Source organism: Balaenoptera physalus (assembly GCF_965194825.1).
Source record: "Balaenoptera physalus genome assembly, chromosome: 6".
Lineage (NCBI taxonomy): Eukaryota > Metazoa > Chordata > Mammalia > Artiodactyla > Balaenopteridae > Balaenoptera > Balaenoptera physalus.
In genome coordinates this window covers 118585851-118657939 of record NC_138885.1, presented here as the reverse complement: position 1 = coordinate 118657939, position 72089 = coordinate 118585851, and the positions used below count along the sequence as shown (strand labels likewise).

Sequence of the window (72089 nt, the reverse complement as noted above, 5' to 3'; positions counted from 1 at the left end):
AAATTTCATGTGAAGTTCCGTGCTGATTGTGTAAAGTACTTTGTCACGGAGCAGTTTTCCTTAAACCGGGAAGACGTGCTTGGGGTAGTCGGAAGTCAAGTGCTTAAGAAAGAGGCTGGGAGTTCTGTCACTGCCTGGAGTCTTGCGGCCATGCGCTCGCTGGTTAGGAGCTGCGCATCTGCTTGAGGTGTTCTTGCAGCCGTCCTGTGTGTAACCACCGTAATTATAGTGGAAGAACCAAGTGGATTGATCATACTGCATAATTGACTCCGTGGACGAGTTATTGGCAATAACTTAAGTTTTTAAAAAATATGTCAACTGCAAGTTCTCAAATAAGTACTCTCCAGGGTGCTAAATGTTGACTCCATTAAGATACTAAATTGGGGGCTCAGAAAGGGGCTCCATACCCCATTTGCTGAGGCTGTAACTAGTGCTTATTTGTAATAAGAACCTTGATTATAAGATGCATCCTATGTGCCTCATACTGGGTTTGAAACGACTTTCTTGTATGTCATCATTTTTCTAATTAGAAGCACTAAGTTCTCCTTCTTAACTGAAATGATGAAATAACTCTGTAAACTCAATGATGTTATGGACAGTTACTGATAAGAAAAGCAGCAAACCTGCATGCTTGTCTAGATTCCAAGGATTCAAGTGAAAAATTTATGGCCATCAGAGGTCCACAGTGCAAAGATGTTTAGGGCCATTTTCCAGCCAAGGTTCCAGCCATGATTGTGTTCCAGCCAGGAAGTTCTGTCAGCACCAAAGGACAAGTGTTGGAATAGTAACATGGATCCCGTAATAGCAGGAGTGGTCCCTCCGGTGTCCTAAGTAATCAGGTGTGCTCAGATGCTGCGTGCTCCAGCCTACAGCAGAGCTCAGATTCTTGCTCATTTATAACAAATCTGTTAACTGTTCTGTCTACACATGTGTCTTTTAAAACAGGAACATTCATAGCTCACAATCATGGCTGGAACCTTGGCTGGAAAATGGCCCTAAACATCTTTGCACTGTGGACCTCTGATGGCCATAAATTTTTCACTTGAATCCTTGGAGTCTAGACAAGCATGCAGATTTGCTGCTTTTCTTATCAGTAACTGTCCATAACATCATTGAGTTTACAGAGTTATTTAATCATTTCAGTTAAGAAGGAGAACTTAGTGCTTCTAATTAGAAAAATGATGACATACAAGAAAATCGTTTCAAACCCATTATATTTCTAGTTGTAAACATTTTTTTGAAGTCAGAAAAACAACATGTTCTTTATGACTGCTGGTTTGAATCATGAGAATTTGGCCACATTTGAATGTCTCTTGCTCAGGATTGGAACTTCTTTTTCTCTTTCGTTTTAGGTAGCCGTACCCTGTTACATGTATTCCCTAAGTTGAGCCAGTTCGTATACCTGTGTCCCTGAGTCTCCTGTGTCCCTGTGGTTAAACCCCTGGGTGGAGAACCGCCAGTGCAGTGTGTAAAGGTGTCCTGCTTTCCTGTTCAAACACTGCTGTTGGTTTGTGCTGAACGCAATTTTCTGTTTTTAATTAACATCACTGCTTCAGTCGAGGGGCTGGAAGCCTGGGAGAGCCAGTCATATGTGAGTTCTCACGGTGAGCTTGGCGACTGGAAGGTGAGAGCATGTCAGGTCATTTAAAGTATGCATCTAGTAATGTCACCACTTCGTCATCTAGTTAGAGATGTGAGTTGTCGCGGGAGCTAAAGGAAACAGGTAACCTCTGGGGAAGGATGTCCGTTTGTTCTAGGCTTTTGTCACGTGTTTCTCATCCTTGCTGACTCATCTTTGATTTCAAGTGTAGAATTTCTGATGATCTCTATGATGTCATAAGCAAGATTCACATATTTTAAGATGGGGAATTACCTGACTTTACCAGGAGATAGGTTTCCTATCTTGGATAGGTTTCCAAGATCCAAGTTTAAAAAGTGTGCTTATTTATTGAAAATACCAGATGTAAAAATTGCCGTATTTCACCAAATGTGTAGAACAGCGACCTTTTATATCTACATGTCTGTATAGCTACATAAACATAAATGTGGCTTTTTAAATTTCAACGTTAATTTAGTTCCATGTCCCTAGATGTCCCAGGAGACACACTTACGAAGGGTGACAAGAGGGCAGCACTGATGTGAGTTCGGTCAAGGGAGTGAGTGGCAGACGGAGACGTCGAGCTGCTTTATCGCTGGGTGGAGGGAGGGAGCTCGTGTCAGTGAGTTTATAGCCCGGTTCCCTCTCTGTCACACGGGTACCCCAGCTGCAGAATTATGAGAGCAGCTCGCCTGCCACCACAGGAAGCAGGTGGCGTCAGGCACGTGAGGTCCGTCTCTGTACCCCAGGCCCCCGCGCTGTCCTTCTCAGAGCAGACACTCGCTCTGAGGCACGTGGACACGGGTGATGGGTGGCCGCTCCAGGCGGGACGGGGACGGGGAACCGTGTGTCCCCTGCCTCCCCCTCGCCCAAAGAACCTGTGGTCTGGGTTCTGAGTCACTTCAGACCTGATTCCGACATCCTCAGAAACTCGCTAATTAGAATCTACCTGTATTTTTTGCAATGTAGCAAGGCAGGTTCAAGAAATGCTTTTGGGGGAAAAGTGCATGCGAATTTCGTGGAAAAAAGTATTTGTGTTTCGACTGGCGTGTGCTTTTCCTTAGTATCAGCTGGTTACTGCATGTTGTCATTCAGATTGTACCTTTGGAGAGCTTTGGGCTTGTTTTCAGGGAACACTGGATGTCAGTTTCCCCCAGGCCACCGAGGTCCCCACTCATTCTGCGCTGAGCAGCGGAGGCTCGGCGCCCTGGACGCCCGCCCTCCGGCCTCCCCGCAGCCTCACCTCCTTCCTCTCTTGCGTTTCATCTTCAAGGCTGTTGCAAAAGTGTGGCGAATATTATGCTGTTGTGATTTCTCAATTGAAATTATTGGTGAGACAGTTTCTGTTTTCTACGGAGGCTGTAGTTTTACATCCATAAATATTGTTAACTAGCTATCTTTTAATGAAGCAAGGAAGTAGGACTTTTAAAAAGTGAATGTGACTCTTAGCTTGCTTAGCGGACCACTCAGCAGGCCCTGTTGGAAACAGTTAGAAAAGGCCAGTTACGTGTGGGCGCCGAGCTGCCCTGCCGTGGAGCCCTGGCACCGGCGATGACCTTGTGAGAGTTTCCAGAGCGGCTGAGTCTCGGCGCTTTGCACTCAACACTGTCTGCAGGTTATTTACAGTCACACTTATTATTCTGAGTGACTAAATCTGACTCTAAACTGTTGACATTTGACAGCAATTCTAGTTTTGATAGGCACCAAAATTCATTTGAAATTTGGATGAATACCATTGTATTATGGCGCTGAATTGTACTATTATAAATACGATCATATAAATGGTAAGGTTCAGTATTGTAAATCTCATGGTGTTATTAGCATTCATACTGTTTTATTTCTTGTGCTGATTTTACTTGAAGGCTGACTCCCCTCCCCTTCCAGTGAGTGGTAATTGCATTTAAGCGTTGACTAAAAGAGAAGTAACTGTAATTATTTGTATTTTAATCGAAGTAGTTTGAATGACAAATCATTGTAAGAATCCAATTCCATTTCTAGAATGAATGTGAATGCTCTCAGCAGGTGTATATTTTATTGTCTGTTTTATGAATTCATATCAGTAAGAATATAACCACATGGATGCACCCAGATTCTACATTAGGACATTTTTGTTCATTGAGCTAGTGTTTAGGAGAATAATCTGTATTTATAAAGTGTGACATAACTGCCAATTATTCCTATCAGGAATTACAACACTTTCTATTGACAATAAATGTCACATTTGACAACGTTCGCACACATTTTGCATGACACGACTTTCAGAAACTAAGTGCGGTGGCCGTCGGGTCTTCTTTAAAGGGAGACCAGCTTCCCTTGCTAAGTCAGAATCCAAGAGGTGGCAGGGGAGCTGAACCCACCTCCCTGACTCTTTCCCTCCGAGTGTGTTGCCCTGGGAGCTGTCCCTTCGTGGTCCCTGCCCCCAGCTGACCATCTTCACCTCTGTCCCTGCAACACTTAGGCCACCGTGTCCCCAGACCTGCTGCCCCTCTGGCTTCACCTCCAAGGGGTTTGAGCTGCTGACGGCTCACCTGGCACGCCTCCCTCCCCGACCCTCTGCTTTTCCTCCTTCCGTCTCCGGCTCTTTGGGGACCTGGTCCTCTGCTCTGCCTTTCAGAGTGCGGTGTACAGACCTTCTGCTGTAGGTTCTTTTCTCGCTGTATGTTTCCAGGTGGCCTCACCTGCCTCTGGTTAACCCACTGATGCCCAACACGGTGCCTCGGTGAGCCCCGCTTGGCTGTCCAGTTAACACTTCCAAGATCCTCCGCCTAATCTGAATCCCGAAACCCCGCTCTCTCTCTGTGTTTATATGTCAGACAACGGCAGCACCACCCAGCCAGCTCATGTCTCTGTCTGATGTGCTCGTGCCCTTGAGGCCGCCTCAGGGCCTTTGCTCACGCTCTCGTCTCTCCCTGGACGTTGACCCCGTCCCTGGCCTCTGTCCCAGCCTCCATCAGCCCTGCTCATTCCCAGTCACAGCCGCGCCCCTTCTCTCTTGCTTTCAGAACCCACGTTTGTCTGGGTATCTGGTGCCCGTATGCTTTATGGGCCTCATCCCACCCTCAGGTGTAAATATGGACCAGTCTAAGTCAATGATTGCCTTTGGAAAGGGCATGATTGCAGCTTTGCCAGTGAGGCTGCTTGTGAGTGAGGGGGGAAGTTCCCCTTTCTTTCAGAAAGAGACGCAAGACTGGGTGAATAAATTACATGCCTGGTACGTAACAGCTGATACGCACTGTTGAATCATAAGTATTTATCTGAATTAATGGTATGTCATGCTGTAAGAGGGAGGAAGTTCTGTTTCTGGCTCTTGTACTGAGAATTTATATTTATGATTAGCTATTTTGTAAATTTATTTATTTATTTTAGGCTGCATTGGGTCTTCGTTGCTGCGCGTGGGCTTCTCTTGCTGCAGAGCACAGATTCTAGGCGTGCGGGCTTCAGTAGTTGTGGCACGGGGGCTCAGTAGTTGTGGCTCGTGGGCACTAGAGCGCAGGCTCAGTAGTTGTGGCGCACGGGCTTAGTTGCCCCGCGGCATGTGGCGTCTTCCTGGACCAGGGCTCGAACCCGTGTCCCCTGCATTGGCAGGTGGATTCTTAACCACTGTGCCATCAGGGAATCCCTGATTAGCTATTTCGGGTTTGAATAAAATTGTGCCTTTATATTTTTATAATTGCTGCATTTTGATATCAATTTTACAAATCAGCATAACTGTTAATGGTAAAATATACCGTATTCTCTTCTCATCTCTATCCTGCTGAATATTATCCTTAATGATTTCTCTTCAGATAATTATACTTTACCAAATGGCTCCATTAGTTGACTCTTCACATTATAATTATCTTAAGTTTTTGTTACGTGCTGAGGAGCATGAAATTACTCCTCAACTGTAAACCTGGGGACATTCGGACCCCTTGAGGCGGCAGCAGTGCTTTGGGGAAGGTGTGTGGGCTCGACATAGGCAGTGCTAGTCCTGTCATCTTGGTGATAGATCCAGGCTGTCATGGCTTGTGTGACAAGGTAGACAAATAGCAGCTTCTGCATTTGTGGCATTAGAAACGCCAGAGGTTTCACTGCCTTCCTGCCGGGGAGGGCAGCCAGGAGAAGTGGCGCCAAGCTGGCCTTTTCCACAGCCGTGAGGGTTTTCCTGAAGGGGTCAGGACTTTATGAAGGTAAACTTAAATGTCATTTGGAAAAGTACTTTGTGGTTACAGATGTGTACGTACCTGCACCTGCGTGCACACCATTTATGCGTGTACATCACTAACAGAGCAAAGTGTGAGCACCTGTTAGGAGCTGTGCTGGGAGCTGAGAGGACAAAGCAGGACAGAAGGGGTCCAGACACAAGGTGCATGCCGGTGAGCACCCCCCAGCTCCCCCCACCCATGACCACTAGCGGAGGTAGATTCTGGAAGCGCAGGCTTTGGGGCGGGGCAGGGGGGCGTGAGTGGCGGGCGACAGGTGCTTCCTTCCTGCCCCGAGTGGTGACTGCTGCTTGTTGCTGGGGGTGCGGCTGTGGCTGTGTGCACAGGAAAAGAGTGACACACGGAAAACATGATCGCAGATGTTTATGGCTGTTATGAGGGAGAGAGACACGACCTTCCGAGAATACCGTATGTGTTAATCATAAGTGCTCAGCTTGGCGTCTCGGGAGGCTGCCTGGACCATCAGCTGCCCGGTTGTACCCTGGCTCTGTGACCCCAGAGTCTGGGGCCTGGATGCTCTCAGGTGACTCTGTGCGACGGTGAGCAGGTACCAACTTCTTTGTGTGACTCACCTGTAAGGTCGGGAGAAAAATAGGGAGGATACTCATATCTCTAGAATAATGACTATCATTTAATTCTTTTTTTTTGAGGGGGATTAATAAGAAAAGATCCAGGTGGGATAGAATTGATTACAAACAGGAGACAGTGTGTGCGTGCATGTGTGTGTGTATGTTATAGCACATTTGGAAAAATCATTTGCTCTTATTAGTTATCTATATTATACACATTAGTGTATATAAGTCATTCCCAATCTCCCAATTCATCCCAACACCACCACCACCCTGCCCCCGCTTTCCCTCCTTGGTGTCCGTATGTTTGTTCTCTATATTTGTGTCTCTATTTCTGCCTTGCAAACCGGTTCATCTGTACCATGTTTCTAGAGTCCACAAATATGCGTTAATATACAATATTTGTTTTCCTCTTTCTGACTTACTTCACTCAGTATGACAGTCTCTGGGTCCATCCACATCTCTACAAATAACTCAGTTTCGTTTCTTTTTATGGCTGAGTAATATTCCACTGCGTATATGTACCACATCTTCTGTATCCATTTGTCTGTCGATGGACACTTAGGTTGCTTCCATGACCTGGCTGTTATAAATAGTGCTGCAATGAACATTGGCGTGCATGTGTCTTTTTGAATTATGGTTTTCTCTGGGTATATGCCCAGTAGTGGGATTGCTGGGTCATATGGTAATTCTATTTTTAGTTTTTTAAGGAAACTCCATACTGTTCTCCATAGTGGCTGTATCAATTTACATTCCCACCAACACTGCAAGAGGGTTCCCTTTTCTCCACACCCTCTCCAACATTTACTGTTTGTAGATTTTTTGATGATGGTCATTCTGAACAGTGTGAGGTGATACCTCATTGTAGTTTTGATTTGCATTTCTTTAATAATTAATGATGTTGAGCAGCTTTTCATGTGCCTCTTGGCCATCTGTATGTGTTCTTTGGAGAGATGTCTATTTAGGTCTTCTGCCCATTTTTTGATTGGGTTTTTTTTTTTTTTAATATTGAGCTGCATTAGCTGTTTATATATTTTAGAGATTAATCCTTTGTCCATTGATTCATTTGCAAATATTTTCTCCCATTCTGAGAGTTGTCTTTTCATCTTGTATATAGTTTCCTTTGCTGTGCAAAAGCTTTTAAGTTTCATTAGGTCCCATTTGTTTATTTTTGTTTCTATTTCATTTCTCTAGGAGGTGGGTCAAAAAAGATCTTGCTGTGATTTATGTCAAAGAGTGTTCTTCCTATGTTTTCCTCTAAGAGTTTTATAGTGTCTGGTCTTACTTTTAGGTCTTTAATCCATTTGGAGTTTATTTTTGTGTATGGTGCTAGGGAGTGTTCTAATTTCATTCTTTTACATGTAGCTGTCCAGTTTTTCCAGCACCACTTATTGAAGAGACTGTCTTTTCTCCATTGTATATCCTTGCCTCCTTTGTCATAGATTAGTTGACCATAGGTGTGTGGGTTTACCTCTGGGCTTTCTATCCTGTTCCACTGATCTATATTTCTTTTTTGGGCCAGTACCATATTGTGTTGATTACTGTAGCTTTGTAGTATAGTCTGAAGTCAGGGAGTCTGATTCCTCCAGCTCCGTTTTTTTCCCTCAAGATTGCTTTGGCTATCCGGGGTCTTTTGTGTCTCCATACACATTTTAAGATTTTTTGTTGTAGTTCTGTAAAAAATGCCATTGGTAATTTGATAGGGATTGCATTGAATCTGCAGATTGCTTTGGGTAGTATAGTCATTTTCACAATATTGATTCTTCCAATCCAAGAACATGGTATATCTCTCCATCTGTTTGTGTCATCCTTGATTTCTTTCATCAGTGTCTTAAAGTTTTCTGAGTAGAGGTCTTTTATCTCCTTAGGTAGGTTTATTCTTAGGTATTTTATTCTTTTTGTTGCAATGGTGAATGGGATCATTTCCTTAATTTATCTTTCTGATCTTTCATTGTTACTGCATAGGAATGCAAGAGATTTCTGTGCATTAATTTTGTATCCTGCAACTTTACCAAATTCATTGATTAGCTCTAGTAGTTTTCTGGTGGCATCTTTAGGATTCTCTATGTATAGTATCATGTTATCTGCAAACAGTGACAGTTTTACTTCTTCTTTTCAGTTTCTATTCCTTTTATTTCTTTTTCTTCTTCCAAAGAAGAAGCACTACCTGACAGCACTATTTACATAGTTTTTTGCAAAACTATGTTGAATAGGAGTGGCAAGAGTGGACATCCTTGTCTTGTTCCTGATCTTAGAGGAAATGGTTTCAGTTTTTCACCACTGAGAATGATGTTTGCTGTGGGTTTGTCGTGTATGGCCTTTATTATGTTGAGGTAGGTTCCCTCTATGCCCACTTTCTGGAGGATTTTTATCATAAATGGGTTTTGAATTCTGTCAAAAGCTTTTTCTGCATCTATTGAGACGATCATATGGTTTTTATTCTCCAATTTGTTAGTATGGTTTATCACACTGAATAATATGCATATATTGAAGAATTCTTGCATTCCTGGGATAAATCCCACTTTATCATGGTGTATGATCCTTTTAATGTGTTGTTGGATTCTGTTTGCTAGTATTTTGTTGAGGATTTTTGCATCTATATTCATCAGTGATATTGGTCTGTAATTTTCTTTTTTTGTAGTATCTTTGTCTGGTTTTGGTATCAGGGTGATGGTGGTCTCATGGAATGAGTTTGGGAGTGTTCCTTCCTCTGCAATTTTTTGGAAGAGTTTGAGAAGGATGGGTGTTAGCTGGTCTCTAAATGTTTGTTAGAATTCACCTGTGAAGACATCTGGTCCTGGACTTTTGTTTTTAATCACAGTTTCAGTTTCATTACTTGTGATTGGTCTGTTCATATTTTCTATTTCTTCCTGGTTCAGTCTTGGAAAGTTACACCTTTCTAAGAATTTGTCCATTTCTTCCAGGTTGTCCATTTTACTGGCATAGAGTTGCTTGTAGTAGTCTCTTATGATCCTTTGTATTTCTGCAGTGTCTGTTGTAACTTCTCCTTTTTTATTTCTAATTCTATTAATTTGAGTTCTCTCCGTCTTTTTCTTGGTGAGTCTGGCTAAAGGTTTATCAATTTTGTTTATCTTCTCAAAGAACCAGCTTTTAGTTTCACTGATATTTGCTCTTGTTTTGTTTCTATTTCATTTATTTCTGCTCTGATCTTTATGTTTTCTTTCCTCCTACTAACTTTGGGTTTTGTTTGTTCTTCTTTCTCTAGTTCCTTTAGGTGTAAGGTTAGATTGTTTATTTGAGATTTTTCTTGTTTCTTGAGGTAGGATTGCATTACTATAAACTTCCCTCTTAGAACTGCTTTTGCTGCATCCCATAGGTTTTGGATCATCATGTTTTCATTGTCATTTGTCTCTAGGTATTTTTTGATTTCCTCTTTGATTTCTTCAGTGATCTCTTGGTTATTTAGTAATGTACTGTTTAGCCTCCATGTGATTGTGTTGTTTATGTTTTTTTCCTGTAATTGATTTCTAATCTCATAATGTTGTGTTTGGAAAAGCCACTTGATATGATTTCAGTTTTCTTAAATTTACCAAGGCTAGATTTGTGACCCAAGATATGATCTATCCTGGAGAATGTTCCATGTGCACTTGAGAAGAAAGTGTAATCTGCTCTTTTCAGATGAAATATCCTATAAATATCAATTAAATATATCTGGTCTCTTGTGTCATTTAAAGCTTGTGTTTCCTTATTAATTTTCTGGCTGGATGATCTGTCCATTGGTGTAATTGAGGTGTTAAAGTCCCCCACTCTTATTGTGTTACTGTCGATTTCCTCTTTTAGAGCTGTTAGCATTTACCTTATGTATTGAGGTGCTCCTATGTTGCGTGCATATATATTTATAATTGTTATATCCTCTTCTTGGATTGATCCCTTGATCATTATGTAGTGTCCTTCTTTGTCTCTTGTAACATTCTTTATTTTAAAGTCTATTTTATGTGATATGAGTATTGCTACTCCAGCTTTCTTTTGATTTCCATTTTCATGGAATATCTTTTTCCATCCCCTCACTTTCAGTCTGTATGTGTCCCTAGGTCTGAAGTGGGTCTCTTGTAGACAGCATATACGTGGGTCTTGTTTTTGTATCCATTTAGCGAGACTGTGTCTTTTGGTTGGAGCATTTAATCCGTTCACATTTAAGGTAGTTTTCGATATGTTTGTTCCTATTACCATTTTCTTAATTGTTTGGGGTTTGTTTTTGTAGGTCCTTTTCTTCTCTTGTGTTTCCCACTTAACGAAGTTCCTTTAGCATTTGTTGCAGAGCTGGTTTGGTGGTGCTGAATTCTCTTAGCTTTTGCTTGTCTGTAAAGCTTTTGCTTTCTTCATCAAATCTGAATGAGGTCCTTGCTAGGTAGAGTAATCTTAGTTACAAGTTCTTCTCCTTCATCACTTTAAATATATCGTCCCACTCCTTCTGGCTTGTAGAGTTTCTGCTGAGAAATCAGCTGTTAACCTTATGGGAGTTCCCTTGTATGTTATTTGTCGTTTGTCCCTTGTTGCTTTTAATAATTTTTCTTTGTCTTTAATTTTTGTCAGTTTGATTACTATGTGTCTTGGCGTGTTTCTCCTTGGGTTTATCCTGCCTGAGACTCTCTGTGCTTCCTGGACTTGGGTGGCTGTTTCCTTTCCCATGTTAGGGAAATTTTTGACTATAATCTCTTCCAATATTTTCTCGGGTCCTTTCTTTCTCTCTTCTCCTTCTGGGACCCCTATAATGTGAATGTTGTTGCGTTTCATGTTGTCCCAGAGGTCTCTTAGGCTGTCTTCATTTCTTTTCATTCTTTTTTCTTTAGTCTGTTCCACAGCAGTGAATTCCACCATTCTGTCTTCCAGGTCACTTATCCGTTCTTCTGCCTCAGTTATTCTGCTATTGATTCCTTCTAGTGTAGTTTTCATTTCAGTTATTGTATTGGTCATCTCTGTTTGTTTGTTCTTTAATTCTTGTAGGTCTTTGTGAATCATTTCTTGCATCTTCTCAATCTTTGCCTCCATTCTTATTCCGAGGTCCTGGATCATCTTCACTATCATTATTCTGAATTCTTTCTCTGGAAGGTTGCCTATCTCCATTTCATTTAGTTGTTTTTCTGGGGTTTTTTCTTGTTCCTTCATCTGGTACCTAGCCCTCTGCCTTTTCATCTTGTCTATCTTTCTCTAACTGTGTTTCTTGGTCCACAGGCTGCAGGATTGTAGTTTTTCTTGCTTCTGCTGTCTGCCCTCTGGTGGTTGAGGCTATCTAAGAGGCTTGATGGGAGGCTCTGGTGGTGGGTAGAGCTCTCATTTACCAGTTTTATTTTACATAGGATGCCTCATTTACTAAAACCATAGATTCCAAGTTGCTCCATGAAAAATGTGATATTCTTAGCCGTCAACATTAGGGAATTTCCCCAATCACATTTTTAAATTGATTTAATGTGTTATTTTTTTTTTTTTTTAAATGAAACAAATAACTTTTATTCCACATTGCTCTTTAGAGAAAAACAATACTAATTCCACAATATATATCACTAATATAATAGATCATTTTAACTATTGAATACACTCATTCATAGTCACATTTATATCATTTCCTTTTTTTTTTTTTCACACACACACACACACACACACACTGTATTTTATTTTTACAAGAGATAAATAGACTGACACCAAGCATTGTACATGGATGACCACAACAAAAGCAACAATGATTGCCATTACCAAACATGAAACACACTCATACTATGTCATAATATTGACATTCAGTCCAGTAATCCTCCACTGTAACAGCTCCTTTACTTTGCAGTGAAAATTGATTTGTATATTCTTTGCCTCTGAGTCCTTGTGGGATTTTTTTTTTTTTTTTTAATTCAGACAGAAAGTCACAAAAATTATACTCATCCTCATCAGTTCACTCAGTCCCATGTAATTAATTGTTTTTTTTCATCTTGATCTTTTGTTAGCACTTTTATGAGTTCATAAGTTTTTCATCAGAGTTCTGAAAATGCTTATTCATTCAGTTCAGCAGTACAGTCAGTTACCAGAAACCTGTACATGTCAGAGTCTTTTCCATGAATTTCTTGAAGATGAAACCCTTTTATAGGAACATATTTGCAAAATCATCAGAGTACACCCAGAACTGTCTGTAAATGACAAAAGCCTTAAAAATGACCACGGTAAAAGATTTGATGAAAGTTCATAATAATGCAGTTGACAAGAAAATTAGTTATTTCTGAGATATACATTTTAAAGTAATAACTAGGATTATTACATATAACATTATACCAGAACATATAAGATTTTTAGAAATTTCATGTAATGTCTGAAACATTTATATTAACATATTTCCATACATATTTCCATACAAATATAAGATTTTTAGAAATTTCATGTAATGTCTGAAACATTTATATTAACATATTTCCATACATATTTCCATACAAATACAAATATAAGATTTTTAGAAATTTCATGTAATGTCTGAAACATTTATATTAACATATTTCCATACAAATAACCCAATGAAAGTTTAGTATTAGTTGTTTTGTTTGCTTTTTTATACTGCAGGTTCTTATTAGGCATCAATTTTATACACATCAGTGTATACATGTCAATCCCAATCGCCCAATTCAGCACACCACCATCCCCACCTCACCACAGTTTTCCCCCCTTGGTGTCCATATGTCCATTCTCTACATCTGTGTCTCAACTTCTGCCCTGCAAACTGGCTCATCTGTACCATTTTTCTAGGTTCCACATACATGCATTAATATATGATATTTGTTTTTCTCTTTCTGACTTACTTCACTCTGTATGACAGTCTCTAGCTCCATCCACGTCTCAACAAATGACTCAATTTCGTTCCTTTTTATGGCTGAGTAATATTCCATTGTATATATGTACCACAACTTTATCCATTCGTCTGTTGATGGGCATTTAGGTTGCTTCCATGACCTGGCTATTGTAAATAGTGCTGCAATGAACATTCGGGTGCATGTGTCTTTTTTTTTTTTTTTTTTTTTTTTTTTTTTTTTTTTTTTTAAAAATTCCTTTTCTTCTTTTTTTTTTTAAATTATTTTTATTTATTTATTTATTTATTTATTTATTTATTTTTGCCTGTGTTGGGTCTTCGTTTCTGTGCGAGGGCTTTCTCTAGTTGCGGTGAGCGGGGGCCACTCTTCATCGCGGTGCGCAAGCCTCTCACCGTCGCGGCCTCTCTCGTTGCCGAGCACAGGCTCCAGACGCGCAGGCTCAGTAGTTGTGGCTCACGGGCCCAGCTGCTCCGCGGCATGTGGGATCTTCCCAGATCAGGGCTCGAACCCGTGTCCCCTGCATTAGCAGGCAGATTCTCAACCACTGCGCCACCAGGGAAGCCCTGCATGTGTCTTTTTGAATTATGGTTTTCTCTGGGTATATGCCCAGTAGTGGGATTGCTGGGTCATATGGTAATTCTATTTTTAGTTCTTTAAGGAACCTCCATATTGTTCTCCATAGTGGCTGTATCAATTTACATTCCCACCAACAGTGCAAGAGGGTTCCCTTTTCTCCACACCCTCTCCAGCATTTGTTGTTTGTAGATTTTCTGATGATGCCCATTCTAACAGGAGTGAGGTGATACCTCATTGTAGTTTTGATTTGCATTTCTCTAATAATTAGTGATGTTGAGCATCTTTTCATGTGCTTCGTGGCCGTCTGTATGTCTTCTTTGGAGAAATGTCTATTTAGGTCTTCTGCCCATTTTTGGATTGGGGTGATTGTTTCTTTGATATTGAGCTGAATGAGCTGTTTATATATTTTGGAGATTAATCCTTTGTCCGTTGATTCATTTGCAAATATTTTCTCCCATTCTGAGGGTTGTCTTTTCGTCTTGTTTATGGTTTCCTTTGCTGTGCAAAAGCTTTGAAGTTTCATTAGGTCCCACTTGTTTATTTTTGTTTTTAATTCCATTACTCTAGGAGGTGGATCAAAAAAGATCTTGCTGTGATTTATGTCAAAGAGTGTTCTTCCTATGTTTTCCTCTAAGAGTTTTATAGTGTCCAGTCTTATATTTAGGTCTCTAATCCATTTTGAGTTTATTTTTGTGTATGGTGTTAGGGAGTATTCTAATTTCATTCTTTTACATGTAGCTGTCCAGTTTTCCCAACACCACTTATTGAAGAGACTGTCTTTTCTCCATTGTATATCTTTGCCTCCTTTGTCATAGATTAGTTGACCATAGGTGCGTGGGTTAATCTCTGGGCTTTCTATCTTGTTCCATTGATCTATGTTTCTGTTTTTGTGCCAGTACCATATTGTCTTGATTACTGTAGCTTTGTAGTATAGTCTGAAGTCAGGGAGTCTGATTCCTCCAGCTCCATTTTTTTCCCCTCAAGACTGCTTTGGCTATTCGGGGTCTTTTGTGTCTCCATACAAATTTTAAGATGATTTGTTCTAGCTCCGTAAAAAAGGCCATTGGTAATTTGATAGGGATTGCATTGAATCTGTAGATTGCTTTGGGTAGTATACTCATTTTCACAATGTTGATTCTTCCAATCCAAGAACATGGTATATCTCTCCATCTGTTGGTATCATCTTTAATTTCTTTCATCAGTGTCTTATAGTTTTCTGCATACAGGTCTTTTGTCTCCCTAGGTAGGTTTATTCCTAGGTATTTTATTCTTTTTGTTGCAATGGTAAATGGGAGTGCTTCCATAATTTCTCTTTCAGATTTTTCATCATTAGTGTATAGGAATGCAAGAGATTTCTGTGCATTAATTTTGTATCCTGCAACTTTACCATATTCATTAATTAGTTCTAGCAGTTTTCTGGTGGCAGTTTTAGGATTCTCTATGTATAGTATCATGTCATCCGCAAACAGTGACAGTTTTACTTCCTCTTTTCCAATTTGTATTCCTTTTATTTCTTTTTCTTCTCTGATTGCCGTGGCTAGGACTTCCAGAACTATGTTGAATAATAGTGGTGAGAGTGGACATCCTTGTCTCGTTCCTGATCTTAGAGGAAATGCTTTCAGTTTTTCACCATTGAGAATGATGTTTGCTGTGGGTTTGTCATATATGGCCTTTATTATGTTGAGGTAGGTTCCCTCTATGCCCACTTTCTGGAGAGTTTTTATCAGAAATGGGTGTTGAATTTTGTCAAAAGCTTTTTCTGCATCTATTGAGATGATCATATGGTTTTTATTCTTCAATTTGTTAATATGGTGTATCACATTGATTGATTTGCGTATATTGAAGAATCCTTGCATCCCCGGGATAAATCCCACTTGATCGTGGTGTATGATCCTTTTAATGTGTTGTTGGAATCTGTTTGCTAGTATTTTGTTGAGGATTTTTGCATCTATATTCATCAGTGATATTGGCCTCTAATTTTCTTTTTTTGTAGTGTCTTTGTCTGGTTTTGGTATCAGGGTGATGGTGGCCTCATAGAATGAGTTTGGGAGTGTTCCTTCCTCTGCAATTTTTTGGAAGAGTTTGAGAAGGATGGGTGTTAGCTCTTCTCTAAATGTTTGATAGAATTCACCTGTGAAGCCATCTGGTCCTGGACTTTTGTTTGTTGGAAGATTTTTAATCACAGTTTCAATTTCATTACTTGTGATTGGTCTGTTCATATTTTCTGTTTCTTCCTGATTCAGTCTTGGAAGGTTATACCTTTCTAAGAATTTGTCCATTTCCTCCAGGTTGTCCATTTTATTGGCGTAAAGTTGCTTATAGTAGTCTCTTAGGATGTTTTGTATTTCTGCGGTGTCTGTTGTAACTTCTCCTTTTTCATTTCTGATTTTATTGATTTGAGTCCTCTCCCTCTTTTTCTTGATGAGTCTGGCTAATGGCTTATCAATTTTGTTTATCTTCTCAAAGAACCAGCTTTTAGTTTTATTGATCTTTGCTATTGTTTTCTTTGTTTCTATTTCATTTATTTCTGCTCTGATCTTTATGATTTCTTTCCTTCTGCTAACTTTGGGTTTTGTTTGTTCTTCTTTCTCTAGTTTCTTTAGGTGTAAGGTTAGATTGTTTACTTGAGATTTTTCTTGTTTCTTTAGGTAGGCTTGTATAGCTATAAACTTCCCTCTTAGAACCACTTTTGCTGCATCCCATAGGTTTTGGGTCGTCGTGTTTTCATTGTCATTTGTCTCTAGGTATTTTTTTATTTCCTCTTTGATTTCTTCAGTGATCTCTTGGTTATTTAGTAACGTATTGTTTAGCCTCCATGTGTTTGTCTTTTTTACGTTTTTTTCCCTGTAATTCATTTCTAATCTCATAGCGTTGTGGTCAGAAAAGATGCTTGGTATGATTTCAATTTTCTTAAATTTACTGAGGCTTGATTTGTGACCCAAGATGTGATCTATCCTGGAGAATGTTCCGTGCGCACTTGAGAAGAACGTGTAATCTGCTGTTTTTGGATGGAATGTCCTATATATATCAATTAAATCTATCTGGTCTATTGTGTCATTTAAAGCTTCTGTTTCCTTATTTATTTTCATTTTGGATGATCTGTCCATTGGTGTAAGTGAAGTGTTAAAGTCCCCCACTATTATTGTGTTACTGTCGATTTCCTCTTTTAGAGCTGTTAGTAGTTGCCTTATGTATTGAGGTGCTCCTATGTTGGGTGCATATATATTTATAATTGTTATATCTTCTTCTTGGATTGATCCCTGGATCATTATGTAGTGTCCTTCCTTGTCTCTTGTAACATTCTTTATTTTAAAGTCTATTTTATCTGATATGAGTATAGCTACTCCAGCTTTCTTTTGATTTCCATTTGCATGGAATATCTTTTTCCATCCCCTCACTTTCAGTCTGTATGTGTCCCTAGGTCTAAAGTGGGTCTCTTGTAGACAGCATATATATGGGTCTTGTTTTTGTATCCATTCAGCCAGTCTATGTCTTTTGGTTGGGGCGTTTAATCCATTCACGTTTAAGGTAATTATCGATATGTATGTTCCTATGACCATTTTCTTAATTGTTTTGGGTTTGTTTTTGTAGGTCCTTTTCTTCTCTTGTGTTTCCCACTTAGAGAAGTTCCTTTAGCATTTGTTGTAGAGCTGGTTTGGTGGTGCTGAATTCTCTTAGCTTTTGCTTGTCTGTAAAGCTTTTGATTTCTCCATCAAATCTAAATGTGATCCTTGCCGGGTAGAGTAATCTTGGTTGTAGGTTCTTCCCTTTCATCACATTAAGTATATCATGCCACTCCCTTCTGGCTTGCAGAGTTTCTGCTGAGAAATCAGCTGTTAACCTTATGGGAGTTCCCTTGTATGTTATTTGTCGTTTTTCCCTTGCTGCTTTCAATAATTTTTCTTTGTCTTTAATTTTTGCCACTTTGATTACTATGTGTCTCGGCGTGTTTCTCCTTGGGTTTATTCTGTATGGGACTCTCTGCGCTTCCTGGACTTGGGTGGCTATTTCCTTTCTCATGTTAGGGAAGTTTTCGACTATAATCTCTTCAAATATTTTCTCTGGTCCTTTCTCTCTCTCTTCTCCTTCTGGGACCCTTATAATGCGAATGTTGTTGCGTTTAATGTTGTCCCAGAGGTCTCTTAGGCTGTCTTCATTTCTTTTCATTCTTTTTTCTTTAGTCTGTTCCGCAGCAGTGAATTCCACCATTCTGTCTTCCAGGTCACTTATCCTTTCTTCTGCCTCAGTTATTCTGCTATTGATTCCTTCTAGTGTAGTTTTCATTTCAGTTATTGTATTGGTCATCTCTGTTTGTTTGTTCTTTAATTCTTCTAGGTCTTTGTGAATCATTTCTTGCATCTTCTCAATCTTTGCCTCCATTCTTATTCCGAGGTCCTGGATCATCTTCACTATCATTATTCTGAATTCTTTTTCTGGAAGGTTGCCTATCTCCACTTCATTTAGTTGTTTTTCTGGGTTTTTTTCTTGTTCCTTCATCTGGTACATAGCCCTCTGCCTTTTCATCTTCTCTATCTTTCTGTAACTGTGGTTTTTGGTCCACAGGCTGCAGGATTGTAGTTTTTCTTGCTTCTGTTGTCTGCCCTCTGGTGGTTGAGGCTATCTAAGAGGCTTGATGGGAGGCTCTGGTGGTGGGTAGAGCTGACTGTTGCTGTGGCGGTCAGAGCTCAGTAAAACCTTAATCCACTTGACTGTTGATGGGTGGGGCTGGGTTCCCTCCCTGTTGGTTGTTTTGCCTGAGGCAACCCAACACTGGAGCCTACCCGTGCTGTTTGGTGGGGTTAATGGCAGACTCTGGGAGGGCTCACACCAAGGAGAACTTCCCAGAACCTCGGCTGCCAGTGTCCTTATCCCCACGGTGAAACAGAGCCACCACTCGCCTCTGCAGGAGACCCCCCAACACCAGCAGGTAGGTCTGGTTCAGTCTCCCCCAGGGTCACTGCTCCTTCCCCTGGGTCCCGATGCACACATTACTTTGTATGTGCCCTCCAAGAGTGGGGTCTCTGTTTCCCCCAGTCCTGTCAAAGTCCTGCAATCAATTCCCACTAGGCTTCAAAGTCTGATTCTCTAGGAATTCCTCCTCCCGTAGCCGGACCCCCAGGTTGGGAAGCCTGACGTGGGGCTCAGAACCTTCACTCCAGTGGGTGGACTTCTGTGGTATAAGTGTTCACCAGCCTGTGAGTCACCCACCCAGCAGTTATGGGATTTGATTTTACTCTGATTGCACCCCTCCTACCGTCTCACTGTGGCTTCTCCTCTGTCCTTGGACGTGGGGTATCCTCCTTGGTGAAGTCCAGGGTCTTCCTGTCAATGATTGTCCAGCAGCAAGTTGTGATTCTGGTGCTCTCGCAAGAGGGAGTGAGAGCACGTCCTTCTACTCCGCCATCTTGGTTAATCTAATGTGTTATTTTTGAAAACATAAGTTGGGATATCACAAAATGGACTTAGCCTGCAGAGGCTTACTTTCAACCAGAGAGCTCCATTTCCATGTTCCGCTTAACAGAACCCAAAATGATCTTCCTTCCCAAACCTCTTCCTTTTCCTGCACTATCTAAGAAAAAGTAACCACACTCTACATAGTTCCCTAAGCCAGAACCCTAGCAGCCATTTTTGCTTCTCTTTTCCCCTTCCCGCTCCATATCTAGTCACTGAGCACTTCTATTCTACCTCCCAGATGACCTCAGATCCTTTCCCTCCACTCCAATCTCTGCCACTGCCTTTAGTTTGAGCCCTCACTCCTCTCTTAGATGAATATAAAGTCTCTTAATGGGTTTTGTTGCTTCCATCAGTCCTACTTATTCTCAAGCGTGACCTCACTACAAACCACCTGATAGTGACTCCTTAACTTCACAACATTCAATGGCTCTCATGTTTCTGGGAAGAAAACCAAGCTCTTTACCCCAGCATCTACTTGGGGTTAATAGATCTAGGTTTGAATTTCAGGTTTAAGTACTTTGCAGCAGTGTGACCTCAGACTGTTGGGCTTTCTAAGCCTTTGTTTTCTCACCGTGCCTGAGGTCACTGAGGGCAGGACTATTTTTCACACACGGGTGCCTGGCATGTAGGAGGGACTAATCAATGTTGAATGAAGGGAAAGTATTTTAAAATCCACATCAAAAAATTGTTCCTCCTTAAAAAAAGAAAATCCTGATACACTATGCCACTTCCAACCAAATTTGACTTCGATCTTTATTTTCTGATGATCACAATAAGGTGCCTTTGGGGATCCACACAATCAGGGATCAAATCCTGGCCACACCCCTGAGCAATCATGTGACCTTGGGAACGTGACTTAGCGTCTGTAAAATCTGTAAAATGAAGGTTTCTGAGGATTTTGTTCCCGAGGGTTAAATGAGTACCTCACTTGGAACGGGGGCGGGCGCATAGTGTTTGCCAAATGTTAACTATCGTTATCATCTTCATCAAATCAAGACCGTGGTACTTCACTTTGTGACTCTCAAGTTTGTATGAGAAAATCGTGCTTTATGCGTTGTTGTTGGCTAAAGTAGGGAAACCTGGAAACTCCTGCCGTGGAAGAGAGCAACAGGCGAGAAAAGCGAGTTGCTGAATCCCAGCGCCTCAGAGGTGGGAGGGGGGAGTTTGGTCCCTAATTTGCTGATGAGGAAGTGGAGGGGTGACGTGTCCTCGAGTCTCATTCAAGACACAGCCACAGCTCTTTATTGAGAGTAGGACCAGGGCCCCGGGGGTTGCTATGGTTAAACTGTAGGCGGAAACTAACACTCTTTGGAAGGCAAGACAGGAGGAGCATTCAGTTATAAAAAACGGTCAAAAATTGGGGTGAAACTAAGTTCGTTGAGCAATACATCAAATGAGTCAACTGTGGACCCAGTGAAAGCGAGTTGCTAACTGAACTGGCATTTTACGAACAGGGGCTTTCTACAGAGCCCACTGACTCAGGACGGCTTCGATTAACAAACTCCCGCGGCGCTTCCCGCAGGACCGGAAAGCTCGGAGCGCGAGAGATGAATGGAAACCAGAGTCTGGGGCGCGCCGCTCGGGGGGCGGGGCAGCCGCGGGCGGGGGCGGGGCATTGTGAGTCACATGCCTGCGCTCTGAGGAGGGCGCGTGGAGGGAACTCTGGTCGTGATTGGTCCGTCGTAACCAGGTAACCGAAGGACACATTCCGGTAGGCAAGGGCCGGCCGGGCTAGCTACTTTCAGTCGGGAGGTGGCAGCGGAAGGAGGAGGAGCTCCGGCTGCGCTCTCTCCCTCAGTGGCTGCGCGTCTCAGCGCTTGTCTGGTTCCCAGCCCTTTTAAATAAGCGGGTCTGGTCACCGCCCTCACAGACTAGTTGGTTCCGGGGAGGCAGCGGCGGGGGTGCGGCCGGGGCCGGACCCCTGCCCGGGGCCCAGCGGCTGGGCAGGGGTGCGGCCGGGGCCGTACCCCTGCCCGGGGCCCCGGCGGCTGGGCGGACAGGAGAGCGGCGGGCGAAGTCGCGTCTGCATGTGCGGCACAGCCCCGGCATAGCCCGGGGCTGCCAGTGCCCGCCGCGCCATTGTTGGGGGAGGGGGCGGCTTCTGTGCTCGGCAGAGTCGGGGGACGAGCGGAGGCGGCGGCGGCGAGGAGTGAAGGCGCCCCATGGGGAACTCGCTGTGTTGTTGCCTGTCCCCCAATGCCAGCCCCAAGTCGGGCCGGCGCAGGGGGTCAGCGGAGCCGGACTGCGAGTCTGAGGTCTACAAGGCGGCGGCCGGGAATGCGGTGGCAGTAGCTCCGGCGGCGGCTACCGTGGAACCCGCCGAGTTGGATTTCGCAGGTGGCGAAGGCCACCACCTGCAGCACATCAGCGACCGGGAGATGCCCGAAGGTAAGAAGCGGCGGGCGCGCCTCGCCCCTCGCGGGGTCGGCGCCGTCTGCTCTCGGGCTTACCTCTGGCCTCCGCCGCCCCCAGGGTCCCCCGGGAGGGAGACGCCGCCTAGGGCTCCTTCTTGCCCGGAGTTGGCTCTCCCAGGGCTGGGCACCGGGGACGAAGGCTGGCTCTGCTTGGCGTCCCCACCCCTTATTCTTTACCAGTCGCGTCCGGCCAGTCTCCTTCCCTCTTCCCTACCCGAATGCCCAATTCTTTCCCCCGTTCCCATTTCCCAGCCCGGCCTGAGACCCTCCAATCCGCGGCCCTTCCTGTTCGTGGTTCTATTTAACATCTCGTGGGACTTAGCAGAGACTTTCTGGTGTAGTCTCTCTTTTCTTAATGCAAACTTAAATACTCTAACTTCGGCGTATCCATCCCGTCTCCCTATCCAGATGGTACCTAAGCGAAGGAACTAGGTAAGGGCCTGATGACAGATTTCTATTCCTTAAGGTAGTTGATACTCGAGACAGTTAAGACAAACATTAGAGGATTTGTCATTTAAATTCAAAATAGAGATGGACAGAGTCAGTGTGGTGTTCTTAACTAAAATTCTTTGGATTTTAATGTTTTCAGTCGCCCTGATAGAAGCTACTTTATCCCTTCTAACTATAATTTGAACACGATAGGAAAGAAAATGGTGGGAGAGGGGCTTAAAATAACTGTGAACGGTGTGAAACGTTACTGCCACGGCTGCAGAGAATAGTTGTTGGGTTTTTTTTCTTTACCAAAGGAGACCCCATGGAGTTCTGATTACTTTTAAATTCCCACTTTGACACAAGTATGTCTTCAGTTGCACAGCCTTAACCGACTTCTTTTGCACGTTGCCTGTTCTAAGGGAGGGGTGAGGTGGTTCCTGAGACTGCTGGACAGAAGTTTCAAAGGAGAAAAAACAAATTCAGATTGTAATTTGTAATATAAAGGTTTGGGAGTTAACATACCACATCCATCCTGCAGAAAAATGTCTCCATGGCTCCCTCCTCCTCCGCCCCCCCCCCCCCCAGTAGAATACTATTTAACTTTAGGAATGTTCAGGTAAAAGTTCTGTAGACTAAGTGGCTGGGGGTGGGTGTTGTCGGGGAGGAGAGGAGAGAGAGAAGAGAGGAAATGTTTGATTTTTGCCTCTAGAATTTTGGAAAGGGATGGCTCTAGGTTAAAAAAAAAAAAAATTCTGGGTAGCATAGTGGCACTTTAATAAAGACTGTTCTTTGAAGTATAAAACATTGTATCATAAAGATGTTAAAGCCCCACTGGCCCATTTGTTTCATTTAAATGCCAGAGATTATTTCATTATTTCATAGACGAAATGTCTTACAGCTCTTCTATTTAAATTTTAGTTGGGTTTATTTAATTTCTTTAAAAGTTAGAATAATGAAGCCTGTGGATTCACCCTTATGATGGACGTGGCTTTGTAAGTGGAAAGTACTCCCTTTTCAGAATCGTTAGATATTGTGAAAGAATGAACAAATTATGTGAATTAATTGTAGCTTTAAACACAAAGCATGTAAGTACTTGTGAAAACTGCTCTGCTTGTTGCTATAAGGTAAGCCTCTAAATGATTTTTAAAAACAGTTAGTAGTTGGCTAGTGTAGGATGAGAGACGAAAATTGGACCTTTATAGAATTCTTTTAAGATTTACAATGCATTTTCTTGTGTATTTCACTCGGCCCTTCCATCTACAAATAAGGCCCGTATATATTCTCCCTCTGTTGCCGATGAAGAAGCCAAGACTTAGAGATCTGAAATGACTGTGTAACACAGCTACTGAACAAAAGAGACAGACTTGGGAGGTGGTAGATATGCCAAATTCAGTTCTTGGGATGCTTAAGAAACTGTTTAGAGTGCACCTTATATTTTATTATAATTTATCCATAAGTTAGGCCTATCTCAGCATACTCCAGTTTTGATTATTGCCATTCCAGTTTATTGTACACAACTCAGAAGCAACATTTACCTCTCCATTCTCTGTCTGTACATACATTGCAATGGATATGAATAAAAGTAGAAGTCATGAAATAGCCTAAATTTATCAGTCAGGTAAACACGTTGATATAATTTAAAGAGTTTGTTCTGGTGAAATCCAATTGAAGCCGAGAATGCCCTGGACAGAGGGACATTAGGGGAAGCTGGTAAGCGGGCAGGTAAGGTACTAAGCATTTAGCATACGACTATGTATGATAAGGAAGGAGTGCTAAATCAGGAACTGGAAAAATAGAGTTCATGAGTACAGAATTTACCTTTTTATGTTTAACATGATTGTTAAAATTTCATTTCAATTTGTCTTTTTTGGGGGGGCATTCGATAAAGTGATAAGAGAAACCTCAATTTCAGCATTTGCCTATTAATTAAGTTTCCATAGAAACAAGGTCAGAACACCAAATATAAAGTACAGGCACATTGGAAGTTTGCTCTTCATGTCTTTATTTCAGACAATTTTGTATCAGTTTCCCTGGAAACTGAGAAATACCTACTCAGATATAAAACATTTTGGCTTTTCTACAGTGAAGAATTATTTGGTTACTTAGAGAAAATCGTACATAAATGATGCTCTGTCTTGTTCTTCAGAAACATTGGAGAAGAACATGATTTCTTCAAGCCATCTCAAAAAAGTAACTCCTAAGAACGTAGTATAGATTTCAGATAGACTCAAAAGAATTTTTTACTACTTTGTCTTTAACAGTATATCTAATATAACTGATGGTAGTGTCATAATAGAAAAGAAGATGCTACGGTCCTATTATCTGATTTTATTTTTATTCATCAACTTTTCATACAGCCTTTATGTTCTGACCTTAGGAGCTTTGCTAATTTTCTGGTGAAAGGTGCTCTCTCAAGTGACCCCTACCTCCCATCCCCCTGAAGAGTGGGTAGGGAAGGAATTGGCAATATGATGTGGAAAAACCTCTGAGCAACAGATCTTTCCTTTTTTTGGTGACAGTATTAATGAACATTTGATGTGAAAGATTGAGAAAACACAGAAAAGTCCTTCACTCACACTCAGAATATCCAGAATTTTTATTAATATTTTGGTGTTGATTCTTCCTGAACCTTTTGTATGCATATAAACATAACATTGTGTTTATTTTACAAAGATGGGATTGTTCTTTATGTGCCACTTTGTAACTTTTTGTTATAAAGAAAAGTAACGACATGAAGCTCCTGTAACCATGCTGACACCTAGAGAGTGCTCCAGGGTGATGTCTTTCCATGCAACTGCGCATAGCTCTACAGCCTGCCTTTTACCAACTGTTTACTGGGCCATCGAATAACCTTGGAGCATAATTCATTTACCCAGCCTTTATGGTTGAGCATCTTTTATAATCCCATTATAATGCTTTATTCAGGGGACACAGATAAAAACTGATGCATTGTATTGATACTTCCCTATAGCATTCTGATTGTACACTTTGTCTTACGACTTAATTAAATTCATAGGGTGAGTCATTTTGTAGTAAAGGTATTTTAACATTAAATGTTCTTTTTCCAAATTAAAGTTACCATTGATTTTTCACTGAACATTAGATTTCCTCTTTTAGGTTTTCGTGGTTCTTGGTAACCTGTCTTGTGTCTTTGATTCTGAGTAACTAAACTACTACTCTAAGAGATCTGAAATTAACTCTGGTCCTAGGTGACAGACACATCAAAAGACAGCATTAGAAGAAATCTTAGATGATGTGGGAAAATTGGGAAAACCTTAACTGGTTTTGGGTACACTGAAACATGATTATTAGGCACCATTCCAGAGGCAGGACAAACAGTGGTTAGACAAGACAAAACCCGTATCCTAACTCAGGTCCTGACTTTCTAGAGGTGCCTGGGGGCTGACGACACAAGAATAACATCAGGTAGTGAGAACACTAAGAAAGAAAATGAAGGTAATGGGCTGGGGAGGAGGACAGTTTTACAAGGGGTGGTTAAAGACAGCTTCTCTCCTTAAGCGACCCATGAGCAGTCCTAAGAGAGCCGTGTGAGGCTGTGGGAGAAGAGGCTTCTGTGCAGTTCCTAAGAAGGGAATATGCTTGATGCGTGCCAAGGACAGAAAGATGGGTGGCTGCAGCTGAGTGAATGAATGCCAGGAGGAATATGGGGGATTAAGACCTTGTATGCCTAGTGGGCCTTGACCAAAAAATATGAATTTTAGTCTAATTGTAATGGGAAACCACTGAAGGATTATATGCAGGGGAATGATGTTAATTCTTAGAAAAAGGGAAGGGGGGTAGAGAGGGCGGAGGGAGATCAGACCAGCTACTGTGTGAGAATAGACTGTAAGGGTGGAAGGAAGCAGAGAGGGAGACCAGTTAGGAGGCTGGTGCGGTAGCTCAGGTGAGAGCCAACAGTGGCTTGAACAAAAAAGCGATATTAATAAGGGTCTAAAATAGGCTGTAGTATATAGATTGCTCTTGCATTTCATTTGATTCTCACCATGTTCTGAGTTAGGTAGTGTAGGAATTCTTCTCTTAGGTATAAATTGAGTTGTCCAAGGTTTTAAAAATGAGTATTGATAGAGAGTAGGACTGTAAATTCCAAATGCATGGCATATAGGAACAGAATTTATTGTTGACATTATGTGAGCTTCTTTGGAATACTACCTTTTTTCTCAGCCTTTTTTGTTGTTGTTGTTTTAGTGTATTAAAGTAATAAAACTTAAGAGTTAAAACAGTAACACTGCGTAATGTGAAATGAAATGAAGGTAACTTGCAACCCAGAAAGGTTCTTAAAAGTCCAAGAAACTGAGTAAAGTGCTCTTTAGAAATATATAAAGCCAGGTGTACTTACCTATGTGTCACCTCTCAGTCATGATCACTGTAACACTGATTGAGGATTAAAATAAGGCAAAACTGAGAACCAGGGTAGAGGCAGGTACAGAAGCAGTTGGAAACCAGAGCTGGGAAGTTTGGAAGCCAGGATTGTCAGAAGCTAGGAAAGCAGGATCAAGGCTTGGGTGAGCAGTAGCCTGGCAGGTGCAGGAGCCTGCTGTGTACCCGCTGGTGAGGCAGCCCAGCTCAGGGCTGGCTGGCAGGAACTCCCTGACTGCGGTGGAAAGTGTGGACGCAAAGAGATGAAATCATCAGTTTACATGGTAATTGTAAAGATTGTAATGTTTGTATTATGAGCCATAAAACTAATACACTGCACAGTATAGGGATGCTAGGGCAGTTCAGTAAATGCAGTGGTTACCGTTAAGTAAACTGGTGCTCAGCAGTTGGCCCAGAAACTGCTGACATCTCCTGTTTATTTGGAATATATTGAAATCAATATGTCGATATTAATCGCTTTCTGAAATATGCTGCTTCTGTCAGATGCTTTCTTGGTCACTTCCCTCTCCCTCTAATATTTTAACAAGGACAAATCATTTATCGACAGTTTGATAGCATAGTTTTAACACTTTTAGCCTTCAGTAATGCATTTCATTTGTTCTAAGTTGCCTATGTTTTCACACTTTTAACAACTGCAATTGAGATGGATCTTAACAACTGGTAGAATCTTAGATTGGAGGAAAAACAGTACTCAGTGTCGGTGGTGTTTTACAGGTTTCCTCTGAGGAATGTTTACATGAAGACCGAGTTTAATTTTTTTTTAATCATACTTTTTCTACATCGACCTATCATGCTGTCAAATAAGTTGCAATTTAAATTGATAATACAAAAATGATGGGTCTTAAAATACAGTTTTAATCATAACCCCTAATCATGAGCTCAAGAATATTTCTCCTGGGTAAAACATTCTTAGAGGTTTCTAAAGAAATAACTTTCGGAAGAATCCATGTAATTTCCTGAATGCACAGTAATTCCCTGAAGTCTCTAAATTACTGTGTGTGCATGTGGTGGGGAGAGGGATGAGAGGGATGGTGGGTGGTAAAGCTTTGCTTAATAGTTGGCAGTCTTACCTTTGTGATAGTGAAGAGTGTGGTAGGTTTTATCATAGTCTCCTTAGGCTCTTGGGAAGATAGTTCATGGGAAGTGCAGAAATATTGTGTGTATGTATGAGTTTACTGTCTAATGGCTCACATGTCCATTCTATAAGATAGTGATGTGGTATTTTTCATTAGCAAAAAGTGCAAGTTATATAGAAAATTGTTAGTTATATAGGCTATAAACAAAAGATTAATATTTTCTGAAAACCTCATGCAAACTGACAGCAGTAGGGCCCTGGTGTTTACAGTACATTCAAATGATAGGCCAACTCACCAAAGTGGAAATAACACTGATAACTGTGGGAAAATGGTCAAACTGTGTAATCAGAAGAAATACAAATTAGATCTACAGTGAGGTTCCTCATTCATATCAGTAGGAATTTTTTTTTTTTTTTTCAAGTATCCAAAGCAAGGGTAGGAAATCAAAATGTCATGATTGGTAGCATTATACCCTAATGTGCCCCCCACCTTCTTTAGGAAGCAATTTAGCATTGTACATGGAGCCGTGAAAGTGATCTAACCTTTTGGCTTAGTCATTCCACTTCCGAAGATCTTTGCTAAGGAGATAAAACCATTATTTTAAAAAACTATGTACATAAAGATTTTCCTCATAATATTTTAAGAATAGAACTTTGTAAGCACCAATCCCCAGCAATAGGGGATTGGCTAAGTCCAGTATAGGAATAACACTTGATGGGCCAGTGTGTATTCATTAAACAATAAATATGCAACAGTGGGGTGGAGAGCGCTTGTTAGTAACAAGAAGACATAAATTGTACACTAATTAGAGCTTTTTTTAACGTATAAGAAAAGCAACTAAAAGTAACAGTTGTGAATCATTGTGTGTTAATGATTGTGAATGGTTGTGTGTAACTTTTAAACAGAGCATCGTTTTGTCTCATGCAGATTTTTGTTCATGATATTTGATAAAGGAATGAGCAAGTGACTTTTACCTTTCCCCACCTTTAGTGTGATCATCAGTACTGCTGATTAACCAGGTCTCCTTCAGTTGCAAGTTAAAAGAACATCACAGAGTTAAGCACTACTTGACCCAGGAGTTAAATGATCTCCTCAGTTCTGCTCTCCTCTGTTGATGTCTCCTGAAAAGCCTTTCCCCTCATGATAGCAAGGGGAGTGTCCAGCAGCTCAAGACTAGCTAAGGATCCTAGAGTACAGTTCTGCCTTTCTCTTTTCTTGGCAAGCCCCAGGACAGCTGTGATTGATTGGCCATTCCTGGATCCTGTGCCTACCTTTGAACCCCCTAGGATAGAGTAGGGAGAGTGCCAGCTTTTTTCTGGTCACTTGGGCTAAGTTTACTTTTTTTTTTTTGCATGTTGTCATTTCTTTTATCCCAGCCTTCTTGACTTTTGTATTTAGATCTGTAGTAGCACATCTTGGTTTGGCGGCTGTGTGTGTGTGTGTGTGTGTGTGTGTGTGTGTGTGTGTGTGTGTGTGTGTGTGTGTGTGTGTGTGTTAAAGCTTGCTTCTCTTTGATTCTGGCACTTAATTTTCCTGGACTTCCATTGAAAATTGTTAAGTTTTACCATGCCATAGACACTGATAAATAAGACAGCTACTTTGCAAACATTTCTGCTTATTTTTTAGATTCAAATGTAGTCTATTTACTTTCTTTTTGGTATAGGTAAGTAGTCATGAATTCTTTCGGAAGCTATAGGTTAGAGGCAGCTGTGAAAGTCTCTGCCTGCCATTTTGTGTACAGCTGAAATAATTTATTTTCCCATTGTCTTAATTTTTCAAATATGTAGGAGAAAAAAACTTTAAAATAATTGTATGGGTCTTTTACATAAAAATGTTGAATAGAATATTTTCTCCAAAAGCAGCTTGATAAACTTCAAATTCAGTGAAGGAATTTTCATGAAGAACAAAGCAGTTGGTTTAGCTCTGTAAATTACTAGTGCTGGCAATGACATTAAAATGGATGGCTCAGATTCCTGTTAAAACGGGAAGTCCAAAATTACTGTTCGTGCCACATTCTTTCTGGGTGGGAAAAGGGGATTCTAGGTAGATACATTTGTGAAATGCTGGGTTAGACAGAATTCACTACTAGACTAATTAGTTTTTAATATATCAATGTGTGTATTCTTTGGATTCTCTAAGAGGCAGGGATATATTTGTATTTCACTTTGACCATCAAAGCCATCTTTCAAAAACAGATCAGTTATTATGTGGTTTGGGAAATAATTGCCTTAACCATTACTCTTTATCTGAATCTTGGTCCAGTTTCTTAAAAGATTGGTTAAATGGTTTGAGATGGACTTTGCTGAGGAAGTGTCATAGGGCTTTTATGTTTGTTTGTTTGAAACAACAACCTTACTATCCTGTGTGGTAGCTTGTGCTTGTTTTGTATTTCTGCCTAAATAGAAGACGCTATCCCACCTTGGTGCAAGGTGGGCTACAGGCAGACCCACCTTTTCGTGTAGGTATGGCCAAAATTTTTTTCTAGTAGCCCTATGATCTGCTCCAGAAAGTACTCTTATTGAAGCCCCAAATTAATCATGCAGCGTGGAATGAAGAAGTGAGTTTAGCTTTGGAAATAGAGGGCAAAGTTAAAAATCACTCTCATGGAAGTGTTCCTCTAGATTAGAACATTGAACTTTTATGTAGTCCTCTTAAATCTGCCATGATGAATAGCCCCCAGATAAACCACAGCCAATGAAATGAGTTCATTTGTTGAATGGAGTTAGAATTAGCCATTTGATTGTCTGAAGAACATTTGCCAAAAGCAACTCACTTCGTTTTGGCATATTTGATATATTGAGCTGGTATCTGACAGTAGTTGGCCACAGCATAACTTGCTTCTTGAGACTGTTCCTGGAATGTGCTAGTAATATCAGCTTTAAAAGAGGGTGACTGAATTTTTAATTGATAAATAGGAGGGGAGTCACATATATGATTCATCTAAAAATGGCATAGATTATTTAGGTGCAAGTTAAAGAAGTCTAAGACATAGCCATGGTTTTTCTCCACATGTATGGAGAGTTTCTACAATTTTGCTGTTTCCCAATAGAATTTTTATATTGTGCCTTTACTAAAATTGCCTTTTTGTCATTACTAAAAGCTCTTCTCAAGACTATTAATAAGTGGTTTCAATCAATGTGTAGCTATCTTTAAAATCATGTATTTTTCTACTCAACTAAATCACCACACCTTTTTCTCTTCTTCCTATACAGACTTAGCTTTGGAACCAAACCCTTCTGACCACCCAAGGGCAAGCACCATTTTTCCGAGCAAATCTCAAACAGATGGTAAGGCAATGCTTTTTTTTCCCTGAGAAAAAGAGTGAAAACTGTTTTTGTTTTGTGTATTATAGGAGGTATTTAGAAAAACTCTTACAGTGGTTTAAATGTTTCACTTTTTTATGTATTCACTTGTCTTATTTTAATATGTTGATGATACAGTTTCCTTTAGTTGTCAGTGTTTTAGGGAGGAGAACACTTAGACTATCTGTTTATACATTTTGCCACCTCTTTATCAACATAGTCAACTGGCCACATGATTTAGATGTGGTCTATTTCTCCATGCTACTTTGTCCTTTTCCCCTTGCTCCGAAGAGCACATATGTTAAAGACAAATGATAGGGTTTAGGTCACAGTTAGGTTTTCATTTGGTCAAATCAGAAAAATCAGTTGTTATATGTGGGAATTGAGCCTTGTGATTTTGGCCCTGTTTTACACAGTGTTCAACCAGACGAGCCTATCTCACATCCAGATTTATGCTACTCAGAACTTTTAAGCTATTCAAAACTTTCTCATCCTAATGTAGTGCTGTGCCAGGGTAATAAGAGCAACATGCCATATGGGGTTTTCCAGAAGATTATCCTCAGCATGTGAAACTCATATACATTTCCTGTGTCCTCCTTGTTTTAAGATGAGAATCAGAACCGTAGAATTTTTTGCACTCCTGCTTGCCTGCTTGTCTTCCTGAATGTTATGTTAAATCCTAGTTTATTTGCTAAAAAGCCATACGTGACCAAGTTTTTCAGTTGATTACGAGAGCAGGAATACAAGAAGTGAACATTCCATAATATTTAAAGTGATGCAGCACAATAAAAAACGGAGGTTTGGTTTTTTGTTGTTGTTGTTTTGCTTTTGGTTTTTTTCCGTTAGATCACTGGTTTTTATAAAAGGATATAACTCAGGAACAGCCAGATGGAAGAGATGCATAGGGCCAGGCATGGGGACAGGGCACAGAGCTTTGATGCCCTCTGCAAGGGTACTACATGCTCACCAACCTGGAAGCTCCTGGGGTTTCTAACTTGCATTTTTCTAGTGTGTGTACTTGAGCCACTCCTTTCTGGTTAGGATTGCTCTATTTCTCAGTTTCTTCCAGAGCCATGAGCTGCTCACATGTAGAGGGGCTCTGGAGACAGTAAAAGAAAAGCTGTCCCATGCCTGTCTCTCTCTTCAGCCTTAAGGAATCCGTGCCTGTGATGCCTGTCTGGAGTTAAAGGAGGCAATGTGAGCAAGAGTGTGGCCTAAGACCCTCTTCAGGCTTTTATTCTTCTGGCCTTTGTTGGAGCAAAACCGTTTTGTGTGCTGTAGATATGTTCATTTAGGTCAGCACACTCATTTTAAAATTTACGTTTAACATAGGTTACTTTCCAGTTGTGTATTTTTTCAGTAAGGTATTTGAGTAGGTTACCATTAAGTGGTTCAGGATGCTTCCAGAGATCCTGGTGCGTTGGGAGACGAGTGCCTGGCCAGAAACTGGTTCTTAGAGTCGTCATCTGTAGATTGTGGTAATTAAAGTAAGCTGTGTGTAAATGAAGACTGAGAAAATACTCCTGGCTAGTAGTTCAGCTATGCAGCAGGTACATTTTTTTATTAGCTAAGTTTCTCACCTGGCCTGATTTGCTTTGTCCTTTTCTTTTGTAAATGGGGAGTCTTTCATTTGTGCCTAATACAGAATATCTATTAGGTCAAAAAAGTGAAACTAAGTTTTTAGATTTTATTTATAGGACTCATCTTGCTGGGTGATTTAAATTATATATTTTGTTGGAAATTATTTTAAAAAATAGAATGGAATTCTATCTCATTGTGTTATTGGTAATCCATCAGATAATTAGTGACTACTTTTATTTTTCTATGGCATTTGTATCAGAATTCATCAGTTAATTTTTTTTATTCTTAGTGCGGGAAAAGAGGAGGAGCAACCATTTCAACCATGTAAGTAAACAGTTGAAAAGTTAAGAAATTAATAGTTTGAATTAAAAATATGTCTGCCATGATTCCTAAAAATATGATGGATCCAATACTGTTAGCATGGACCTCTTTTTTGTAGATTTTCTAAATCTCTATTTTCCTAATTATCAAATGGATTCAGGAAAGTCTTTGACTTAGTAGTGCCCATTTTTTAAGGGTTCTGACATTTACGTTAAATTTCACTAATACGGTTGTAGTATAAAGATCTGCCTTAAATTCTTTTGCCTTATTTTTTTGATCTTATTTTTTAACCAAAGTAATAAAAGTATAACAGGTAAGTTAATTTTTAGCACTGTCCATTGACTTCTTGTCATAGCAGGTGAAAGCTGAGCTTCTTCGCTCCACCATGACGTTATTTCCCTCCCTGTGTTCCCTCAACATGTATCAGTTTTTATTAAATCAGAATCAATGTTTACATTACTACGACTCTGCAAATATTGTGCATTGCTGAGCCATATAGTTCTCTGACTGTGCCTCCTCCTTGTACACCCTTCATTCTTTTTCTTAAATATTAATGAAATTGGAGCACTTCTGCACTTCTCTAGGATAACCCAATCCCCCTTTTCCTAGCCAACGTGATCTCACACAGCCAAATGCAGTAAGTAGCTCCCTGCCCGGTCTCCCTGCTTTCACATTCTTCATTTTTTCTGTGGAATTAATTTCCTGACTATATTCACTTGCCTGTTTTCTAACAGCTATTTTTTTCCCCAAATGTTTTAACATTTGTCACATGCCTATGAAAACTATTTTCCGTCTACTAAGCCACATCTGTTCCATTTTTTTCTTGGAGACACTTTGCCCCAATCTTTTGTCTTCCTACTCCCATATAGACTAGTGTTCCCCTAGGCCTGCTCTATGCCTCTTTTCCTGGGATATCTGTGTGAAGTCATCTGGGATCTCACATAACTCTGCTCTCTTATGTTGGATCCCCTATGTCCTAGATTCTGTTTCCCTCTTGTCTTGTTATACTTCCTTGTTTTACTGGAGCACATTTTCCTGGGAAAAGGGCACATGGGCAGAAAGTTTAGAGAGATCTAGCCTCTCTGAAACTCCTTCTATTTGATAAAGTATAGAATTCTCAGTTGAAACTAATTTTTGCCGTTCTAAAGACATTTCCCTCTCATCTTCTCATTTACACTGTTGCTCTTAAACCTGTTGACATTGTATGGTACATTGTACATTACCGATTTTAGTCATTTTCCCCCATCCCTTCCTTCTCGGGAACCTTTTAGTACCTTCCCTCTCCCTGGGATTTTGAAATTTCATAATTTGGTTTGGTATAGACCTTTTTGGTGTGTTTCTTTGATATTCTGTTTTTTTCTTCCAGGTTCCTATTATTCAGATGTTGGAAGTCTTAGACTTACCAGATCGCTAACTTTTTTCCCCTCCTGCTTTGCATTTTGTCTTTTTGTCCTGCTTCCTGGAGATTTCCTTGACTGTGCTCTAATCCTTCTATTGAATATATTGTTTTGTCTACCTTATTTTCAATTTATAGAGTTCTCTTATATCCTGTCATTCTTTTTTTCACTGATGCAATTTCAAGTTTTCATTTGCTCCTGAGTTTTTATCACTCCCATCAATTCCTTCTTCCCGTTTTGTTTTGTTTTTTTTTAAAGCGTCCTTATATTTTATTTTATTTATTTATTTTTTGGCTGCATTGGGTCTTGGTTTCTGCACGTGGGCTTTCTCTGGTTGCGGTGAGCTGGGCCTACTCTTTGCTGGGTGCGTGGGCTTCTCATTGCAGTGGCTTCTCTTGTTGCGGAGCACAGGCTCTAGGGCGTGCGGGCTTCAGTAGTTGCGGCTCATGGGCTCTAGAGCGCAGGCTCAGTAGTTGTGGCGCATGGGCTCAGTTGCTCTGTGGTATGTGGGATCTTTCTGGGCCAGGGCTCGAACCCGTGTCCCCTGCATTGGCAGGCGGATTCTTAACCACTGCGCCACCAGGGAAGTCCCATTCCTTCTTCCTGTTTTGATCTCTTACTTGTTGGGGGCTTCCCTCAAACGTGTGATGGTCCTTGGCTGTCTGTTAAGATCTAATTGGAAGCATCACTTGGACAACTCGTTAACTGATGGGCCTCACTGCAAGGATTTGGGGACCACGCCTCTGAACTCTGAGCCTGCCTTGGGTTCTGTAAGACAAACTGGTTTTCTTGTTCCTGTCCTAGTCAGCCTCTGTAGGTACCAAGGTTGTGCTTCCTCTGTTCTGCCATGTCAGTTACCACTCCTTTATCTAGTCTTTTCACCTTTCAAACATTAAAAATCATCTGCTGTTTATCCTGTCTTATGTATAGCTTTTTTAAAAAATGCCTTTAATTCTAATGAGATGATATCTGAAAGAAGGGGGAGAGGAAATAGATTTGTGGTCAGTCTACTCAAACTTAGATTTATTCTTTGAATATAGGTTCTGAGTTTGAAGTTTAATGCAATATAATTAACGATATTAATTCAGACAATATTTTTGATTATACCTATAATTAGAATATTATACTTTTCTACTAAGGCCTTGAGTATGAATTCTATTCAAACCACTCACCCTACCATATTGTCCATTAATGTGCAACATAGATGGAGTATTACAGACTTTTCAGTGAAAGTCATTGATTCTTAATAAACGTATCCAAAACTTGTGAAAAGGGGGAAGAAAAAAGTGAACTTCAGCTTTATTCTCTCTCTTTTTTTTTTTTTTTCATTTATATACTTTTATTTGGGAATGTTTAAATCAATACAGAGAAAACGAAATTTCAGAGACAATGAATATCATTAGTTTGGATATCATTACTTTATTATAAAAGAAACACGGAAATTATTTACAGGATGAAAGATTTCAGAACTTCAGTGGCAGCTTCACGTGATGCCATTGGGGGAACGGGCAGCTTCACGTGATGCCATTTCAATAGTGACTTATTTTAGTCGACATATTTTCCAAGAATGTCACCATCTCTAAATAAGAAATAATCCTTGTCATCTAGAACTACTTTGGTGCCTCCATATTCTGGGAGAAGAACTTTATCTCCAACTTTCACACTAACTGGTTGAATCTCTCCACCCTTTCCTTTAGAGCCTGATCCAACAGCTACTACCATTGCTTGCAATACTTTTCCTTGCGATTTTTCTGGAAGCATAATGCCTCCTTTGGTTACAACTTCGGGTGCACTTCTTTCAACTAATACTCGGTCAAAGAGGGGAAGAAACTTTCTAAATGCCTGTCCTGCCATGACTCGGGTTGCCGCACTTCGTACTCTCGCTCTCTCCAGCTTTATTCTTTTAATGGGTTAAAATCAGAGGCAGTAGGCACAATAGGAAGAGTCATTGGGTGGGGGCAGGATTTCAACAGGTACTTGACCTTTAATGATAAGCTTTGAGGGTTGTTACTTACTAGCCTCCTAGGTATGATTATTTTCTAGTCTTCACCATTAAACCTGCAGTCTACTAAGCAACCTTTCCCCTTATAAAGATTGTAAAAGTCCATGTATTTTGTCCTTAGTGCTGAATGAAGATAAATACTCTTCTTCAGTGACCAATTGAAATAATACCTATGAACATTAAACTGTCAGTAGTGTTTTTTGCTACTTGTTTTTTTTTTTTTTTTGTATTTGCATTTTATACCCTTATGTGTGTCAGTGCAGTTTATTGAGGTTGTGAGCCAGCAATGGTAAAGCTTTAATCATAAGGGACAGTTATCTTAAATTTTCAAGCAAGATGAGAGGAAAGTAATCTGCTGGCAGCTAACATATCTAGGCTTTGCTCAGAGGCTTCAATTCTGCCATCCTTTAGTGAACACTAGATGCTGGAAAGTTTGAATAGTTTCAGGAGTAGGCCTGTGGAAGTGTTTCTTTTGTAGGATCGAGCCAGTAGACTGTAAGTTGCTGATACAACTTAAATGAGCCCCCATAGGATTATAGAGCACATCTAATTAAAAATTTTAAATGTTTTAGCAGTAATATTTCCAAAGACAAATCAATATACATTCATAATAGAAAAAAAAGTTTTTAATAGAGGAAAACAGGATAAATAGCACCCAAAGCTCTACCAACTAGTCTATATTTTGGTACATTTCCTTACTATTTTTATTCCCCTCATATATATAGATTTTTGGTCAGCATTGACTTTTATTACGTGTAGTGTATGTCATATTATACCCTAATAGTAGTGACCTTAAAAGATAACCTGCTTCGTTTAGAATCAAAGTATTTGAATGAGTGAATTTTCATTTTTCATGCTGTATCTGTTTTTTGAGATTCTAAAATTACACATTAACCAAATAGCTTAAGGACCATATCAGAGTTTTAGTTTAAAACATTTCTAGCTTGAAGGAGAAATTAGTCTTCCAAATAGTGATACTGTTTCAAATATGTTACATCTAGAACTTTTTGTTAATAAGGAATAAGTGGCTTTGCATAAAGCATCTGAAACAAGCAAAATGGTGTTTTATATATGCCATTTGGATATTTCTGATTATTGGATACTGGCAATTTTTATTTAAATGCTCTGTATTTTAAAAAGCATCAACTAGATTTTCTCCCTGCCTCACCTTTCATGTATTTGTGGAGGACATTGATGGGAGAGTGTGACAGCATGGTGAAAACTATTTTATATGAATAGGAGGAAGGAAGGCTCATCTGAATTAGTAAACAAACAAAAACCAAAACCAAAACCCAGCTTTAAAATTGTTCGTATTCTGTGGTATTAAAGAATGCTACTCTTCCTTCCAGTGGCTTTCAGTGATTGGGATTTGGTTATTGGCCTTACTTTAAGGAACAGAGTTGTCCTAACATAGTTTAGGCCATTTTAGTATTTGACTATTGCCGTGTTCATGGGCTCTTCACAAATAAATGGATACTTCTAAAGTGTTTTAAAGATAGTTCATTCTCTAGAGGGTCTCAAAAAGTTCTTTGTCACCTATCCAACACCACTGTAGATAAATTCTCACGAATTTGTACCTTTAGTAAGATTTACCTCCAGTTGTAACTGATCTTAAATAATTTCTCAAACACTTGTCGAATCCTAATTTGTCCCAGATTCTGTGCTCAGTAGCTGGAGGTAGGAGAAGAATCTTCCTAACCTGGAGAAGCTTGTTTACTTAAGAGGGTGGTACTATGCAAGCAGCTGAGACCATGGAACAGTTGGTAAATTAGATGTGTGAGTGTGCAGAAAGTGAGAAGTTTTGTGGTGTGCCTGCTGGCAAAGGGATCCTAGAGGCAGATGGGGTCAAGCTTGCTGGGACAGGAGGAAGAAAAAGGCATTGCAGGCAGAGAGCAGCATGGGTGAGGCAGGAGTGTCAAATAACACGTAGAACAGAACTAGTACAATTTTGAAATGAATGGCAAGTATTCTCTGAGGTTCTCACTTGAGTAATGTAATGGCAGTCTTACTTAAACATGAAGTGAGAAGTTAAATTCTCAGAGTTGTTTTATCCGTTTTTTTTGGATGCGAGAGAATCTTTAAGCAGTACCTTTTTGTCCTCCAGATAAGGAAATTGAGGCCCAGAGAGACTTATGGCCCCCAGCTTTTTAGTGATAGAGCAGCCCTGGCATGCCCAGCCTCTGATTGGAAAACGTTTGTTTCGTCACACTGTCTCCTGAACATTTATTATTGGTGTTCATTTACTGCAGTGAAATGCTCCTACATCGGTATTATATAAAGCATTACGTTTTATTGTAGTAAATGAATAGAAATAGGAAATCTCAGCTGCATTTCATTGCTTAAGGAAAAAACCCTGAAATCTTATTCTAAACTTTTTACATTATTATAAAGGTAATTTATAATAGGTGCTTGCCAGGTTTGATTATAGGTACTATATCAAGGCAGCATTTTATAACCCATTTCTCAAAGCTCGTCTGTGGAAGTCAGAGTATAGAGGTTTCCCATAGAGCTGCACATGATATCACACTCAGGCAGTTCATGGAGTGTAAGAAAAATCTTAATGCTTTATCGTTTGACATTTTAACCGAGGAAAAACACACACTTGATAGGTTTAACTTACTGTGACATTTTCTTCTATTTCCCTTCCCCTTCAGGTATCTCCAGGGCAGCTTACTAAAAAGTATAGCTCATGCTCAACAATATTTCTAGATGACAGCACGGTCAGCCAGCCTAATCTTAGAACCACAGTAAAATGGTGAGTACAAGTAGGTTGCCAAGGGCTGAGTGACAGACCCCCTTATCGCTAAAAGCATCCTAGCCATACATAAGTTCATTCATTTGAATTGTCCTTTTCAGTGATCAGGTTAAAAAACTGGTGTCAACTATAGATTGATTTCAAGGACCTAAATATGAATTTTCAGTTTCCATTTTAATCTTAGAGCGCATGATAGAAGGGAAAGCCAGTTAGCAAATAAGAAATCCCAGAAAAAGTATAAATCTTTATTTGACGCGTTTCTGTTGCTAAGCCATTGTTGAACACAGTGAGAAAGAGAGGTGCTTTTGATTGGCTGTTTCTAGAGACAATTATTACTGTATGAGTTGTAGTCCTCAAACAACGTGCACTACTTTGGAAGCTGCTCTTAGAAGAAGGAACAGCTTGTCCCCTGCTGGCACCAAAGCGAATCTGCATTTAAATTTAATTGGAGTTTGTCAGATTTATCCCACTGTGCTTTTTTTTTTTTCCTGCACTCTTTCTGTATGAAATTTTACTTCTCCTTCCTGTCCCCCAAAGAGGGGGAGAATATATCAAACCAGTCTTAAGAAATACACACTCAAGCTTAATTTCTTTGTAGATGAAATTTGTTCAACTGAGGTTTTAACTTAATAGACACATTTAAGTTTTGTTTATATATATATATCTCCAACACACTGTATCACTCACAGCAGAGAACAATAAAAGAGGTGAGGTTTCGGAAACATGGCTGTGGTCAGGCTTATACTTAAGGAGACACGAACAGTGTCATGATGATGGAAACTATTCTTTAATTTCTGGGAGCACCTCATAGTCCACAATTGGAGATGCACTTTCAAAACACCCTAATGATGAACCTTTCAAGCTTATTTAAGAGAAAAAAACCAAACGGGATGCAGAGCTTCTTGCCTCCTCCCTCGCGGTTGTCCACGAAACATTAACATCTCCTTAGGATATGAATGTTGATTTTCCAGAACACAGTTTGGGAAATGCTATTTGAAAATATTAATGTCCTTATCCTTAATTTTATTTGTTGTCTTAATTTTATAAGCTAATTGTATTTTTAATTGGTTTTTAATGTGCCAGCTTTTTTTTTAGCTATTTAAATTCTCAGTAACTTCTACTTTAATTAAAGACAGCAAGTTCACAGTCATAATAATGTAACTTTCCTCTCTTGCTTACAATAATAGTTGCAGTCAAGTCATGTTTCAGCAAAAACTGAGCCCCATCTCTAAAGTCCTGAGTTTGGGCACTTATCACATAATCACTCAATGTTTTTCTTCAGCCAAGACACTGAATCTGTGGGTACAAAAACCACTCTACTTTGGCTAGAGTCGCAGCTTCTTTTGAATTCAAAAGAGTCTGATGTCCAGTATATAATTCAAAAGTACTTTGAAAGTAAACCTTGCTCAGGGACTTCCCTGGTGGTGTAGTGGTTTAAGAATCTGCCTGCCAACGCAGGTGACACAGGTTCGAGCCCTGGTCTGGGAAGATCCCACATGCCGCAGAGCAATTAAACCCGTGCGCCACAACTACTGAGCCTGTGCCGTAGAGCCCGCGAGCCACAACTACTGAGCCCGTGTGCAACTACTGAAGCCCACGCACCTAGAGCCCGTGCCGTGCAACAAGAGAAGCCACCACAGTGAGAAGGCCGCGCACCACGACAAAGAGCAGCCCCCGCTCTTGGCAACTAGAGAAAGCCCGCGCGCAGTAACAAAGACCCCATGCATCCCAAATTAAGTAAAATTAAATAAAATTAAAAAAAAAAAAAAAAGATTTACCTTGCTCAGACAAGAAGGTTTCATCCTTTTTTTTCCCGACCTAGTCTAATTTTTGGAAGTACAGTAAATTTTAATTTGCTCTCATGAAGTTTTAGAAATGATCATTCATCACATTCATTATTGGTGAAATAAAGGTTTACTGAGAAAATTAATAGGGCCAATTGGCTTTTAGGAATGATTTTGAAAATGTTTATCATGGGGTTAGTTTTCAGTGGGGTAGCTGTTCTCAGTGGGGTAGGTGAGCCTTATTAGAATCACTTATGCAACTTTTCAAGATATATGTTTCTGGATGCACAAAGTCCACCCGCCTGCCCCCGCCTCCAAGACACAGTGTCTGTGTGTCTGTCTGTCTGTCTGTCTCTCTCTCACCCACGCACACACACCTGTTGACAAGATGGGGAATGATGTGAAGCATGATTATATGGACAAAAGCATCCCGAGTGATTCTCCGATCTTAACCCTAACTCATTCATCCCTAAACTTTGCTGCACGCTGCAGTCATCTGGGGATCTTTAAAAACAGTCCTGATGCCCAAGTCATACCCAGTGCCGGTTAAATCAGAACATCTTGAAGCAGAAGCCAGGCAGTTTTTAAAGCTTCTCAGATGATCCCAGTGTGCAGCTGAGCTTGGGAGCCACTATTTGGTTAGAGGGCAGGAGAAAGAGAACTGCTTCTGATAATTAGTGGGACCTTAGGTAAGTCAGTTTTAAGCCTTGGTTCCCTTATCTGTAAAATGGGTGGTTTAATTAAATGTCATCTACGGTTCAGTGGTCCTTTCCATCATAAAACTTCTAATGCTGTGATTTTAAAATCAATTTGAAGATGAAACTTGGAAGCACTATAGAAGTATCCATCTTTGATGCTAACGGTGTTACAGGCCTTTATACAAGTGCTAAGATTCTATAGACCTATTCTAAAATTCAGATTTGCCTTCCCTCAATTATTTTGAGTTTCATTTTAGACACTGAGAACAAAGGGGAGCATATAACTTAACCAGAGAACCCCTTTGTTGCCTAATATACAACATCTGTGAATAACTTAGGAATATAGTAACTTAAAAAAGACTACCTAAGGACTTGTATCTATCTGTTCGTTAATACTTTATTTAAAATAATTTGGAAATACCTGTCATTAATAGGATACTGTGTAGTATTATGCTGTCTTATTAGCACTGCTTATTTCAGGATAGCTAGACCTATCATCAGTTTTGTGGCTATAAAATTTTGCTATTAAATTTTCTAATAATTATGTAAAAGTGATTTGAAATCATTTTGGTATAGAGCACTTTTATTATTTACTTTTAGGGAAATAATGGAAAACGGATGGGTAGGTGGATAGCGAACTAAATCAACTGAAATGCAGGGGCTAACAAAACAACCACACACACACACACACACACCCACACACAAACTACTATATGGCTTAAATTTAAGCATGTGTATAGATAGATATAACTTGTACAGGACAGAAGGTTTTGTGGGTAGAAGGACAAATGACAGGGGACATATGTAATAATTTATATATTATAATAATCAACCAAAACATGCCTTCTAACAGCATATCTAGCATTTTGGGTCTCCTAATTTTGCTAAAAGCTGAAGAACCTAAAACAAGGGGGAAAGCACCCATGTGGTACTGTTCTGAATTCGAGGATTTCGGGGCCACTGGGCCTCTGGAAGGTCTTCCCTCCTTGCTAACCCCTTTTTAAAAATGTCTTCAGGCCTGATATGATAAAAATCAGTGATGACAATGTATTTTTTTTCCTCCACAGTATGACCTTAGCAATATATTACCACATCAAGAACAGGTGAGCTCTTTTGAAACCTATCTTGTTATTCCAGCTAATTAATTTACAAGGTATCAAGTTTAGTGTTAGGTAATAACTATAGATGTTACTGGCATAAGCTTTTATTATTAGAGTGCTTTTATTACAATATAGAAGTGAATCATTTATTTTTCTCTTAGGACCCTTAATTCTTAGGTTACTGAGCATCCCAAAGAGTATTTGTTTATATGGGTTATATTGATAATTTACTGTATTAGAAATTGAAATTGAGAATTTAAAAAATTAAATTCATTGTATATTAAAACAGGGTGTGCCTTAGCACTACTGAAATTTTGAGCTAGATAATGCTTTGTTGTGGGGTGTCGTCCTGTGTGTTATAGGATATATAGCAGCACCCTTGGCCTCTACTCACTAGATGCCAGTAGCACCTTCTTCCCTCCACATTACGACAACCAAAACTGTCTCCAGCCATGGCCAGAAGTCCCCTGGGGGACGAAATCACCCCTGATTGGGAACCCCAGTGTTCAACATAAATCATTTTTTTTAATGAAAAATAACTATTTTCCACAACAAAAAATATTGAGAGAAAAGTATCTCCTCAATAGAAGACAGCTGATTCTCATATCTCTTCTGTCTTCAGTCATTTGTTTTGAAGAAACAATATGAAGAAGATCCAGCCGCTTGCAGATATATAGTTGGAAAAAGGTGTATTTTTAAAGCCTTCAGATAATTTGGTATATTCTTTGATACTGTACCAAAAGTCTGCATGTGCTAGTTTCTTAAATTAGTTAAAATGGAATTCTAAATCATATCAATGAACTTGTAATAAATACTATGTTAAATTAATACCCATTGATCTGTCATGCATACTGAGTAGATCTTTTTACCTGTACCTGACTTTATAATATTATACATTGGTCATTTGGAAAGTATTGGTTCACATTTCTTTAGACAGTGTCAAAAACTCACTTTTGTTAGTATCACCACCAGTCTTACCAGAAAAGTCTTTTAAGTGTTGAGAAGTTGTCAAGTTCACAATCGAAGGTAGAAGTTTTCCAAAACTCCTGATATTTTTAGCTTGATGGCTTGAATTTTATCATTGGCAACAAATAACTTTAGAGTTATTTTCCTTGAAGTGACAGGCTCACTTTGTTCATTTTTGAAAGAATGACTGTGTCAGTTGTACATTCAAATAACGATGGTGTTCGATGAAAAAAGTGTTTCAAATAAAGATGGTGTTCTATGAAAAAAATGACTTACCGCCAAGTCACAAGTGCTTTTCCTTAACACAGCCATATTTCAGTATGTAAAAGTGCTTAATGCATACTTTCCACTTATTCAGAATATTAAAAAGAAGGACCAAGGTTTAAGAACACTATTAATTTTTACTCTTTTATCAAGGATGTTCTTCAAGCAGACTTTTTAACTGCAAGTGGCAGTGAATAATTGAATGACTTCTAATTCAGTTTGGTACCACTGCCTTGATTCATGCTCAGAAACCAGCAGTTTTACCCACTTTTGCTTTTATACATCCATAGCAAATGTCACACAATGTGAAGGGCAGGTAGTGTCTTAGTATTCTTATAAAAGCAGTTTTGACCTCTTGGGCCTCCTGAAGGAGGGGATAGGGGAGAATCCCAGAGGCCTGCAGACCACATTTAGAGAACCGCTGTTCAAATGAGCGCAGTGTATTAGTGTGGTGAAATTTTAAATTAAAAAGCCTGGTTTCTTTTAAAATAAAAAGACAATTACATTTTTAACTCAAACTATTTAAAAGAGACAAGAAGAAATACACAATAAGGATATAAAGAACTAAAGAGAAAAAAACGGGAAAAAACCATGAATCTCATATTCACATTGATTGAAGTGAGAAGAATTTATTGCCCACCACCACTGCTTCATAAAATGTTCTTGCATATTCCAGTGTGAGGTTAGAGGGGTGAAAATATATTGGTTTACTAGCATTGCCTGTTAGGGAGGGTCAGTGCTTATAGAGGCAACTCTGGCTGGTTGTTGTAGAAAAGGTTTCACAGAACTTGATGTGCTGAGTAAAAATAGGTCAGGAAACCTTTCTAAGGGTGGAATCCAGGAGAAGAATTTATAAAACTGTTTGCTTCGTTGAAGGTTAAGCTTCCTCTACCCCTCTCTCTACTCCTAGCCGATATTTTACTAAGATAGTAAGTCCTGAATTAATTTTTTAAATGCACATTCTTATTTTATAGAGTTGCAGATAGATCCTTGGATATTTTTGATGAGAGATTACATCCACTCACAGTAAGTGTCAGTTTTATTGAAGTGGTATTTTTCTCTTATACAGTTGTGTTTATTTCATGCTGATTTGCTTTGAAATTAATTACTAGAAGAAAATTACTTCCTCCAGCTCGAAGTCAAATTCATCTTCCTTTAAGTCTTCTTCCCCACGCCATGTTGTGTCTAGTCATTTTCCCGAAGGCGTGTTGTATAAGGGGTTGATGGATATGAACCGAGTTGCACTTTGTGTGAATAGTGAGCAGGTAAGTAAACATACCCAAGTAACAGAAAATGTATCTTTTTAAAGGATGATGTTCCATAGCATCAAACAATATAAATATTTGTAAATAAACCTAATATGATAAGGCCTCTAAGAAGAAAATTAGAAAACTGTTTACATTTTAAACGAATTAAAATGACAAAGTTTTAAAATTCACTTCTCCGGGTGCTCTGTGGCCACACGTGGCTGGCGACTGCTGTACAGGACAGCACATTCTTAGAGCCTTATGGTTACAGGACACTGGAAATGTGTTTTCAAAGTTGACTACAGAAAAGTATGACATATGGTGATCAGCAAGACTTTTGAGCCTAAAAGTATTGGGTTGGCCAAAAAGTTTGTTTGGTTAGTGAATATATTGTTCAATAAAATGCTTGGTGAAAATGAAAACTGTGTCTTTTATTTTTACTTAAAACCAAATGAACTTTTTGGCCAACCCAATAGTTTACATTTGGTTAGAATTCTGTGGGGAGGAACGTGGAAATACATAAATTTTCTGCGGTTGTGCCTGTATTTTTCTTTAATGAATGGTGGTGAGTACTGGATCACTGTGGTATTTTAGGATCCCATTGTTTAGATTTAAAAGACTACAAGACATGTCACCCAATCAGAATTATTTTAAGGGGCACGTGGGCCCAAGTGTGAAGACTGCTATCTTAAGGGTACTTTTAAGTATTTTTCTTCCGTGGATACTTAAATTGCATTTTTTCTCCCTTCAGCGAGAAAAGATTCCAGAGGAATACTTCGAGCATGATCCTGAACACAAATTCATTTACGGATTTGTTCATACTCTTTCTAGTGCCGCACAGCTAACTGCTGAAGGTGCAGTAGTAACTTTGGTAAGATATTTTTTCTTTCATAAAGCATCTGTAGAAATTTCTGTCTTGTACACATGGTATGGTCCTGTTTTTCCCAAATGAAAGTAGGTTCCTGAAACGATCATTAGAACTTTATTCAGAGAAACCTATCAAAAGAAAGTAAAGTATACACATTTGAGCTTTAATCATCATTATGATTTAAAACGTTGCCATTGCTTTTCTCATCACAAAACAATTGCTATTAAAGGCAGCAGGAGAGATTTCTGGTTTCTCCTTCCACACCTGAGGGGACACACGCACGCACAGTGCACACACGCACACACAGACGACGCGTGTGGTGGTGGTGGGGCGGGGCAATCACTGAGCGCTCTGGTCCACAGGCAGAAACAGGTTCCGGGCAGTTTGAAGCTGAGTCCCAGACTGCACTGCCTAGGCAGTTCTGATGTGTGTCCTGACTGAGAACTACTGCCCTCAGTTCTCTGTTCCTTGGATAATGGATAATGGTGTTAACCATCCCTGCTGTCCTCTTATTGCCTGCATGTGAAGTTGCCCAGGACTAGGGTGCCAGTAGGACTTCAGAAGGCTTTACTCTAGTTAGCCTGCTAAGCTACAGCTGTGTAAGGACCTTTTTGTCATCCATTCCTAATTCCTATGGTAAGATTTTATCATTTGAATAATAAATCATATTCAAGTGAGAGGTAGTTGGGATTGTTTTACTCCTCCCTATAGCAAACCTGTAGGGGGGAAAGTCAGCTGCGTGGTCTGCAGGGAAGGAATACTTAGGCCACTCACTGCCTGCTCCTATCAAGGCAGAATTTAGGACAGGAGGCTTGTCCTTTTGAAAAGAGACCCCTCAGTGGGTACTGGATCAGACACAGGCCTTTTCTTGGCGCTACAGGCCACTTGGAGTGCTTAGCACATGCTTGAGAGAGGCAGGAATGGTGCTTGCGTATGGAGAGCTAGGAAATGCAGGAAGGAGAGTATTTGGGTTGGAAGAGGGGCATTTCTTTGTAGCCAAGTTAAGCTTGATGTACCTGCGAGACAGCAGAATGGCAGTGTCTAGTAATCATTTGAATATATGGGATTGGAGCATGAATCTGAACTAGAGGGAGGGAATTAAGTGTAGCTGTTCAAATGCAGAGAAAGTATGTAAAATAAAAAGTGGGTAGAAGATAGATCCTACTAGAGACTGTCAGCACTTAAGGGACAGATCCCCAGAGGAGTGGCTACAGTGGTAGGAAACCCAGCAGAGAACCCTAAGAGACACCAGGAGAGGTTCAAGAAGGAGAGTATGGTCCAAACGCTAAATGCTACCAAGAAGTTGCTCATGTCATAAATACCATGTCACTGAATACCTACTCTGTGTCACTTTTCTACATGTGGGGGGTGGAGGAGAGAACAAGTTGGATAAATAAAGTTCTCGCCTTTATGGAGCAAGTGTGGAAGACGTAAATTTTTTTTTTTTTTTTTTTTTATCGGAGTACAGTTGATTTACAGTGTTGTGTTAGTTTCAGGTGTATAGCAAAGTATAAGTGTTTTTTTTTAATGAGTGTTTTTTAAAAGATGACTATTTCAAGTGGTGGTAAAAACCATGAAGAGAAAGCAAGGTAAAGGGATAAAGTGATTAGAGGGGCTTACTAGAAAGCTCAGGAAGAGCCTCTTTAAAGAGGTAATGTTTGAACCCAGGACCTGGCTGAACTGAGGAAGATCAGGTACGCTGGCATTACGGGCAGAGGGGACAAGTGCAAGGCTCTGAGACAGGAACTTGTTCTGTGTGTTCAAGGAAAAGCAAGGTGGCCATTGTGATCCGAGCGGGGAATGAGGGAAAGAGCATAGGTGATGAGGTCACGGAAGGACAAGGCCGTACCGCACAGGGCCTCGTAACTTGCAGGCCACGGGAAGAAGGTATTTGTTTGATGGGAAGCCTCTGGCAGATCTGGAGCAGGCGCATAAAGTACTCTTAATTTAAGAGGCTCTCCTGGCTGCTTTGGGGAGAACAGACTGTAGTCTGTTGGGAGGCAGAGAAGTTAGGCAGTGGCAGCGATACAAGTCAGAAGTGACAGACAGAAAAGCGGTCAGGGTACCAGTGAAGGTAGAGATAACAAGAAGTCCTAACAGATTGGAGCAGGATACACTCAAGTGCAGGTTTTTGGTCTCAGCGACTGGGCGTGTGGCAGTGCTCTTTCATTTATGAGGGAAGGCCTGGGGAGTGGAGCTCTGGGACGAAGAGCTCTGGGTTGTTTGTGTGAAGGCACCGGTGACCACGGCAAGAGTAGTCTCTGTAGAGTGGTAGCAGCAGGAGGCTGACTGAAGTGGGTTAAGGAGAGGATGGGAGATGAGGAGCTGGCCTCAGGCCTGAGGACGCCGTCTAGGGGCAGTGGGGGACAGGCTGGGGACATGGAAGCATTCACACTGGAGGAAGCCTCTGACAGGGAGAAGTTGTTCAAAAGGAGACTAACTGTGGGCACAGTGCTCTGCAGAAGTGAGGTGGGATCAACTTCATTCATAGGAGAGTTAGCTTCAGTGAAAAGAAAGAAATCTCGCTTCCTCCGAGACAGGAGGGCAAGTGGGATAAATGAATATCAGCACGTGTACCAAGTTTGCCAGTACAAAGGTGAGAGGAAGTTGAGAGATTGCCAGTGTCGTTTCAGTGCCTCTGATGAGTCCCATAAAGTAGAGAGTTGAACCTTGCGGGGAGAGTCGTTCTTAGGGTACTAGAGAGTGCTGAGTTCTTTGGGGAATGGGAGCCGAATTTCACTAAGAACATATAATCTCAATACCCGTGTTTGAAAACACAGTAGAGTTTGGAGGGCATGGGCGAATCTGAGCTGTCAATCTGATAACCCTTCAGAGAGTAAACAGACTCTTTCAAACTGGACATTTTTCTTTTTGTCAAATGGCATATACACTCTTCTACAGAGGTAACAACAAATCACAGCTTACCTCTCTAATCTTTGCTCAGCTGTTAACTCCATCCAGTTCTTTGTAGGGTAGACATTTGATACATGTAAAAGAAACCGTGAAATCATCTCACAAACCGGCAGGTTTAGAGGAGCCCCAGGGATACAGACACAGGCAGGTCTTCCCACCTTAAAACCAAAAGAATTGACTAAGCTGCAGATTATGTAAGACAGAAATGAATAATGAAATGATAATGGAGATGTGAAAAATTGGGGCTATGAAAAGGACTACCCTTTGTATGCATGTGTGTTCCTTCAAAAGGCACTAAAATATGGGAATACTTGACAGTTGTAAAGCCCCTTTGTACTGCCTGTCCTGCTGTGCCACGCAGCAGCCACTGGGAGGCTCTCTTGACCACCAGTTTTTATCTTCAAGTTCATGCCACAAAAGGACTGGTGACTGACTCTGAAGAGAAGGTAAAGATGTGCTCAGTCTTACCAGAATTTTACACACTCAAGCGTTATGTAAAATCGCCATGCAACCACCACCAGTCTTGTAGTTAACATTGCACGTGATAGGCACTCAAGCATTTACTGAACAGTTGAAGTCGACACTGGGCTGTATGTGCTGCCCTTGACAAGTGGGAAGGTAATAATACAATGCGTGTCTTTAGAATGCCCTTTGCTGAGATGTCCTTTCATTCCTGTGACCAAAATTGGGTTGGAAATTCACACGGGCAGAGTAGAAATATCAGACTCACAGAAATATCTGACTTACAACTGTGACCTGGCCTCTGGCCTTGGCTTGGCTGAGCAAAGTCTTTGTAGAACCTAGGAATAAAAGGGGTGTCAAAAAGAGATGAAATCTGTCATTCCTAACAATTCTTATCACAGCACTTAAACTGAACGAAAATCAAAGATCAGTGCTCTACTTTTGCAGGTTTACTTAGAAAGGCTTTTAACTTATGCTGAGATCGACATTTGCCCCACTAACTGGAAAAGAATTGTTTTGGGAGCCATTCTTCTTGCCTCCGAGTTTTGGGACGATCGGGCTGTATGGAATGTGGACGACTGCCAGATCCTCAAGGACGTTACAGTTGAGGACATGTGAGTTTGTAAGGTTACCGTGAACTTTCTAACCATTTTCCAATACCTCATTTGCTCTCATAAAGTTTACATTTTTACGAAATGTTACATTTTAAGAAAGGTTACCTTGTGCAGAGAGCTGAAATAGACATAAAATTACAGCCTTCTTTCTATCTAGCTGTAGTATAACAATTTGTATTTCCCCTCATTCATTGGTAGGTCTTGATGTGTTATTGTTGTAATATTCTGCTTGAGAAATTGAAATTATTTTTCTGGTGGTTTTTGCCAAACATTTTACAAGCTCACTACCAGAGCAACATGGTACAGTAAGTAACTTGACAGCTTTCTTAAAGCTGTCTACCAGGTCCAGTCCATTTTTAAGGGGCACATGCCTGGTCTTTGAAGCAAGTGGCCACTGTTAAGGTCTTAGGGCCTCTAGACTACTGACAGGTTATAATTTCAACCTGAGTCACACATTGTGTATTTGCTTTTGCTGGTCTTTTTCTCCTTTTTATCTGAGGTTCTGTTGTTACAGAAACTATGATGTACAGGTAGCCACATATAAAGGTTTCAGATCCCTGTGTTCCTGTCTCCTCCCCTAAAGTCTGCTGAGCTAGGAAACACCTACCTCTCAGGTCGTCCGGGAAGCATCCCTGGGGCCTCACCCAGGGCACTCAGCAAACACAGCGGCACTTTGTGGGGCCTTGAGTTAACTAGGCAGGTTCTCCTCACAGATGGCACGCTCACATTGGCATGAAACGCCAGGCTTCCAATCTGGCTCTGGTGAAGGGCCCCAAGGGTGGGAAGCAGGATGAGCCAGAGAGGTAATTCCAGCAGACTCTCGAAGTGCCCGCTTGACAGTGAACCTGTCTTTGTGGGTGGCATTCAGGAAAATGTGAAAGGACACCTCTTGATTATATTGGACAGCAGCGGCCGATCAAGATGGCAGGCAGGGGCAAGAGTTTGTTTTTGTTACCTTTGCCCCTTACCCTAGATAATTCACAATTACCAAAGTGCATATTTACAGCTGAAGCGAGGAAAGCTGTGACTAAGAGAAGGGACCAGTGACTGTCAGTAGCTGTCAAAGTGGCTTTTGGTGAAAATGCCCACTTTGGTGATCATGTAAACCAGGTGGTCGTGGTGATATTGCTGGTAGCAATCTTAGCAAACAGTGGAACAGCAGATAATGAATTTGAAATGAATAGAAGTACTTTTGGAAGTTGCAGAAACTAAAGTGACGTTGACCAACACTATCATCAGTCTTTGAACTGGTCCCTTGAAGGAAGGAAAATTTGTAATCGTGAACACCATCCCTGCCATGATGGCAGCTGAAATTTTCTCAGAATCTGCAGCTGAGCTGACTGGGGCTCTGGTTCCAGGTACAACATCCGAGAACATGCAGGGAAACGTGTGGGTGTTCATAGACATTGAGCCCAGGAGCATTGGCGGCACTGTCCAGCTATGAAGAAACTAATTCTAAACAACGCTTTTCTGTGTAGAACGGAGAATCACCAGGAGTTATGTTTATAATAGGCTGCTTTTGTTTATGATCTTTGGGAGTTGGAAAGCATTACAACAAAGTGTTTAATACACATTTGTTTCATCCCTCTGCTGTTGACTACTATTTGTAATGGTCTCATTTTGAGTCTGAATTGAAAAATTGCTGTCTATCAGCTTTTCCTTAAAACTTTCTAACATCTCTGTGTCTTGTTAAATATATATTTCCCTTCAAAAGAGTAAGTTAAACTGAGCAGCTGCTGTTCAGACAGTTTGCTGCGCCTGTAAGTGGTAGGCTCTTCAGCCACCTAGCCATTTACAAACAGCAAAAAACACAGAAGATGCATATTCTGTAGGCATAATGCTTTTCTTCAGTGATTAAAGCTCTATTAATAGACATGTTAATCCTATGAAGTACTGTATTTCCACACAATTAAAATGTATTAGTGGAGAAAATATAAAAGGGATAGTGAAGTGCATTTATTCCTGTAGTAAATTAAGTCCTGATTAGCTGATTATCAAAACATTATCTGATTTACATTTCTATAGACTTCTGGCCGTATGAACAGGAAATTAATTTTGGAAGTAGGTTCAGTTAGGTTTAAAGTTCAACAAATGAGAAACCTCATTTCTGCTCATACTCTGCTCTCCATACAGGAGAACATGGAGCATTTGTTGATTTATCCAATGGATAAAATATTAACACTTGAAAACCAAGAAACCAAATGTATTGTAAAATAAGCCACTTGCATGTTTGTTTGGGTATTTATCATTTTTATCTAATCAACTCTCTAAAGTGATTGCTGTGAAAAGTGGTAAGATTTACTCTAACTTTATATTTATTTACTTAAACATTTGGCAAGCAAATGGCTGGATATGGTCATATAGCAGAAGCCTGCTCCCAGCACTCTACTTTCCCACTTCATTGAATTCGCCCTCTGTGGGCGTGTGCAGTCTGTCCTGGCAAGGGGCGGTAGGTCTGAACATTCTGGGCTGCTCTCCTAACACCGGGGGCAACAACTGCTCTATCAGAGGTCGTATCGTAAAGTGGGTTTAGTCTAGCTGAGACATAATCTTACTGCCTTCCTAAGCTTAAAAAGTGCATCCTGTCCTGTCATGGTGACGACAACTCACCCTAGTAAGGTTTTAAGGTGAACAGAAACTTGCATTATGCCCTTTGACACAGCCCCATGCACGGGGTGGGGGTGGGGGTGGGGGGATTCCCTTTCCCATCGAATGTAGCTTATTTATTTATTTACTTGAGATGAATCCTTGTTGCCTCAAGAGTTTTCCCCCCTCAGAGATAATAGCAGTGGCTCTCGATGGATCCATTTGTTGCCGTGGTGATGTGCCCACTCCTTTTGTTGGCTCGTCTCTACTTCAGTAAGCCCCTTCCTGTCATCAGCCCGGTGAAAATGTCTGCAAGTTCTTCAGAGCTAATAAACAGCATACATCATTCCTTTCAACTGATCACTAGAGCGGGGCCTCGTGAGTGAGTGTGGAGCATGAATCGTACAGCTGCACTAATGGAACTCTGAAGAATGAGCCCCTGAGTCAGCAGCATGAGTGCATAAGAGGGCCATGACCTCTTCCCCCTTGTCCCAGACTCAAAGTGCTGGGACGCAGAAAGGACCACAAATAGCTGTACCTTGTTTGCACATTAGGGTATTAATCCAGCTGGGTAGCCATTATTGGTTTCAAAACAGTATTTAGAGCCATCCTAGTAGCTCAGAATGGTATTTTTGAAGATAGCCCAGTTGACTAAAATTGTCCTGTGTTGGTTTTGTCTTCTCCTCCTCCCCCAGGAATGAGATGGAAAGGCACTTCGTGGAGCTACTTCAGTTTAATATTAATGTTCCTTTCAGTGTGTATGCCAAATACTACTTTGACCTTCGCTCCTTAGCAGATGACAACAACCTGAATGTTCTATTCACTCCTCTTAGCAAAGAAAGAGCACAGAACTTAGAGGTAAGGCTGTGAAATCACTAACTGGGGTTTTCTGTCAGCCACCGAAGCCACACCTGTAGCTAAATTATATTAAGCAGTGATTAGGAAAATGGAAAGCTGTTAACAGTTTGAAGAGCTTATTGACCCGTTGGCATCATATTTCCTGTGTCTTTTATGGTTTATACAGGGATCCCACATTATAAAAAAAAAAATTGTCTCTTCTGTAACCATAATTCAGAATACTTTCAATCATATTTAATCTGTTCTTAATGGTTTTCCATTTGAACCTCTACACTTACATATAACCATACATGAATAATTTCTTAAAATTGTATCCCTAATCAGATGTACCTACAGAATCTACTTACCACTCTTAACTGTCTGTTTTTTTTTTAATAATTGATGTTTTGGACTATTTCTACTGTCTTGATATTTTTAATAAATAAATAAATGTATTTATTTATTTATGGCTGCATTGGGTCTTCGCTGCTGCACGCGGGCTTTCTCTAGCTGCGGCGGGCGGGGGCTGCTCTTCATTGCGGTGCGCAGGCTTCTCATTGCAGTGGCTGCCCTTGTTGCAGAGCACGGGCTCTAGAGCGCAGGGTCAGTAGTTGTGGCGCACGGGCTTAGTTGCTCCTCGGCATGTGGGATCTTCCCGGACCAGGGCCCAAATCCGTGTCCCCTGCATTGGCAGGCGGATTCTTAACCACTGCGCCAGCAGGGAATTCCCTCTTAACTGTTTTTTACTCAGCTTGCAGTTCGTGTGTGTGTGTGTGTGTGTATGTGTGTGTGTGTGTGTGTGTGTGTGTATCACAGTTCAGTCCCATGAGTTTATTAGACAAAGCATCCGTGGCTAACCTGAGAGACCTATACTTGGAAGGTATAATGTGGATTCAGATACTGGATGTAGAAAGTACATGAGTTTTTAATATAAATGGTAACGTACATGGAACAACGTAATACTTATGGCTTATGATTTTTGGTGGGTATACAGCAAAATTCACAACTGAAATGAACACATTTAAAATTGATACTTTCTGTGGTACCTTGGTGGTACTTTAGAATAAGATGTTTTTCTACCATAATTTATGTGCAAGTGAAATAGCACCTTTCAGCGCTTGTCATTAGACCTCTCCTACCTTCAGCACATACCTACCTGATTAAAATTTTCTTAGAGTATGTAATAACTAATGAAAACTGAAGAGAAGTTGAATAGCTGAGTAAACACTGATTTTGCCCAAGTGTATGTCCATTACGTTTAAGGATCACGTGTGTAGGTAACAGATGATATTGCTATTAGGAGCCTATCATTAGGAACCCAATTTTTAAGTAACTCTAAGTTATTAGGGCAAGTTACCCCTTGCCCCAGCAATCTAATCATAGCCCTTAAAGGTTATTACCTTAGGGAACTGTCAGTTAGTGTAGATATCAGCTATCCAAAGTAGCAGTAACTATGAACTTATCTAAACGAATGGAGATGTGTGGCTTATCAATGATGCTTTTTTTGTTTTTTTAAGGTCCGAACATTTTTTTCCCCCCTAATTATACCTATGTTCTACCTGATTGACTTTCCTAGGCCATTTCCAGATTGTGTGACGACAAATACAAAGACGTGTGTAGAGCTGCTATGAGAAGGTCTTTCAGCGCTGATCATTTCATTGGTATTCGGCGCTCCAATGCCATCCTCTCTTAAGGGAGAAGTGAGGGGTTGTAACATCATAAACCCCTCGAAACAAAGACTGGAGAAATATCACCTCTCCTGCTCAGAAACCAGCAAAGTTAGTATTTTCACCTTAAAGAAAGACATTGAATTCAAGAGACTCATGGACAAGCGAAGATTATGCTCATAGGAAAGAACGGGACCTCGTCAATGTAACACACTCTTCTGTCCTTTTTATTGTAAACAGAGTTACAAAAACCACTCCAAAGCTAAAAGCTCCCAATCCACGCACAGATATCTGCTCCCAATCCACGCACAGATATCTGATAGCTGTGAGCTATGTGAGGTTTTTTAATTAATAGTTTAAATTTTTAGACTTTAAAGACACTAGCTATATAACTTCTATGTTTTTCTTACCTCACTGTCCCATACTGCTGCATATTCCTTTAGAATCAGTGCAGTATTACCATCAAAAAATGGGACTCCAAAAAAAAAAAAAAGTAAAAAAACAAAAAAAGAAAAAAAAACAAAAAAACAAAAAAAAAACAAAAAAGAAAAAAAACAAAAAAAAACAAAAAAGAAAAAAAACACAAAAAAAAAAACAAAAAAAAAACATGGGACTCCTAACAACTCATAAAGCCAAACTTCGGAACAGACTGTTGTAGCATCGTTAGGTTTTGCAGGGTTCTTCCTCCCTACTATATCATTGAAGCTGCTAGTCATTATTGGCAATCAATTTAAACCAAAAAGCTGCTGAATAACACATGTCATCCAAATTCTTTGCAGGCAGTACTTATTAGCATATTAGCATGTTTGCGATCATAAACAGAGAAAGTAGGTTATTTCCTTCTATTGGGTCCGTGCTGCATTTCTTGTTAACTATAATGGTGCTTCTGATTTTGTGATGATTTTCCTCTTTGTTATGTACTTGTGTTAAAGGATATTTTCATAATTCCAGCCAACATGGTGGTCCAGTAATTAACAAGCCGGTGATGAAATAGAAGGTGTCCCAAAAGTCTTAGAACAATTTTAAGCTTTAATATAGTGTGCTTGGATACTCCAGAACAGTGTCGCAGAAGTATAAATGCTAGACTGGCAAAACATCACTTGAAACTTTAATCGAATTTCTTCTAAACTCATTTACTTTTGTACATTTTAAACATTAAGCTTTTATTTTTTTATTTTTTATTTTTTTAAATGAATTAATTTATTTAATGGCGTGTTGGGTCGTTTCTGTGTGAGGGCTTTCTCTAGTTGTGGCAAGCGGGGGCCACTCTTCATCGCGGTGCGCGGGCCTCTCACTGTCGCAGGCTCTCTTGTTGGGGACACAGGTTGGAGCCCTGGCTTGGGAAGGCCCGTGAGCCACAATTACTGAGCCTGCGCGTCTGGAGCCTGTGCTCCGCAACAAGAGAGGCCGCGATAATGAGAGGCCCGCGCACCGCGATGAAGAGTGGCCCCCGCTTGCCACAACTAGAGAAAGCCCTCGCACAGAAACGAAGACCCAACACAGCCATAAATAAATAAATACATAAATTTTAAAAAATAAAAAATAAAACAATAAACGCTTAACGTTTAAAATTTACAAAACTAAATGAGTTTAGAAGAAATTCGATTAAACTTTCAAATGATGTTTCGTAAGTTTGTGGCATTTATACTTCTACAAGTATCAAAGCTTAAAATTGCACTAAGACTTGAGGGGATACCTCCCCTCCTCTTTTTAAAATAGTCCTTTGCAAGGCTGGGCTGCTTACCTGCTTGATCACCTAAGTTTCTTTTTTCTAGATTTGGTGAAGGAATTATGAACAACAGTGTTAATTCACATGTAATAAATTGAAAAGAACTGGACCCTAGTAGTAGTGACAGGAGAGTAAGTGATACGAAACAGCTTTTCTATCCTGTGTGTTAACCTGGCTGTAGGTGTCTCACTTCAAGTTCTATGTAAGAGGAAACATATAAACCTTAGGAACCCTTACCTCAGGCTTTAAAAGGCAGGGAGGTCCAGTAATCAGTCTTTTTGGAGATTGGTAACGATGTCACCTAAACTTGAAATATTAAAAAAAAAAAAAAAAAAAAGTGTTCTCAACTATGTGAAATCTTTCTCCTCCTACCTTCTCAAATGTAATCCTAGGAATTTTGCCTGTAAACAAAGCATTTCTGGGCCAGAAGTACTTTCTCTCTTTATAGCAAGGCTTCACATTATACTGAGTGCTGCAGGTTCCATCATTTTTAAGGGACAGAGACATAAATGATAAATTATGGTATATAAAATACTACAATCTACCACCTCAAAAAATATTGTTTATGGAGTTTGGAGCTTGGAAATTCAAGTACTGATTGCAGTTTTATTTTGAAAAGAATGCTACAACTTATGTGGTTTTTCTTCCTCATGTTTATATTAAAAGAAAAGCTAATAAACTCTGTTTTAATTAAAATATATGGCTACTGTGTTTGTAACACTTCTCACTGTTCACATAACATTACAACTCTGCCTAACTCAAATGTTTTCAGTCAGCTCTGATAGTCGGGCCTTAAAGCATTTTCCAACTAACCATTCATAAGTTGTTTTGACCCCTGCCTTTAGTTAAGATGTAGACATTTATTTCTTCAGCTTACGCTCTTTTCAACCTGAAGATAATCTAGTCCACTTAAAATCACTGGCTACAGTGCTCAGTGGCATAATGCATTAGATGGCATTTTTGAATTGTTTGTTATGGTGCCAAGATGGAAATGCACATTGAAAGATAAAAGTAGGTAAATCCACAGAGAAAGGAATTACAGGAATACTGTAGAATCAGAACTTGTTGTTTGAGGGTTTCAAGCAATTGAACAGGAAAGAAAATGGAAGAACAGGAAGCAGTAGAATTGTGGTTGCTGTTAAGAGGGTGACTTTTAAACAAGCCACGTAATTTGACTTTAACATGCTATTTCACTTAACATTCAGTTGGAAATATACCAGATCTCTCAAGTTTCTTTTAGACCCTAGCCACTGCACTTGAGCAATATTCCATCAGTCCTGATAGTATTGCCGTAGTATTTCCTCCACCTTAGTTACCTTCCTAAGGTCACATCTTTAACTTTGTTCTTGTTAAGTTGCTGATGAGGAGAAATGATCTGATTTAGTACAGAAGGGAAAAAAAATCGATCACAAGTCACTGTTTATATCAATAGTTTGCACCGCGTAGTAATATGCCAGTTACTAAGCAGAAATGCTGACATATCTCGAGTGGTCGAAGGTTTGAAAAAAAAAAAATTGGGGGTAGGAACATTGGGCATGACTGTAGCTTCAAGAACAAGTTGGTAGAATAAGGGGAATCGCTAAAAATTGCTTTTCCCCTTCAGCTTTAATTCTAGAGGCAATACAGCCATTTTAATAAATGGGAAATTGAGGCAACTTAAGGTAAAAATTTAAACATCACAAAGTAGGTTCTCCAACAAATATGGGGCATGGAAACTAGTTATTAATAGGGTGGCAACTATGGCATGTTTTTCCAGATTTTTATACCGAAGAAGGGTTTGTTCCCTAAAGTAGTAAGACTATAAAAGAATATCTGACTACCTGAACTCAAATTTTATTTTTTCGCTTTTTAAGAAAAATTATTTTTCTCTATTGGAATACTGACATCTGTGCAATTTTAACTCTGGTATACCGTGAACTGAACTTTATTCTTTACAAGGAAAAGACAAAAGTTTGAAATGTATGTTTGAACCAAATTAAATTGCCATTTTTGTATGTTAAATTCATGTGGTTGACCCTAAGACAACTTCTTAGGGCCCAGTGTTTCTGGTTAAGAGAAATTTTTTCCACCCTGTATCAGATTCCATCATGACCCTATGCTTTCACATTTACTCCTAATGTACCCTGTATGCCCATTCTTGAAATTCAACAGCACTAAATCCTAGTTTTACAACAGGTCAAATTTCATTTCTTAGTTTTCCCATTCTATAAAATATACCATTCCTTGATTTTTGAAAAATGCTGAAGCCAGTATTTACTGGAAAACAATTCACTCTGTATTCAGGTTATGCAATGTTTTTGGAAATGTTTACCTATAGCGTGTAGGTTAGCTAAAATCTTTCATCACCCAAGACTTCTCTCTAACCACATGTAAAATGACTACGACTGTTCCCTCACCCAGAAGCCGCATTCTTGAGTATAGAGCTATTTGGTAAAGCACTTGACAGCTGGTAGGGGCTCTCCCAGGGGTAAGTGCTAATTTCTATGCAGAATCTGTAGATTACACCCAGCATCTATCAAGTTAAGGATTAGATCACCTAAAATCTTAACTGTTAGCCACTCACCAGCCTGGCCAGCCTGACACCGTGCCAGCAAGAATACAAAAGATCTAGGAGCCCTTCAGAGACACCTGGTCCCTTGTACACAGGTGCAATCTGTTTGGCTTCTGAGGCAATTTCCACTAGTCCGTTTTAAATGGGTTTGGCAGATGAGATAACATGTACTTCATGTGAAAGAAATGTTATGAATACCAGTTTATGGTTTAGGATCGCTAACATGCAGAAAGAACCAGGAAAGTGAAGTAGTATAGAAATTAAGAGAAATCCAGAGTCAAATGAAAAGAGGTGAATGTTCTTTAAAGAAAAAAAAAAAAAAAAAAAAGGAACAGGTTAGGTGATTACTTAACTGCTGTGAGGGCAGCTAAATAATTTGAATGTGATTAGAGAAAGTCAGTGACAGCCTCAGAACCTAAGGTCCTCAAGAATATGTCGATCTCTACTTCAAGACCTCAAATTACTCTGCTAGCTTTTTCTTACAACATCTATTCCTTCATCTTACCGTTCTCAATTCTACTGACCTTTACTTCTAGCTCCCCAGATGGTGGCCCTTTATCTCCTCACTGTGGGAACCGACTCTTCCAAACGCAGGGCATCAGTGTTTTGTCCACCTCCCACTGCCCTCTCTCAACAAGGTCATCTCAGCTTCACCCTTTGACTCTCTGCTCGTGTCCAATGTGGCAGTGCTTGATGTTGGTTACTACTATGAGCCATTTCTAAAACACTATCACCAGGTTCCAGGAAATACAGGATTTCTATGGCTCACGGGCTAACTGGCCCCTTGTAATCCCCTTTAATCAACTACTTGAGCCCTCCTGTGTTCCCACAAAGTAGTTGTTCCCAATTTGCTGCACTCACTCCCCTGATCTGCCCACATCCCTAGATGTATCTCCTCAGGCTAGGCAGCAACCCCACCTTCCAAACTCCAAAACTCATTTCATCTGGCATTAGGAATAGATGCCTCACTTCTTAAGGTAACCCCTCTCATCTAAGGGAGAGGATTCCATCCCAACTCTTCAAATCAAATTTCTATATCCAACACCCCCACCACCAGGATGGTGGTGAGGATGGGGCAATTTGACCTTCCTCAGCCCTTGACATGTCCTAGTGTTTCTCAAGATGTGGTCTCCAGACCACCTGCCTCTCATGGGCTGAAAGTCCCTGTAAGAAATGAAGCTTCTCTAAATGCAACGCGGAATCCTAGAACAGATAAAGAACATCAGTGGAAAATCTGGTGAAATCCAAATGAAGTCTGGAGTTAACAGTAGTGCGTTAATGTTGACTTCTTAGTTTAACAAATGTGCTATGATAATATGTTAATATTAGGGCAAAACGGATATATCTTTGCAACTTGTCTGTAAACCTAAAATCATTCTAAAAGTTTACTAAAACAGAACAAAAAGACCTAATTCTTGGATCCCAAATTCATCTCAATTCCTGGAGCTGAAGCCTGGGAATCTACATTTCTAATAGGAAGCCCAAATGATTCTTATGCAGACACAAATTTGAAAACTAGTCTTTCAATTCCCTTTCCATTCCATGCCTGAATGGCTGCTTCCTCCTTGTTTTACTTACCTTAACCTGATTTCATCTTTTAGATCCTCTCAACCCTAAAATATAAGTACTATCATTATCCCCCTTTCACAGATGAGAAAGTATAAGATGCAGTACACAAACGAAGTACTAAGAGCTTAAGTAATTTGTTCAGGATCAACAGCCCATGAATGATGGAGCTGGGAGTTGAATCCCTAATCAGTCTAGCTCCCAAATCTATGCACAGAACCATTCTACTTCCTCTCATTCTGTTGCACGTAAGAGCTCTGTAACTAAATCACTAAAAGAAGCATTATTACCTATTTCTCCAACTTCCTAAGTCCAACAGTGCCCCCCTTTTCCACTGGGGGGAATGAACAATGAGAAAGCATTGGGAAGATGTGCCAACTAGAGACCTGGACGGGTAAGGCACAGTGGCTCTTGCACCAGGATCCAGCTCAACTGCTGTATTCTCTGTTCTCCCAAATGCCCTAACATGTACCAATCTAATAATGCTCATAGTACTCACTTTGATGCTAAATTAATTATCTCAGGTTTACTAAGCATCTGTCCAGATTGTCAGGGAAGTGCCAACTCTAAATCAATTTACAGTTGGCCCTCCGTATCCACAGGTTCTGCATCAGTGGATTCAACCAACCATGGACTGAAAATACTTAGGGAAAAAAATTTCAGAAAGTTACAGAAAGCAAAACTTGAATTTGCTGCACACCACCAACCATTTGCATTATATTTACAACTACTTACTTAGGATTTGTATTTGGTGTTATAAGTAATCTAGACATGACTTAAAGTATAAAGGAGGGTGCGGGGGAAGATGGGAGGATTGTGCGTAGGTTATATGTAAATACTGCACCGTTTTCTATAAGGGACTTGAGCATCCATGGATTTTGGTATGGGGTGGCACGGGGGGGAGGGAGACTACTGGAACCAATGACCCACAAATACAGAGGGAGAACCATATATCCTCTTATCTTAGCTGGGTTCCCTGACTTGTATTTAGACCTTAATACAAAGTTGTGGATCTAACTGCTGAATGATGAAGTTTTGGGAGTTTCTGACTGCAAACCAGACACACACAACAACAGCAGCACTTCTATCCAAATTGCTTCAGTACAGAGTATAGATGGAGGGTTGATAAAATAGAACACAATCTCAGGTAATGTCTCTGTTCTTATGTGTATTTTCCTTCATTTCTTCAAGTGAATCATGAAACAATCACAGGATCAGCAGGAGAAACCTATGAAGTATATTCATTCAGGTAAAACATGTTTTCATTAGTTCTCCTTCTGGTGATTGGAATTTCTTTGATTTTATTATCAATAAAAACGTTGCCACTTATATTCAAAGTACATCCGAGAAATCTGATCATGAAGTTAGAATGCACATACCTCCTTCAGATACTCTTAGAAAACAGTGTCTCTCCATGAAAGCATGAGAAAACTACTTGTACAGCATCTTATTTGCTTTACCATTGCTTTAATGCACTTTAAAATTTAGCTACATTAATTGGGAACAAAGAAACAAAAATAGACATTTCTTTGTTTTTCATAAATAACTACTCTCCATATTTGATAAAAATCTCAAAGCATTATTTTAACTTCCCACAAGTATAATACATACAATTTTTTTTTTCTGAAATAATAAGGTCAGCAAATTAAGTATCTTGGCACTAATATAACCACATACAACTGCTATTCTACTGACTTCCAGGAACAAAACAAAAACAGAAAACTTCTTATCAAGATGCTCTGGGTTTCCTTTTGCTAGTGTTAGGGATCCGGAATTATAATCATCTGCCAGTAATAATTTTATAGATTCTAGTTGATTGTCTACAAATAAAATATCGCTGGCTCTGCTTTGTGAGTTCTGGATTTGACATGACACTAACAATACCGCATGGGACAGGCACTATACACACATGGAAATCAGGAAAAGTACTGAATGCCCTGGACTCGAACTACTGACTCAGTATGTGCCTCACTTGGCTCAGTAATAAATTCACCTGCACCAAACCCGTATCAAAAGTCACTAAATCTCTCATATATATAATATATATTATTTATATACACACCCACAACACATACACACTATACATACAGTTTGTAACAACATGAAGTAATATTGTCTTCAAATGATGTACCACAGACTGAAATAAATCCTGTAATTGTCATCAAGCTGCTAGAAGCTTTTGAGAGTTCTGAGCCAGGTTACTTAGTTACTTTCATCCTGCCTACCCTTCATTCACCCTGCTTTAATGTCTTGGTAGCTTTTTCTTTCAAAACCACCCTCCTCGACCCAGGCGTATTTCTTTCCCAGGATCCCTTGATCGGACTTTGGAGGCAAGAGAGGGCATGCAGGGGGAGCAGGAAATCCTCAGCCACTGTACCTCACACCTGCCTAGATTTGTGATGTTCTCTGTCCTGTTGGCCACATTCGGTGTTAGAAAGCAGTTATTCAAGGCTTTGTCCCTCCTACCCCCCTTGGTCTTTCTGTAGAGCACAAAAGTGAAAGAAGCCTCTTTAGCAGGGGTAGCAGTTCATTAAAATATACAACTACATTTCCTAGCTCTGGGGTTCCCATTCTGTACTTGAGACTGCAGGTCACGGATGCTGTTATTAAGGTGCGGTGTGGGCTCCATGAGGTTTTCTCCTGGCAGCCGGTGTCGGGATTAGTGCAGCCCTAGCCCAGGAGGAAACGGCCTAATGAATACCAACTTGGAAACAGTGGTGTCAGCACGTTATTTAAGCTTGTACATTGCTCACAATTACACACAATACACACACAGGCTTATCACTGGAAATGACTACGAGAAAACATGACAAAGGTTTGCAAGGATAAACCAATAAGGCACCAAGAATACTTATTTTCAGCCAATTTAGACAACTTCAAAGTGTGAGGTTAATAATATAAATTAAAATGACTTCCTAAGTCTTATCAACTGATTTACTGAGAGGTCACATATTAGTTCCTTCTAAATCTTTACCCCCTAATCTGTGATGGGAGACGTTGCTTACAATTGAACCATGAAAGGGACAGCCCAAAAGCTGTACATGTGAAACTAAACTGGGCCTTAAATCCTCACTAAAATCACAGAGCTGGCTGTGAAGAAGCTGCTAAATCACCCCACAACCTTCCAGTTTATAATTGTTTTCATGAGTGTGGATTGTTTGCCTAATAAAAATAAAAATCAGAAGAAAACAGCATATGAGATGGAAATAGGGGGCGACCATAAATAGATGGGCTTCTCTGCCCTGGGTAGCGGGAGGGGTGGCTGAGGTAAGACTTGAGGGAAGCAGGTGGGCTTCATCTTTGAGGGAAGGGAGGGGGAGAGCAGCGGTGAGAACAGAGGCTGAAAACAGAGGCAGCTCTGAGAGTTGGCCTGGACCTAGACCTCCAAATGCATTACCTGTATTGCCTTTCCTTGGCTTAGTATCCTTTGTCTTAACTGTCTTTTTTTTTTTTTTTTAAAGTAAATTGGTTGTTCTTTTTAGGTTTGGTATGTTGCCAAAATGAAAAATAGTTGTTTTAACAGGAAGAATTAAATCACTTCAACCACATCATCCCACAACTTTTAGATACATTCTGCATCATCTTTACACTCCTCCACAAAAAAAAAAAAAAAAAGGAAGAGGAAAAACCCAAATTAGGCACAATGACCTAAGGCAGCAGAATAATCTTTGTACTTTCTGGGAAGAAATGTTAACTGAGGGAAGAGGTCAAGGTGATCAGAAAAGTTCCTCATTTGAAAAACAAGAGAGGAACTGGCCCTCAGGCAGGGGATCTATTTCAAGGTTCTAAGAAGCTTCTGAACAAGTAGAGGAATTAGATGTGCAAAAAGTTCTGTAGCTCGGTGTACAAGGTTTTGTCGAATATACTGAAATTTTGATTCAGAGGATGAGTGTGTAAGAGCAGTGCATTTTTATAAACGTGAATAGCTTCTGAAAGTCCATGAAAACTATAACACCAGGCTTCTTTCCACCAGCAAAGTGCTTAAATACACTATGGAAACTATACACTTGTTTACTTAATATCCATAATGTAAAAACTGACCTGGGCTTAAATCTGACTTTTCCAACTTTGGTATAAATGAAGCGCAAATCCCTACACTTGCTGTTTTTCTAGGGAGACATCCTCTAATTTTAATTGTTTTTGCCATTTTAGCTTCTTAAATTTAGTCCCCACTCAGTCCTGGTCACTGGTATTCTGCTGGCCAATGCACTGTCACCCCCTTCCCCAGTAATGGCCTCACACTCTTCTTGAATGAATGGTTAAATAGATTAGGAAAGCAAACAGAATTTTTAACAGTAAAGTATGTATGCGTGGTGTGTGTACGTGTGTATTCATCAATACATAGACTTTAATATATAAATGAGGGAATGGTTCAACAGATTAGAAAAGCAAACAGAATTCTCTAACAGTAAAGTGTGTGCTCATCACTATATAGGCTTTCTCAGAAGAGGAGGAAGAGAAAAATATATTGAGGTGAGGCGGGGGGGAAACAGCTTTCCTTTTGCTACACTGATCCATGTTTTAAAAGCTTATGCAAGGGTGTTATGGGTCTCATTTGTTTTCAGAGGCCGCAGAGGGCAGTGTCTCGATGCTTTTGGAATATCTGGCTGTAATCTAGTCCAAAGTCCAGGGACACTTATTTTCCCCCATCGCTGCCAGTGTGTATTCACAGGACTGCATGGTGCGCGCCCGCCGCCGCGTCCCGCCCGCCGCTCTTCTCCTCCCCTGCAGGGGGATCCGCGCTCCAGCGGACTCCTGGGGGCGGTGGCGGTTCTCCCGGGACGCGCCGGGCTCCGCTCCTCCCCCGCGCTCTAGCACCCTTTGGCCCACCTCCGGCGGGTATTGAACTGCGCGCGGCGGCGGCGGCGGCGGCGCTGGCCGCAGTGGAGTCACGGCCTCGGGCTGACTGGCCTCTCCCGCCCAGCCTGGGTCACCTGCTTCTAATGCCCGCCGGGAGGCTCCGCCCCGGCCCCGCCCCTTACAAAGAGGGTTTGAATTGTTTCCCGCTCCCCCCACCCCTTCCTTCTACTGGAAGAAGGCGGCAAAAAGGCAGGAGGGCCTGAGTTCTTGAGGGACTCAGGACTGCACTTTAGGGCTGAGTCGTTCTTGTGTCCTGGATCCCACTTACACAGACTGGGAGACAAAATTGCAGAATAGCCCTCTTCCTCCTGCTTATCAACAAGACTTTGTGAGAAATAATGAGGAATACGTGTATTAATCCCAGCCTCAAAGTTAAAAGAAATAAATATAAATCTCTTCACAAACATTAAAACCGTTAATAAATATGTTTAAAATGTACTTTACCTCTTTCCTTCCCTGGGATTCTACAGGTGCTTATATTTTTTTGGTTTTTTGGGAACTACTTGGCACTCAGTGTCGGCAAACATCCCAGGGTTGAAAGTAGTGGGAGTTGAAAAGCTATGGAATAGCAATCAAAAAGAAAGGGAAACCCTCAGTGGAAAGTATGCACAGATTGTGAACATGCCAAGAGAGGCTGCCTCATTCTGTGGCCTGTATGCAACATGTGTATTATTGGGGATGGACAAGTGTTGGCTAATAATAAAAATTATTTGAAGTTGGAGAATGTTAATCACTCATGCTGGAATTGAACCAGAATACATGTGTTATTTCACTTGGTTCTGACTCAAAGGATGTTATCTCCTAGTCTGTAAACCTCTCCCTTCTTAATCAACAGGGAGATGTTATTTTTGCTTGGAGATCTCTAATAATAGTAGTAATAATAGCGGGAAAACTTGGCCAAAAGAAACGTATTTTGCATTGTATAGCTTTTTGTATCATTTGAATTTTTGCTTTTCTGCACATAGTATTTCACTTTAAAGGCAGTTTAAAATATGCTGTTTAACATGTATTAGGCAGGGTGCTACATAATTCATTTCAGTTAGCTCATTTGATCCTCACAACAATCAGATGGAACTGGCATCATAATGGCTTCCTTGAAGTTGCATGTTTAGTCCATGGAAAGGACAGAAATCACAATTTTCTTCTGAGTCATAGTTATTGTTTAACAAACTGGAAAACACTGAATTATTTTTAAAGATGCAATTTTTAAGCAACTAGAACATTGCCAGGCATTCTTAGCTATTAATTCACTCATCTATCCTTCCATCTAGCCAGCCATCCATCCATCCATCCAAAAACACCAAATTTCTGACTTGAAGACACTACTGTTATATTAAACGTGTTGCTACAAAGTGGAATTCATGAGGTTCAACTTAAATTATTGTCCAAGGTGTACTTATTAATTGATGAAAATACGGAGGATCATGCCAAACATTCCATCCAGTAAGACTGTGACATTTTGAAAGTTTTGAAGTATTGGTTTTGGATTTTGTAATCAGAGAATAGTTATTGCATTTCTAATCTTACTATACTTGTATTGATTATACATATTGAGACACTTGAGAGTTCAATGCTATAGGAATGACTGGACAGGTAGCCTCTGTATACTCTTCAGTATCTTGATAATCAAGCCTGGAACAGTGTGCTGCCCATAGATGCCTTTGGTAAATATTTGTGAAATAAATGGATGAATAAATGGCAACTGAGATTAACTTTTTAAACTTTAGCAAGTGGCACTGAATCCTTGGATAAAGCTTACCTTATGAGCTATATATATCTCTGAGGTTGACCCTACCCTGTTAAATGCAGCATGAGTCCAAACCTTGGCTCTTCCTTTACTAGCTGCCACTTTGGACAAGTCACACGACAGCTCCAGGTCCTCTTTCCTCATCTGTAAAGTGGAGTTACCCCTCATAGAGTTGTAGTGAGGGGTAAATGAATTTATATGGTGAAGAGCTTAAAACCATGTCTAGCACCTCATAACTCTATTTAAGTCTGTTATTAGTTTCTACTGGGTTCATGCTATTTTTCTGTTTTCCCACTCTATTTTCTTTTGTGTATCACTTTAATAATGGGGAAGAAGTTACATTTTTTAGATGTACAGGCATACCTCAGAGATATTGTGGGTTTGCTTCCAGACCACTGCAATAAAGGAAATATCACAATAAAGTGAGTCACATGGATTTTTTGGTTTTCCAGTAATGTCTATAAAACTTATGTTTACACTATTCTTCAGTCTATTAAGTGTGCAAGAGCATTCTGTCTTTAAAAAAAGTACATATTTTAATTTAAAAATACTTTATTTCTCAAAAATGCTAACCATCATCTGACAACTCAGGGTTGTCACAAACCTTCAATTTGTGAAAAAGCAAAGTCTGCAAAGCGCAATCAAATGAGGTATGCCTGTACTTTATGTCTGAGCACACTCCCAGCTGTCACCAGCTATCTCTAGCATTTAGATATTAGCTAGATTTTATGCCAAAGCAGGGATCATTTCACTTGCCCTGGATCAAAGTGCGTACACCTGACATCAGCAACCAGCCCGCAAGTGTGCGAGTGTGCACAGGGCTGGCACAGGACAGACACCCACAAGCCAACTTGAAATCCCTCACAGGTATTTCCAGACTAGCTTTTTCCATGTCCTAGAGCATTTCTGATAACTCCTCTTCTCGTCAGATCAGACACCTCTAGATGAGAAACGCAGACACTAATCAGAGGATTAACATGATGAGTCATTTATCCAGGTTCATAATAAGAATGCCTTGTTCACATTATAAGTGGAATCATTCAACTGTAATCTTTAGTCCTCTCCCCTCCTCCACTGTGGTGGCGATTATAGAAAAGTAAGAGCTTCTTTCTTCTTTCCCAGAGGCGATGGAAGCGCTAATCTTTCCCACCCTCAGCAATGGCTCTCAGCTGCACATTACAATCACCTGGGGAGCCTTAAGATCTACTGATGCTTGGGCCCTACTGAATCAGAATCTCTGGCTGACGGACCCAGACATTGTTTCTTGGTTTCGTTTTATTTGTTTCTTTTTGTTGCCGTTTTGTTTTTAGCTCTCCAGGTGATCCTGATTTTCAGCTAGGGTCGAGAGCCACTGACATAGATGGTTTTGTTATTTCCTCAGCACAGCCCCAAACTTGGGCCTAGCTGGATCTTCTGCAGAAAAGGGTTAATCACATCATGATGTAAAATGGAACACCTCGGAAGAAAGTATAGAGAAGTACGTTCTAGTCTAACTGCATGTGAGTCTGTTTGGGCTGAAGGAAAGTACATGTATATGAAGTAAAAAATATGTAACAGAATTGTGGTACAGTGATGGCACAGTCAACAACAATGGTGGCCGTAACAGTAACTGATGGGTATTGGGCATTTCCAATGTGCATGCACTGTGCTAAGCATTTTACATATATAATCTCTTTTACTCCCAAGAATCCTGTGAGGTTGATATTATCAACCCCATTTTATAGATTAAGAATCTGAGGTTCAGAAAGTAACTTGCTACACAACGGCACACACCTTCCAACTTGGGTTTTCCTCGCTCCAAAGGCTATGCTGCCATTGATTGCAGGCCTCGTTGTAGGCCCAGCAGTAGAGGGTCCTGAAAACCACCAGATGGTAACTCTTGAGATAAGCAACTTCCCTTGTTCCTTATCATCCTTTTCCTGGGGATCAGGTCAAATTTTCAATTCTGGTGTGGCCTCTTGTGTGGGGGACTAAAGTACGGAAAAGCTGAGGGCTCTGGATTCATCTAGAATCCAGTATAAGTCTAGAGCCACTTGTTCTTTGGGCTTTGCCGACCAGGCATGAGGTGGGGCACCCTTTAGACTAGATTTCAGGACCTGTCTGGTATCTTGGCAGAGGGAGCTTCAGTTCGGTAAATATTGATGCTGCACATGCTGTGAGCCAAACACTGGTGCCAGGGGTGCAAAGATAAAGAGGCATGGGCTTACCAGGCAGGACGTGGTGGGAGCACAGAGGAAGCACCTGGCCCAACCTGGTGGCTCAGGGAAGACCCAGGCTGTGCCTGGAAGGCTGAATATGAATTAGGTGATCTATGAGTCAGGGTTTAGTACAGGAAGAAACCACTCTAGGTGTTTCAAACAGAGAAATATTTAATACTGAGAATCAAACAGAGGCTTACAAAATTGATGAGCTGGAGGGGCAGAAGTCAGGGGGGTACCGCTGGGCTATTGAGTTCATGGGCCTACCACAGTAGCTATGTTCCAGAAGTTGGGATGGTGCTGCAGCAAGGGCGCTTCACACCCATGAAACTGGTGACTAGACACTGAAACAGGACATGGAGTCCAACAGCATTAAATGCCTCTTAACATTATTGCTCAAACCTTGCTGGCCAACAGCAACAGCAACAGAATGATGCCTTCTCCTTGCATCTGCCTCCAAATCTTACACAAGTGCACCTGATTGACTGAACTTATTTCAGATCAAGACCCTAGCTGCAAGGGAGTCTGAAAAAAGTAGTTTGGCAGTTCGCCATCTCTTCAAGCAAATTACTAGAAGGATAGAATGGACGCTGGAGAGGCAATCACTAGTATCCACTATAGGTAAGGAAACTGAGAAGGACTTCCTAGACAGAGGAATCAGCACAAGTAACGGGCACAAGGCCATGAAAGAGCACGATTCAAGTGGTGAACAGCTGGGCATGGCTATGCTATCAGAAGCATGTGAATCAAGGTTTTTACCTGAAAGTGCACTCACGTCTAATCAACATATTTTTGATTAATTAGATTCGTATGTACACTGTACACATGACACTCTTTCCTATTGATACAGCGCTTGATGTATTCAACTGACTACTAGTGCAGAGGAGAAAGGAAAGGAGCAAAAAGCATGAAAAAGAATAAATAAAATTGTTAGGTAATAGTCATCCACAAAGAAAACAGAACATTAACCTTCCCCAAGCCTAATGTTGCAAACACTGTTGATTATGTGCCGAGGAGTCATCTCCCCTTTTTCCTTCCTAACAAAACCCCCGTTATTTGTTTTGTTCTGTTTTGTGGGGGAATCCACCCTTTTCTGCATAGCCCTGTGCTTCAGGAGAGGCAGGAGCTTCAGGTCAAGCCCCAAGGAGTAACACGTGATTAGTCTAACTGCTCGTGTTTCTCCCCTTCTTCTTATCAGCGTTTAGGTTACATACATGCATGGGACACAGTTCTAGCCAATAAGGCGTGGTGTGGGGGCCAGTGTGAGGTAAGTCTGTCAGGGGCTTATGGGAAAGCTCTTACTCCAAAGGAGAAGCAGTCCTCTCCCCTGCTGGGTATTGTTTTGTCTGCCTGTGATGCCTACCACTGTGGGCACCATCTTGCAACCACAAAGGAGCTAAGTTGACCCAGTGAAGAAGGATGGCATTGAGGCTGCCTGAACTGTTGGCCTCCAGACTTGTTGTTATGTGATACGATACGCTGCTTATTTTTTAATACATTTGAGTCCCTGTTTTCTTTCACTTGCAACCAAGAACATTGTAACTACTACTTGCAGTCTGTACACTTAGGATGAGATCTGCCCACTTAAACTTGGCTAATGAAGTCTCTGGAGGAGATTTAAGGAGAAAAATTTATGCCCTTTTTTTTCCACCAGAAAAATTGTTGTTTATCCTTCAAGAGCATTCAAGACCCACTCAAATGTCATTTCTGTCAAGCTGAGTGCTTTGTTATTGCCTGTACTCCCACAGCCCTCCCACTACTTCTCTATTACAGCACTTTACTCATGTACTCTTTCAGCAAATATTTATTGAGTGCCTATTTGGGGCTTGGTAGTGTTTTAGGCACAGGGGTTACAGTAGGAAACTAAATGCATGGAGATTCCAATCTAGTAGAAGACAGACAATGAATGAAAAAATTTTAATGTGATGACTCTTATCAAAGGGAAAAAAAAAGAATTCTTGTAAAAGAGGGGGAAATAACTACCTTGAAATTTATTTTATTGTACTGTGATTCTCTGTTCATATGTCAGTTTTTTCCACTAGATTGTGTGTTCTTGTAACCTCACATCACCCACCACTTCCCTGGGGGATTGCATTTTCCAAAGATGGCTGCGAAAACCTCTCCCATCCCACAGGTTTTTCTGCAATGTGATCTTGCCATTCCCCATAGGGGAGGGATGTAGGCGGTCCTAAGTCTCCTCCTCTTGAATCTCAGTGGGCTTGTGACGGTTTTGACCCATGGACTGTGTTGGAAGTGATGCTCTAAAACTTCCATGGATAGGTCATAAAAGGCCGTGTAGTTTCTACCTGGGTCTCTTGGGACACTTGTTTTTTGGAAGTGCTTTTTCTTGGGACACTCCCTCTTGACACCTACATATAGATGCTCCACTTGACAGTCCCAGCTGAGTGAGCCTTCAAGTCATCCCAGGTTAGGTAAAGAAGCTTCCAGATGATTCCAGCCCCCAACCTCAAGTCATTCCTAGTTGTTCAAGTCTTCCCAACTGAGGCCCCAGATATCATGAATCAGAGACAAGCCATCCCTGCTGTGCCCTCT

The 72089-nt window shown here is 40.4% G+C and overlaps 1 pseudogene across 1 annotated transcript; it reads left to right on the top strand.

Moving 5' to 3' along the window:
- The first annotated feature begins 21220 nt into the window (after nucleotides 1–21220).
- On the top strand, nucleotides 21221–63131 carry LOC309662886 (cyclin-Y-like protein 1; annotated as a pseudogene). Its single transcript has 11 exons — nucleotides 21221–21589; nucleotides 30734–30808; nucleotides 32694–32728; nucleotides 38779–38879; nucleotides 42429–42464; nucleotides 44666–44717; nucleotides 45690–45809; nucleotides 49629–49795; nucleotides 53077–53239; nucleotides 61923–61980; nucleotides 63022–63131. The product of its transcript is annotated as a cyclin-Y-like protein 1 (transcript).
- Nucleotides 63132–72089: the final 8958 nt, after the last annotated feature.